The sequence below is a fragment of the Sciurus carolinensis genome, chromosome 6 (genome assembly GCF_902686445.1).
Source record: "Sciurus carolinensis chromosome 6, mSciCar1.2, whole genome shotgun sequence".
Taxonomy (NCBI): domain Eukaryota; kingdom Metazoa; phylum Chordata; class Mammalia; order Rodentia; family Sciuridae; genus Sciurus; species Sciurus carolinensis.
Genome location: NC_062218.1, coordinates 145,887,085 through 145,952,416, shown reverse-complemented (window position 1 = coordinate 145,952,416; position 65,332 = coordinate 145,887,085). Strand labels below are relative to the sequence as shown.

Here is a 65,332-nt window from a genome sequence, read left to right as displayed (position 1 = left end):
CTCCCTCCTAAATGCCAGCCATCTCTACTTGGGTCCAGAAGATACCGTGAACTCAACCTGTCCAAAACCCAGATCTTTCCTGGAATACCTGTGATACAGTGTTCCCCTTCTCATCTTTTAGCTTAGGTCAAAATCCCTAGAAGTCACCTCCAAGTTCCTTCTCAAATCCCACAGGAAGGTGTTTGTTGCACCTTCTGAACATGCAGCATCTGAGTCCTGGATGTTTTTCTGTCACCTCCAGCTATCCCTTCCTTTCTGAATTCCTACAATAGACTCCCCACAGGCCTCCCGGCTTCTCACCCTTGCAGCTGCAGCATCGTTCTCCAAGGAAGTTAGGTCCTGTGGCCCCATGCCCCTGCAGGGACACTCCTTTCTTTTCATGTGGAGTGAAAGGTACAGGAGAAAAGAGAGTCCTCAAGCAGTGGCTCATGAGGCCCCATGTCCGTCTTCCCCACTTAATCCTCAGCGTGTACCTCACTCTGGTCGGGTCTCACCAGCCTCTCCCAACACACAGGCGCTCTCCTGCCACAGGGCCTTTGCTCTCCCTCTTGCCTCTTCACAGAAAGCTCTTTCTGGAGTGACTGACTGTTCTTTGGCCTTGCTCAATAGTACCTTCTCAGTGCAAGTAGAAACCCTGTTCACACCTGATCACGTTACCTAGAATCGTATCCCTTCCGCTCTCCAGCTCTGCCTCCCTAGCTTCCTTACCTGAATCCGTTTCTCTCTTACTTGTTCACTCATGCATGAGAGCTGGCTGTCCGCACTGACACAACTCATGTGACTGTGAGCAAGCTGTTAGCCTCCCTGAGCCTTGACCTTCTTTTATAATAGCACTCGTCACCTTGCAAACATACTAATAAATTATGCTTTGGTATTTTTCTAACTCTATTCATTTATCTTCTAGTTAGATTTAAGATACATGACACCTGAAGTCTTTGGTTCATTGATAGATCCCAAAAGAATAGAATAATGTCAATAAATTACAGATAGTCCATAGATATTTGTCACTTGAGCATGTTCTTAGAATTATATATTATCCATGATTATTATATTATTTTATTACATTATTTATTATTATACCATATTATTGATACCCCCGTATACTGGTGACGAGTTCTGCTTCCTCAAATGTTGAAGTTTGAACGTTAGAGAAGCACGCCGAGGCAACCATATTAAGCAGGTTTTATTTAAAAGTAGTAACATAGACTTCTCCTGGGAGGGAGAAGGGGGCCATGGTTGATGTTCTAGAATCCCAAGAAGTGAGCGTGCCCTACATCTTTTATAGATTAGGGTCTTCTTTGCTCTGTTCTTCCCCTGCTTATCTCTCCTTCCTGCCTAGGCGACTAGGACGAGGAGTTGGTGGTGACATATCAAAGAAGGTGAGCAGCAGATGGTAGGGGGAAGGGCCACAGGGAGGATTCAGGTGGGGGCCCAGGGGACATTAATTAGCAATTCCCTGCCTGCAGCATTTGGAGAGTGGTAGTTAGGCAGGTAATCTTGGTGATCAAAAGGACACCTGAGACACTGACATTCCAATCTCCTAGGGTCAGTCTCCAACTTCCAAGACTCTGGTGGCCTCCATTTCTTGATTAGACCAGATTTCCTATTCTCAATTCTGGCTTCATTATTATATATTATATTATATTATGTTGTGTTATGTTATATTATATTATTATTATCCATGATAAACATGGATCATTTGTAATTTTTATACCTACCTTTATGATTGGAAAAATGAATATCATTATATTTTATTAAATCAGAGTATAAGTAAAGGAAAATCTCCGGTTCAGGTCAGTGGTAGGGGTGGGAAGAGGGCTGTTGCAGGTAGAGAGGCCACTGTAAAGGGACATGCAGGACACAGGCTAGAGACAGAGGTTTGATGTAGAGTGTGGGAATGAGGTGGAGACTGATAGATAGTGGGGTGGCTGCAGCAAGTCCCTAGTTGTGGAGCTGGGTTAAGGAGCAAGTCCATCAGGCACAGTGGGACAGGCCTGTAATCCCAGCAGCTTGGGAGACTGAGGCAATAGGATCACAAGTTCAAAGGCAGCCTTGGCAACTTAGTGAGCCTCTGAGCAACTTAGTGAGATCCTGTCTTAAAAAATTAAAATAAAAAGAGGGGGTTGGGATGTGGCTCAGTGGTTAGCACCCCTGGGTTCAATCCTGGTACCAAAACAAACAAACAAACAAACAAACAAACAAACAACACAGTTACTCAGAAGACTGAGGCAGGAGGATTGCAATTTCAAGGCCAGTCTGGTAATTTATAGAGACCCTGTCTCACAATAAAGTATGAAGTTCTGAGGATGCGGCTCAATGGTAGAACATTTTTGTCTAGCATGTGAAAAGTCCTAGGTTCAACCCAGTACTTCAAAAGAAAAACAAAACAAAACTGAATAGTATGGAATCGGATAGCCATTTAACATCTCAGAGCTGAGTTTCCACATCCTTGTCTTGGCCCTCATTATTTCCTCCTCTTCAAGCACCTTCCACCCTTCATTTGTTTTCCTTCAACTATTAACCTCACATGACAATTTTTAAGGAATTTTCTCTCACCTCCTTTTCCCCTTACCCTTGCCAAAATGAATCATCTCTTCCCCATGACTTGTACTTCTATTTATGTATATTCAGTCGATATTTAAATTGCCTTAAAGAAGTTTATGGTTTAGAATTGGGTACTGTCCAACAGAGTAGCCATATGTCACAACTTAAATTTTAATCAAAACTAAATTAAATGAAAAATGAAAAAAAAATTTTTTTTTTTTCTGGTACTGATAATTGATCCCAGTGGTGCTTTACCATGGAGCTACATCTCCAGCCCTTTTTATTTTTTTATGTTGAGGCAGGGTCTCACGAAGTCACTCAGAGTCTTGCTAAATTGCTGAGACTGGCCCCAAACTTGCAATCCTCCTGCCTCAGCCTCCCGAGTCACTTGGATTATAGGTGCCAGCTGCTATGCCCAGCTGCTTCCCAGAGAATTGAAATAGGATGATAATAGACAGAGGGGCTGGTTGGCTGCTTTAGATTGAGGGTGGATAAGAGGAAATGTCTAAAGAGGTGACTTTTAAGCAGGTCCAGAAGGCAAAGGGAAAATGTGAAACTGGTGAACTTGCAGAAAAAGGAGTGAGACAGAACCTTAGCAGAAAAGCCCTAAGGTAGAAATAAATGTGAAAGAAAGTCCACGTGGCCACAGTAAGGTGGCAGGGGACAGCGTGGTGGAAGAAGATACTTGAGCAATAGGGAAGGACCAGATTACTGGGACTTTATAAAAAAAAATCTGAGTAAGGAGTTAGGACTTCTTTCCCTGAGAGAATTATGGGAGGAGGGAGCCATAAATGGGAGATGACATGGTCTGATTAAGTATTTACCATTTCTCACTCTGCCTGACTTCATTTGTTAGTTGCTTACTTACTTGTGTCTCTGACTGATTGCACAATCCTAGATTTTTTGTCTCCTTAGTATCAAGTCATGCTCTGTGAGCTGTGGTATAATAGTAACAACTCAAAGAACTGGATTAAACTCTTCAGAAATTCTGATCATTTATTATCTTCGAGTATAATAGAACTAGTTAAGGAATATTTTGCCTCCAAATAAACAAGGTGGGAGTTCTTTCTGTGTGAGCCAGTTTCAGCATCGCTTCTCCTCCCTCTGGTAAGTGAGATGGGGTTAGCGATGCTACTTGCAAAGACTGAGAACGAAAGGATAGCAAGTTACTAGAAAGGCCATCATACCTTGGTACAACTCATCTTGTGGCTCAGTTGAATTAAAGAGCATGGAGATTTCCTTTGGAAATCTGGAAGGGCTACTACAGATCATGATTCAATCCCTTCGTTTTCTAGAAGAGAATTTCTAACAATATCCACAAAGGCCCCATGAGAGCAGTGAGCTTGTGGTCAAGGTGGAAGAAGGTCTGAGGCAAGGGCTTCCTTCTAACCAAGCCTCCAACCAGCCTCCCTGACGTCCCACAAGGTGAGGCTGGGTCAAGCCAGAGGCCTCTAAGGGCAGAGGGTGGTATGGCTCTTAAGCTGAGTCTGATGTGGACTCATATGTGAAATCTTGGTTTTGAATGAAGAAATGAATTTTTAAACAGGGCCATATAAAACACCTCTGCAGGACAGATAGAGTCTTTGGGTCACTGGTTTGTAGCACTAGGCTTCACTGTCTCCTCCAAGGACAGAGCCTGCTGAGTCCACTCGGGCTGTGAGGGACCCAGAGCCTCAGTATACCAAGCCCATCCATGTCTTCATGCAGCCTGTTGTGGGCTGCAAGGAGACCGGAAGTACAGCACCCTTGACTCCCTGGGAGGAAGTTACTGAAGCTTTAGCCCAAAAGAGGAGTTAATAAACTACGAGGCAGCCTTGCTGTGTTTCTATGGTTTAATGATTAAGAGTCAAAGTCAGAAACCAGAAACCTGAAATCCACGCACATCAACCTCCCCAAGCCTCAGCTTCCTCCTCCACAGATGGGGTTAAAAGCAGCTGTCTTAGGGGAGGCTTGAATGAATGCGTGTACATGGGTGCTTGGCACAGGGTCTGCACCGCAGCAGATTCTCAAAAGCTTTAGCTAATATTATTAGTACATACTTAGGCTAGTTTTCAAAGTTCTTTTGCTCATCTACCCATTCCTTTCTGAGAGACAGAGTAAGTAATTTTAGTGTTATTTTACAAGTGAGAAAATCAAGGGTTTCGGTTAGCTTCTGTTACCCAGCTTTGTGAATGGCAGAGCTCACATCTGAACCCAGCACTTCTTGAAGTTTTCTCTGGACATTCCTCAGTAAGATGTAGACTGAGTCATAACGTCCAGTTCCAGGAATGGTTAGGCCCAGTGCTTCACATTCTTGTTCATTTGATCTTGCTAATGGACCAACCTTCCATGGCCACTGAGCAGGGACAGCCATGTGTCCACAAGAGAGCAAGGCCCCTCTGCCATTGGAAGGCTGGCTTTGCTCAGGTTCTGCCACTGAGTCACACTTGATCTCTGCTCTCAGTCTTGCTTTTGTTTGCTGCCTCATGTCCCATGTGAGGCAGATAAGAGGCTAGATGTGGAGAAGGAAGGAGGAGATTGTTTTGGAGGACGACTTTCCCTATCCATTGGAAGGTGCAGAGCCCTCTATGGGAGCTAAGGGAGCCTGAAGTCATTGCCTACGGTCTTCTCTCCTCCCCAGCAGAGGAGGCTCACGTGGTTCACAGTCAAGGCAAAAGGAGAAGTTGCAATCTGAGAACAAGACCAGTTCTGATACGGTCTGGTGGGGGACCACAGTCAACCAGTTTGTCTTCTTGTTTTCCTTCAGATCAACATCATAATGTACCCGGAAGTTGTTGTTTTAAGCCTCATACTACTTCTGACAGGTAAGTGATTAGGCAGGCTGGGAGACTGGGTGGGTGCTGGGGGTGGTAGAGGAAGATAGTGTTCCCTGCTCTTTGTTGGATGGTTATGGGTTATCTGGGGAGCAGAACCAGGATGCAATCTTACTCCAAAGAAATTGCTTACCTGCTATCAATTACAAAATTGATAGCTAAGTGAATATGGCAAGGTGCAGAACAATATTTCACATGCTGCCATTTATGCCTGAACAAAAAAGGGGTGGGTAGATGTATATGCATAGCCAAATGTACATAAGAAATAGTAAAGGTAACCCTGGGGTGAGGGTGGGGCTGGGCAGAGGAGGTGGGGATGGGGTAGAAGGGAGAGCTAACCTGTCATTGCTTCCTTTTTCGTCTTTTGGAATTTTTAAACAATGTTCAACTATTTCATTTCAAAATAAATATTTTGCCTGTGGCTCATGCCTGTAATCCCATTGATTTGGGAGACTGAGGCAGGAGGATCATACATTCAAGGACAGCTTCAGCAATTTAGGGAGATCCTCAGCAACTTCGCTAGATCCCATCTTAAAATACAAACATAAAGAAGACTGAGGATATAACTCAGTGGTAAAGCACCCTGAGTTCTATCCCCAGTACCCTAAACAAACAAACAAACATACAAACAAAAAAACAAATAAAGAAAATATTTTAATTCAAAGCATTCTGTATATAGGGGGAAAGTTTTGAATAAATATTTCCTAAATTTTAAAGACTAATCTCTGGAGGATGGAATTATGGGAGAAAGTTCTTTTTTTCATTATATACTTTTATAACCTAATTATAATATTAAGCGCTGTATTTGTAACAAAAAAAAAAAAAAATCATATTAGGCAAAGTCAAGAGAATTCCAGGGCTGGGATTGTAGTGGTAGACCACTGCTTAGCAGGTGTGAGGCACTGGGTTTGGTTCTCAGCACCTCATATAAATAAATTTTTAAAATAAAGGTCCATTGACAACTAAAAAAAAAATTCTAGTGAGAAATATACCCTTATTTTATATAACAATGATCATTTTTTCCCTCAGAACATTTTCCAAACTCACAGCCTGGCCCTGCATATTAATGAATCTCAGATTAGTTCTCATTTGAATATTCTCCAATTCTGTGGTTTCCTTGTGTTAGTGAGCCTTGCTTGGTTACTGGGCTGTCATCAACTGATGACAAGATCTCTGCTTAGAGGGCTTCTGAACTGATCCTAATGCCCACATAAACCTCAGTAGCTCCTGGGAGTATTGTAAACCCATTTTCCAAAAATTGATTTCTGAAGAGTCTAATATTAGACTTCTGCCCTCAAGTTTTAAACAGACATTAGTTCTGCTTTTGTATAGGAGAAGTGGGATAGTGAGGAGGTGATTTTCTTTGCAATAGCAGTTTTCAAAGACCATGAAAATTAAAACATTGAAATTTAAGTGCAATAGAATTGAGTTTTTTTAAAATGTATTTCAAAAGATTACAAGTGAATCTGGAAGAAAAAACTGGATCATTGGAGTGGGAGGGAGAATTTTCTCTAGGCTTCTAGGCCTTGGTGCTCTTTTTGTTTTTGAAAGCCATAACCATGTATTGCCTATGTAACAAGCAGATGCCTGGCAAACACAGGGTAAAATACACACTCATGCATTACTTGAGTGTCATTTGGTTCAAAGTTTTTGAAAGCAATTTGGCCAAGTTTATCAAAAGATGAAAATATTCCTTCCCTTTATCCTGGTCATTTCTGTCTTAGAAATCTATTCCCTTAGGAAACCTAAGAGTTTTAATAAAAAGATTTTGTCATATTATTTATAATGGTAACAATGAGAAAGAGTGTGAAAATCATACAGTGCAAATTGTCCTATTGACAAATATAGTCATTAACAAAATATTTATTTTGATGAAAAACATGCTAAAAATGTTTATGGTATTAAAATTTAAAAATCAAGCTATAAAGCTATGCTCACAAAACAAACTATAAAAAAGTGAGAATAAATAAATCAAAAAGTGATAAAAATGGTTTTAGGAAAATATCAAGGCTCATTCTCTGCTTCCACTTCCTGTTTCAGGTGCTGTGGTTTCTTATACAGAAGTGAGTGGGGTAGTGGGTCAGTCGGTCACTCTTCCCTGCAGCTACTCAGTGGATAATGGTGCGGTCACATCCATGTGCTGGGGCCGAGGGGCATGTCCTATATCTAAATGCTCAGATGAAATCGTCTGGACTGATGGGTCCCAAGTCACCTTCCGGAAGCACATGCGTTATAAGCTGGAGGGGAACCTTCTAGAAGGGGATGTATCTTTGACCATAGAGGATGCAGCTAAGACTGACAGTGGCCTGTATTGTTGTCGAATTGAACACAGGGGATGGTTCAATGATATGAAAGTCACCTTATCCTTGGAGATTAAACCAGGTAAGCTTGTTTGGTTTCCTTCGATCTTTTCCTGTAGGTTAACTGAGTTTTCTGTTTGGTAATAATTTTCTATTTTCCTTTAATAGGGAAATAGGAGGTTCATGTAATCCTGTTTGCTGATAAATACTTGCTCTTGAGAAACAGAATAACTTTTATTTGCATAGATGAAGTCCTAAGCCCAACTTTGATTCAAGGCCATGGACTAGAACCCACAAACATCCCCCGGCAGTGTCCTTCAGACAGGCTTGTCAGCATTATTCTTCCGTAGTGAAACATAAGGAACAGCTTTATCAAGATGAATCTATTCAACTCTAAGAACTGTCCTTTCTTTCTGAAATTATGTCTTGGAAGAATGTTAAAATGTCCATCCTTCATATTTTAAAACCACAATGGATGTCAAAGCTAAAAAATAGGTAATTGAAGGTACTGCTTAACAACTGTCAACTCAATCTGGCTTTAACAACTGTCAACTCAATCTTGTTGAGCATTTATATGTATATAAGCTTATATATAAATTATTATACTACTTTATATATTATTTACAGTATAATTGTTTACTACTTTAAATATAAATTATATAATTTATATATAACATTCATATATATATAAAACATATACATACACACACACACAAACACACACACACATAGATATATAAATATATATATTTAGACACATAGTTCCAGCACTTTCCCTGTTCTACCTTGGAAATCATATATTACAAAAACTCCATTTTAAAAATTAAAATGACCTTATATGAAAACTTTTGCCTCCCAATAATTATTGACCAATTGCTCATAAGAAGTTCATGAAATCCAAAAATCTGGGAACATTACATTTTTCTTCTTTTCCTCGCTATTTGATGAAAGAAGTAGGTCCTTGAAGATTTCCTGGGTTCTGGTGTTGTTTCCTAATAAATCTCCTTCTGCCAAGGTGTTACTTTGACACTAGACTCCAATACATGTGGCCTCAATAACTTGTCTCTCTTGCTTTCATTTTATTTTATTTATTGAGGCACTTGAGATTGAATCCAGGTCCCTGTCATGCTAGGCAAGAGCTCTGCCACCGAGCTACAGTCTCAACTCTTTTTTTTTTTTTTTTTTTTTTTAATTAAGGGAACTTTATTTTGCCATCCCTCAACTTTGGGACTTGTTTTGTTTCCCTTTAGGTGATATGTATAAAATGTATATGAAACTTAAATTATTTTATATGTAGATTTGTATTCCATTCCCAACATATCTCATTATGTATTTGCAAATATCCCAAAATTTTAAGAATTCCAAATTCCAAAATACTTCTCAAGCATTTTGAATAAGGGATACTCAACCCATACCTCTTAGATGGGGGAAAAAACCTTAGAAGGTCTTGTTCACCTTGCAACCAAATATATAATTCCTTTCTACCTGTCCCTGCATGTGTTTTAGCCTAGACTGATGATGTGATTTAGCCCCAAGTTAAGATGCAGATCCTGGGGCATGTACATGTACCCTTAGGACTGAAAGAATGGACCACTATTTGATAAACATACTGGGTCTTGGAACTGCTGTTTAAGTCAGTCACTTATCATCAAGGAGACAAATAATGGTACAGGCTCTGGACATCTTCCCTGTCTCACAGAGCTGTTTATGATGATGCATAATAAATGATATGCATGACTGGTCTTTAAAAAAGTGCTTAATTATAAATATGAAATATCTGTTCTTACCTCCAAAATATTGTTGATGCTACTGCTTCCTTTCTAATTGGCTTATGGCAAAGAATAAGAGCTTGGGAAAGAGAATCCTGCCCAGAGACCATTTCCCATTCGTGTCCAAGGGTACAGTTTTGAATGGGGCGCTTGTTTCCTACTGTTTGATTAATCCTTGCTTTCTTGTTGCTTTCTAACTTCAGCCAGAGACACAAGTGTTCCCATGACACCTAGGGCCTATACCTCTGCTCCTCCAACACCAGCACGCACACAGAACCACAAAACAGGTAAAACAGATGTGTTTTGGAGTCCAAGACCTACTAATGAGAGGCTACAAGCCATACCCTGCATTGTGTAAAGACAGAAGTACAATCTAGGGTGAGGGTCCTTAATTGGGCTCCCAACATGGGCATCCCAAGATCTACAATCCTACACTCTTCTCAAGTTACCTGCAGATTTGGTATGTATAAGCATTTGAAGATTCCAAAAGGCATTGCTTTTTATTAGATTCCAAAAGTATTCATTATTAGCGCCAAATTATTTGGAGCATTGATCCAGCACAACCAGTGGGGATGGTGCGGATCTGGCCCAACAGGATATCAGTTTATGATGAAAACATGGGGAATCCAGAGAACAAGAGTTAGAATATTAATATTTGGAACTCATTTAGTACATTCTGAAGTTGGGCTCTGCAGTTTAGGATAGTATTTCAACCAAGTTGTCGTTTTCTGTTTCCTATTTACCAGGCACTGTGTTGCATGCTTTGCAAGATTCTGTCATTCAATTCTTGGGATGATTACATCATTATAAGTTTGATTCAACCCTATCTTATAGTAATGGGAACTGAGACACAGAATCAAAAAGTCCATGGTTGAAAATCATAAAGATAGAAAGTAGTTGAGTTAGGACTCAATTTCTGTTCATTTAAATTTGGGGTCAGTGCTCTTAACAGCTGGATGGTGCCTTCTATCCTGAACACTGAGCTTTATGTTTGATTGAATTTCCCTGTTTTGATATTCTAAATGATAATGGTCTTATAAAGTTACCCTGTCTTTTTGGGGCAGTTAGTACCTTCCACTGCTTTGCTTCAAGGATCATTTAATTTATTTATACAGTATGGAAATCACAAAAGTGCTACTTATTTAATAAGTGAGCATTGAATTTAAGGACTTCAGGGATGTAGAATGTACCTGCTTATGATTTCAATCCATGTCATGTTGTCCATACTTCAAATTCTACACAGAGAAGTTCAGATTTAATACAAATAGAAAATGATTTACAGGGAAGGGAATAGACATCCCACAGACAAGTTTAAGTTCAAGTCTTCTATTTCCAGGATTAAAAAGATAACTTTTAGGGAAGATTTTCAAAGCCCTCTGAAGCACTTTGACCCCTTAAAGTGTCTGGATTCTGAGGAGAAACCTAAGTGTCACAGCCTCTTAGTGAGAGCAATCTGATGGAACATCTTGATTTCCCTTGACTCCCGTAAAACTGTGTAGTTAACCAGAAGGGATCTGAAGGATTGGGCTATGGGCAGAGTTTAGCAGAGAAGACTTTAGGTTATAACTGGAATTTTGAGCCATAAAAATTTGTAAGAAAAGCAGCTTTGTTACAGGCAATTGAACACACTAGATAATCTGTTGGACTTTCTCAATATTGATTTAACTTTGTAATACATAGTTTGTGCCCCTAGTTTGTGGGTGGATTCATGGACTTGGTTTGGAGAACTTGGATGAGTTACCAGCTTCATTTAAAGCTGTGGTTTAGAAGAGAAATGGTGGTTTATGTGTTCATGGAACCTCCCGTGGTGTGGTATTCATAAAATCTTATTCTTATCCTGATAGTTTCCTAAAGAGTTTGAGTTTAAAGTTGATCTTCACAGTCAAGGAGGGGGATGAGCACCCTAGCTTATCTAACGCAGGGACACTACATTTTATATCCGTGTCTCCTGGTGCACATGCTAGTTGCCTAAAATATTCATGGAAGAACTGAATGTAAGGTTGTAAGAGTAGGGAAGAAATGAAAACTGCCAAAAAGACCCAAACTTGGGGAAAAAAATTAGACTCAAGACTTCTCTTGCACAGAATTAAACTAAGTCATCTGATTTTCTTGTGCTGTCCTGGTTTTAGTCCCTAAAGAGTCAAATGCTTTTAAAGGTTTGGGCATTAGAGAAAAACAGGAAAACAGCTCAGAACATGAGAAAGGGAATGTTGAAATGTAAAATTATCAAGACTGCATTGGGGAGAGGAAGTAGAAAGGCCATTGAGAGGCAATTAGGGAAGCCCAGGTTTAAGAACTCCTGGTCAGCCAGCACCACTCATTTGCTCCAAGATTCTGTGGTGTTCTAAGAGAAGGGAATTGTGTAAACATCTTAAAAAGAGGCAGGTGACCAAGTCTGCATATCAGGTGAGCTATCTGATAGGGAAGAAAGGAAAGATTTCAGAAAAGGAAAAGGAAATAGCTTTGTATTAGAGAGTTCCCGGAGACAGCTTTCTGGTGAGAAATGAACAGTAGCGTGCTTACCTAGCTTTCACAACAACCTGGGTTCAAGAAAGTTCTGGTGAGAAAAGGAAGATGAGTCAGATAACACAGGAAATCACTCTTAACAGAGGAATGGTTAGAATGCAAGTACAGAAGGAGAGGGGATCAGGGTCTACCAGGAAGCCTGCTTGGAGGGTTGCAAATCATTACCCAGGCCAAGATGTTGTGCAATACTGTCATCTTGAAGGGACCTCGGGAAATTAAATACTGTGTCTGTTCTGTGTTGGTCAATAGGCACATCTGTCTAGAATAATGTGTGGACAATCTAGTACTTGAATAGGGTCAGGAAATGAAGAATGACATCATTGCAAAGGGACTAGTGCAGTTAGTGGAAACTCCCAGCCAGGCCTTGTTCCCTGAAAGTGAAATGTCACTGGTAACTGGTATTAATCAAACGAAACTTAACTGGGTGTCCTACGTAAGATGTGCTGTTGTAGACTATCTAATTTAAAGGAAGTATAGGAGTCTAGAAGAATGGAAAGTGAAATAATTCTGTATATTGTTAAAACTATCTAGAACTTTATTTAGATCCCTTTTTTTAAAAGTGTTTTTTTAGCTGTAGATGGACCTTTATTTTATTTAATTTTATGTGATGCTGAGGATTGAACCCAGTGCCTCACTTGTGCCAGGCAAGTGCAATACCACTGAGCCACTACCCTGGCTCTAGATCACATTTTTGTCATGATAATAAAATGACTAGATAGCCCTGTAATGCCTGAAGGTTATCTTTGAATAAATCTCTAAGAGGAGTTAGAATGGCCAGAGGTGGGTAGGCAGGGCCATTTTTTGCTGAGGAAGGCTAAGTGAAGGCTCTGTGGGAAGTGGGTGGTAATTTCTAATTTTAGTTTTGTTTTTTATTTTTGTTGGGGTTGCAAATTTCCCTCCACAAATGGAACATGGTTCTTCCATTGTTTTCGCTCTAGTAACTACTTCACCTTCTACAACTCAGGCCTCAGAAACCCAGACTATGACTCTGCAGGAAACAGAGTCTTCCTGCTCACCACTCTACCCTTGCCCAACAGGTAAGTGCGTTCTCTTCCTGGAACCCCTGGGTGTAGTTGAATCTTGATAACCATTGATAGTAAGAGCACTCACTCTGGAGTAAGACAGATCTGATGAGGGCTGACGCTGGCCACTCTCTCTGAATCTGTTTCATTACTTGTGAATGGATGTAATACCACTGATCTTATAGTGTTATGGGGCGCAACTTAAGAACAGACCGATCACCACTGAGAAGTCCAAATTTGAGAGTCTTTATTAAGCTGGCCAGCTGACTGTCTCACACAATGCCCCAAAAAATGGCTATTGGGAGAACAGCCCCGACCACAGGGTTGTAGGGGTTCTTTGTTTTTTTTTTTTTTTTTTTTGGGTGCTGGGGATCGAACCCAGGGCCTTGTGCTTACAAGGCAAGCACTCTACCAACTGAGCTATCTCCCCAGCCCCTGTAGGGGTTCTTATACCAAAAATCACATCAATCATAAGTGTCTGTTGCTGTGATTCAAAATTACAAACTAACATCATGAGATCATTGACAGAGGGGGAAGTGGGTCAAACTGACCCTTACCTAGGTACAAACTGAAGAATGGTTGCTAACATCCACACAATTACCGTTTATATGGTACATTGTTTAGGAGCAATAGGAATCAAAAGAGAGCAATTCTTTACTACATAGGAGTTGCCATTGTATATTATTAAACATGTCACACCAAGTAACTGATGATGGGCACAGAGGCGGGGTGTTCCCATGGGAAAAGCTTATTTCCTACATAACATGGAGTCTCAGAGTAAAATGGAGTCTGTTTAGTCATTTCCCTTAGAGTCTAGCCTATAACATTCTCATGGAGCCAGATCTGTCAGTCCATCACAATAGAATCCTTACAAAGATTAAATGAGATGAAGGACCTGGGACATGGTTGCAAGGGGGTATGTGATAGATACAATGTCAGTTACTACTATTACTTGGGATATCCTGAATCCATAAGATGGTCATGGGCAACTTGTATGATTTAGAAAAAGCTACCTACATATGACTCAATTTTTATAAATCAAATCAACCAGTCTTGATGCCAAGCTCATTATTGGGCTTGATCTCTTGGGTCAGGGCCTTAAAACAATTAAATTCAGCTCCCTGGTGTCTATACCAAACTGGTCATCTATGTTTCCTCCAAGTCCAAGACCCTAAGTACAAACTGCTGCCTTGGCAATCTTGTATTTGCATGGGCATCCTAAGGTGGTGCTGTGGTCTGCATGTTTATGTTCCCCCACAAATTTAAATGTTGATACCTAATCCTCAGTGCAATAGCATTAAGAGGTGGGGCATCTGGGGGGTGATTAGGGCCCTGCCCTCATGAATGAGATTGATTCCTTTATACAGGAAGCCTGAGATTGCTAGTCTGCCCTTTCTTCACATGGGGACTCAGAGAACGCACCATCTCTGGGGAAGTGAGCCCTCACCAGGTGATCTATCAGCCTGTATCTTCATCCTGAACTTCCTGGCCTTTAGAACTGTGACCTGTAAATTTCTTTTGTCAACTACCCTGTCTAGGGCATTTTGTTATGGCGGCCTGAATGGACCAAACCAGACAGCCTCGAGGATGCATGCCATGCTGAGACCCTGCTTCTCCCTCTGAACATTCTGCCTTACTGCTTAGACCCTGGGCAGGCCCCATAAAAGCTCCACTCTTTAGAAATACAGAATCGATCTGTCTTTCCTTGATGGAGAAAGGTGACACCCAGAAGCCTGTCGTCTTTCCCAGTTAACGCTCTTTGTTACCTACAGTGCTAAGTTTTGAGAGCACTGCATACAGAACCGCTTTGTGATTCAGAGCTGGCTTAGGTGTCCTTGTGCCTGTGCTGCATCCAAACAAGGTCAAGCCTTGCAGGACTCCGTGTATGTGACTCACTGTACTCAGTGGTTGCAATCTGTGGGGCCCCCACCTGCTTATGGCCTCCCTTTGGCCAAGTATTCCTGGAAACTGGTTAATTTTAAATGGACCTGCAGTGAGATTCACACAGGGACACATTCAGTAGGGATTAGGTAATGGTGACATTTGGTTTGGAAAGTGGAGTCCCTAGTGTAAGCTATTTCCAGGCACAAAAACAAAATGAAAATAGATAGGAATGAACACAAGGTAACAGCCATGGGAGCAGCTGCACCCCCATCTTTGAGTGGGGAATCATTCTCTAAAATATCATGCCACCAAAACCTGGTCAAGATAGAGTTTTCCAGAACAAAACAGACACTGGAACAGCTGTGTCCCAGGATTTGTGTGACTGCTGATATCCTGGCTGTGTATTTGAGACTCCCAGGCCAAATCCTCACTGCATGCATGTCAACCCTCAGTCGATTAAACCTCCACAGAAGCAAAGAATGTTAGGTCTGGAAGGGATTTAGGTTGTCATATGGCCAGCCACCCACCTTTGAAAGATGTGCCAGGACACTTACGATGTGTGGGGCATCTCGCAGTCTCCCTCCCACCTCACGGCTCCACCATCCTACAGCAATAGTGACAATGATGGTGATAAAGCCAATATTTTCCAACACAGTGTTAAGTACTTTCATGCATCATCTAATTTAATTATAACAAATTAAATATGTATTGTTAATAGCTTGTAGTTTAAAGGATGCCAGCTAGAAACATATATGTATTTGTGTATATATATACACACACATAGGCATTTATATGTAGACTTACACACACATGCATATACATACATATGTGCCAATGTGTGTATGCAAAGTACCCTGAATATCAAGGTCACATTGCTAACGGACAATGTCAGAACTGAATCCACATTTTATCTGACTCAAGTTCATGCTATTTTTACTATAGCACCCCATCCTACTCCTGAAGGTCATAAATAGGTTGCAGAGCCTAGACTCTAGATCTGTCTAAACTAGATATCGCCTTTGGTTCTGTGTAAGCACAGTAATGTAAATATTTAAGGGAGGAGTAAAATCATCTGATTTTATTCCTGCTGGGGCTGTGTAGTCATTAGGGAATTTCATGGACCTTAGTATTTTCCTTTGGTGGGAGTGCAACCAACGTGTGTGGTGCTCACCAGCAGAGGCTCCTGTCATTTGCTAAAGGTATGAGCATGTGTCACCAGTCCATGCCTGTTTTGGCACCCATAGAATAGGACTGAGGCACTGGTTAGGAAGTGAAGTGCTTAGTATATGGCAGATACTCGGGAAAAATAATTCTGTATTTGACCTATAGATGCTGACAAAGGACACAATAATTTATTCTCTTATAAACTAGATATTCCAAAAACACTTAGAAAATTCAAATGTTCAAAACTTCAAGGTCAATGTATCTTATTATACAAAATTCAGTTCCTTCAATAGTATATGGTACACTGGCCTTGCAGCTGATATAGCAGATATTTTCTAAAGTACTTCTGGACCAACATCTAAATACATTGGCATATAACTTGAGAATTAAGTGCATCTTATTTTAGTTATCTTGATATATTTCACTCACATTCTGAGTGGAAACCCAGCGTAAAGTGCATTTTGAATAGGGCGGTTCTGGCCTCAGATCTGCAGTTGGTCTCTGTGCACTCATCCGCAGTTTCTTAGCTAGTATGAAAATATTGATTGTCTTCAAGTGTCATCTACTCTGGTTCCATGAATGAACTTTTCTGATTCCTTTAAAGTTGTAACACTGTGTGTCCATACATTTCTCTCCATTAAAAAAAAGAAAGAAAGGAGTCCATTTTCAAAGAGCCCGTGACAGAAAGGTGAAAGAACATGACTTCAAAGCATTACGCTTTAAAATGTTAATAATAACTTGGTACGACTCTTGGCAACTCTTGGGAGGCCGGCAGCATTTGGTCATGTTATTATTCAACTTTCCATTCATCGCCAGAAGACAGTGTGAATATATCTAGTCTCTTCAGTGGAAATCCAATATCTTTGTAATTCTAATTAATTTTCCTTCTTGTTGAGCAGATGGGAACGGCACTATGACACAGTCTTCAGATGGCCTTTGGCACAACAATCAGACTGTAAGTACATTCCTCCTTGTTTTATTAGCCAGGCTCACTTGTCTATCTTCCTGGAAGCAAACTTGCATCTAAAGTCTATTTCTGTAAGAGTAGCCATAGATTGATTTTTTTTTTAAAGTTGGAGAAAAGGAAGAAAAGAATTGGACTCTAAATAGGATGCTTTAAGTTGAAAAGTTCTTGGAGGTGTATCAGTTCGTTAAGTGATATTTTACTAAATAACATACACGTGCATGATGCACACACACATACATATACCACTCAAACTTGGTTGTGGTCAAAAATTGGGAAAAACAATGAGCTAACTCAGGGACAGCAAGTTAACATACCACGAGGATTTTAATTGTTAGAGAGACAACATGCTTTCTAATCAGTGGGATGGAGTGGAGACCGTCCCACACGGCCCTCCCACCCAAAAACACAAGGTAAGCCAAAGTCTTGCACAAGGACAGACCCACTAATGTCCTTTTCCCACACAGTGACTGTTCTGTGGGGTTGTTCTTAGGCCCCTGTGGATGTTTTTCTGTACACATCCCTCCCCCAAAGGTCTTAAGATCTTAATTTGATTCTGTAGGGTGTTCTCATATTTTTTCTGCAGCGAGTTTGAGAAAAATCAGAGGGACCCCAGTCTCATAATACTCATTAGGGATTTTTCTTTCCAAAGAAGTTAGACGAACTTCTCGGTCAGGTCTTTTCTTTTGTCTCCTGAAACAGCCTTTGTTTTAGTATGTGCAAGTAGCTCAGGAGCAACAAATAAAGAGTGTGGGGGCAGAGAATGGTCCTTCTGATAGTGAATTGTGAGAAAGGACACAACATAGCCATTGAAAGAGAACACAAAAGGCTCTGCAAGGTAGGGCTGTTTATTATAGGACCAAATGACCTCACGCTATGTACCTTAGTGACAATAAGACTGCATAGGAGTGATATTTTAGAAATTATCTTATACAGCGCAGGCACTGAGTGGTCTGATGAATGCAGACAATCTGTATGTATTGGTGAGATATCAGAACTACCATTATGTGAATTTTTATTGTTGGCTAAATGATCCGACTTACAGCTTGGTTGAAAAAGAAAATATCGAATGGTGAGGTGATCTTAGTTATCTGCAGAACAGGTATGTTTAGCATCAAGTAGAAGCAATTTAAGAGCAGCAAGTTCAAGATCAGCAAGATCAAAAATGTGAACTTTTTGTGCTTCATCTAAAGTTGTCAAGTTATCTCCCATGTATATTGAAAACAATTTATAACAGCATGTAATTTTGACCCAGTGGGTCAACTTCCTGGGCTCTGTCTGAAGAAGAGAATTGAACAAAGACATGAGGATTGCTGCTACTCATAATTATGAAAATGTCATAAATAAGTAAATGTTTAATAGCAAGGGATTAATTATTTAGCCAGTTAAGCATGTCCACATATCACCAGTAAGGATATAGTCACTGCAGTATACTTACATGGGACATGGGAAGATGTGAGTTACTATAGATTGTTAAGTGAAAAAAAGCAACTTTTAATACAGTATAGATACAATAGCATATATAGATATAGATATAGATATAGATATAGATATACTGATATCTAGCCAATACATACAGATTCTGCCTACATTCATCAGATCAGTCAGGGCCTGTGCTGTATAAGATAATTTTATATATAATGTAGTAACTGTTCCTCTTAAGAAAAGACTCTGGAGGAACAAAATTCTAAAAGATTACATAAAGCTAACTGGTAATAGTACTTGTTTCTGGATATTAGGTAATGGATGACTTTAGTTTTCTTTTTCATGCTTAACTGCATATCCTAAAATAAACATGCAATATTTGTGTCATAACATTAAAAAATGAAAGCAAAGCCTGCTTCCTGGATCCCCATTCTCCACTTGCCTACCCACTTTCTTCCTCACAGGTGAGGGTAAGGGCATAACAGCATGGTCTTTCCCTCCCACATATTGTCTAGGTCCCTTCTAAGCTATGATGACTCGGTTACGTTCCTCTATATACTTTATAGGGTTTACCAAAAAATACCTAATAGTACCTTACCCAAGAACCCTATTAAATATGCTGTTTATAGATACAAAAGCAGAGGTTCAGAGAGGATAAATAACTTGTCCATGGTAATACAGCAACTAAGTAGAAGAGTGGGGATTTTATTTCAGAGATTAACCTCTTATATGGGAAAACATTTGATCCATTTCTCTGATCCTCCACTTTCTTCTTTTTTTTAAATTTTTTTTTTATTGTAAACAAATGGGATACATGTTGTTTCTGATTGTACATGGAGTAACAGCATACCATTTGCATAATCATACATTTACATAGGGTAATGATGTTTGATTTACTCTGTTATTTTTTCCTTTCCCCCACCCCTCCCACCCCTCTTTTCCCTCTGTACAGTCCCTCCTTCCTCCATTCTTGCCCCCCTCCCACCCCCCATTATTTGTCATCATTCGCTTATCAGTGAGATCATTCGCCTTTTGGATTTTTGAGATTGGCTTACCTCACTTAGCATGATATTCTCCAATTTCATCCATTTGCCTGCAAATGCCATAATATTATTATTCTTTATAGCTGAGTAATATTCCATTGTATATATATACCACAGTTTCTTTATCCATTCATCAATTGAAGGATATCTACATTGGTTCCACAGTCTGGCTATTGTGAATTGAGCAGCTATGAACATTGATGTGGCTGTATCTCTGTAGTATGCTGATTTTAAGTCCTTTAGGTATAGGCTGAGGAGTGGCATATAGCTGAGGAGTGGATATAGCTGGGTCAAATGGTGGGTCCATTCCAAGTTTTCTAAGGAATCTCCACACTGCTTTCCAGAGTGGCTGCACTAATTTGCAGCCCCACCAGCAATGTATGAGTGTACCTTTTTCCCCACATCCTCTCCAACACCTATTGTTGCTTGTATTCTTGATTATAGCCATTCTAATTGGGGTGAGATGGAATCTTAGTGTAGTTTTGATTTGCATTTCTCTTATTACTAAAGATGGTAAACATTTTTTCATACGTTTGTTGATTGCTTGTAGATCTTCTTCTGTGAAGTGTCTGTTCATATCCTTAGCCCATTTGTTGATTGGGTTATTTGTATTCTTGTTGTAGAGTTTTTTGAGTTCTTTATATATTCTGGAAATTAGTACTCTATCTGACGTTTGAGTGGCAAAGATATTCTCCCACTCTGTAGGCTCTCTTTGCATTGCTGATAGTTTCCTTTGCTGAGAGAAAGCTTTTTAGTTTGAATCTATTCCAGTTGTTGATTCTTGCTTTTATTTCTTATGCTATGGGAGTCCTGTTACGGAAGTCTGATCCTAAGTCAACAAGGTAAAGATTTGGACCTACTTTTTCTTCTATAAGATGCAAGGTCTCTGGTCTGATTTCGAGGTTCTTGATCCATGTGAGTTGATTTTTGTGCAGGGTGAGAGATAGGGCTTTAGTTTCATTCTGTTGCATATGGATTTCCAGTTTTCCCAGCGCTGTTTGTTGAAGAGGCTATCTTTTCTCCATTGCATATTTTTGGCCCCTTTGTCTAGTATGAGAAAATTGTATTTATTTGGGTTTGTGTCCATGTCCTCTATTCTGTACCATTGATCTACCTGTCTATTTTGGTGCCAATACCATGCTGTTTTTGTTACTATTGCTTTGTAGTATAGTCGAAGTTCTGGTATTGCGATACCCCCTGTTTCATTCTTCCTGCTAAGGATTGTTTTAGCTATTCTGGGTTTCTTATTCTTCCAGATGAATTTCATGATTGCTTGCTCTATTTCTGTAAGGTACATCATTGGGATTTTAATTGGAATTGCATTGAATCTGTATAGCACTTTTGGTAGTATGGCCATTTTGACAATATTAATTCTGCCTATCTAAGAACATGGGAGATCTTTCCGTCTTCTAAGGTCTTCCTCAATTTCTTTCTTCAATATTTTGTAGTTTTCATTGTAGAGATCTTTTACCTCTTTGGTTAGATTGATTCCCAAGTATTTTATTTTTTTGAAGCTATTGCAAATGGAGTTTTTTTCCTCATTTCCCTTTCAGCTGTTTCGTCACTTGCGTATAAAAATACTTCAGATTTATGCGTGTTGATTTTATAGCCTGCTATTTTGCTGAATTCATTGAGGAGGTCTAGAAGTTTTCTGGAGGAGTTTTTGGGATCCTCTAAATACAGAATCATGTCATCAGCAAATAGTGACAGCTTAAGTTCCTCTTTTCCTATTCGTACCCCTTTAATTTCTTTAGTCTGTCTAATTGCTCTGGCTAGAGTTTCGAGGACAATGTTGAATAGAAGTGGAGAAAGAGGACATCCCTGTCTTGTTCCTGTTTTTAAAGGGAATGGTTTCAGTTTTTCTCCATTAAGAATGATATTGGCTATGGGCTTAGCATAAATAGCCTTTACAATGTTCAGGTATATTCCTACTATTCCTATTTTTTCTAGTGTTTTGAGCATGAAGGGGTGTTGTATTTTGTCAAACACTTTTTCTGCATCAATTGAAATAACCATATGATTCTTATCCTTAAGTCTATTGACATGATAGATTACGTTTATTGATTTATGAATGTTGAACCATCCTTGTATTCCAGGGATGAACCCCATTTGATCGTGGTGCATGATTTTCTTAATATGCTTTTGGATACGGTTTGCCAATATTTTGTTAAGAATCTTTGCATCTATATTCATCAAGGATATTGGTCTAAAATTTTCTTTCCTTGTTGTGTCTTTTCCTGGTTTGGGTATGAGGGTGATATTAGCTTCATAGAATGAGTTTGGTAGGGTACCCTCTTTATCTATTTCCTGGAATACTTTGAGAAGTATTGGAATGAGATCTTCTTTGAAGGTCTTGTATAACTCGGTTGAGAATCCGTCTGGTCCTGGGCTTTTCTTGGATGGTAGCTTTTTAATGGCTTCTTCTATTTCATTGTTTGATATTGATCTGTTTAAATTGTGTATGTCCTCCTGGTTCAGTTTGGGAGGAGCATATGTCTCTAGAAATTTGTCAATGTCTTCTGTAGATTCTATTTTGTTGGAATACAGATTTTCAAAGTAGCTTCTCATTACGTTCTGTATCTCAGTGGTGTCTGTCGTGATATTTCCTTTTTCATCACGAATTTTAGTAATTTGAATTTTCTCTCTCCTTCTCTTTGTTAGTGTGGCTAAGGGTTTGTCTATTTTGTTTACTTTCTCAAAGAACCAACTTTTCGTTTTGTCGATTTTTTGAATTGTTTCTTTTGTGTCAATTTCGTTGATTTCAGCTCCGATTTTAATTATTTCCTGTCTTCTACGACTTTTTCTGTTATTCTGTCCTTCTTTTTCTAGGGCTTTGAGCTGTAATGTTAGGTCATTTAGTTGTTGACTTTTCATTCTTTTCTGGAATGCGCTCCATGCAATGAATTTTCCTCTTAGTACTGCTTTCATAGTGTCCCAGAGATTTTGATATGTTGTATTGTCATTCTCTTTGACCTCTAAGAATTTTTTTATCTCCTCCATGATGTTTTCTGTTATCCATGTTTCATTCAATAGCATATTATTTATTCTCCAGGTGTTGGAGTAATTTCTGTTTTTTATTTTGTCATTGATTTCTACTCTCAGTCCATTATGATCTGATGGAACACAAGGCAGTATCTCTATTTTTCTGCATTTCCTAAGGGCTGCTTTGTGGCATAACATATGGTCTATTTTCGAGAAGATTCCATGTGCTGCTGAGAAGAAAGTGAATCCGCTAGTTGATGGATGGAATATTCTATATATGTCTATTAAGTCTAGATTATTGATTGTGTTATTGAGTTCTATGGTTTCTTTGGTTGGTTTTTGTTTGGAAGATCTCTCTAGTGGTGACAGTGGTGCATTAAAGTCACCCAGAATTATTGTGTTTTGGTCTATGTGATTCCTGAAATTGAGAAGGATTTGTTTGATGTACAGGGATGCACCATTGTTTGGGGCATAAATATTTACTATCTTTATGTCTTCCTGATTTATGGTTCCCTTAAGCAGTATGAAATATCTTCTTTGTCCCTTCTGACTTTGGCTTGAAGTCTACTTTATCTGATATAAGGATGGAAACCCCTGCTTTTTTCCTGAGTCCATGTGCGTGGTAGGTTTTTTCCCATCCTTTCACCTTTAGTCTGTGGGTGTCTTTTTCTATGAGATGAGTCTCTTGCAGGCAGCATATTGTTAGGTCTTTCTTTTTAATCCATTCTGCCAGTTTATGTCTTTTGATTGATGAGTTTAGGCCATTAACGTTCAGGGTTATTATTGAGATATCATTTGTATGCCCAGTCATTTGGCTTATTTTTGGTTTTTAAGTTGGCTTGGTTTCTCCTTTGAGTGGTTTTTCTCTAAGGTAGTTCCTCCCTTTGCTGACCTGCATTGTTGTTTTTCATTTCCTCCTCATGGAATATTTTGTTGATAACATTCTGTAGCGCAGGCTTTCTATTTGTAAATTCTTTTAACTTTTGTTTATCATGGCAGGATTTTATTTCATCTTCAAATCTGAAGGTTAGTTTTGCTGGGTATAGGATTCTTGGTTGGCAACCATGTTCTTTCAGAGCTTGAAATATGTTGTTCCAGGCCCTTCTAGCTTTTAGAGTGTGGGTTGAGAAGTCGGCTGCTATCCGTATTGGTCTCCCCCTATATGTAATCTGATGCTTTTCTCTCGGGGCCTTCAAAGTCCTATCTTTATTTTGAATGTTATGCATTTTCATTATAATGTGCCTTGGTGTGGATCTGTTGTGATTTTGTGCATTTGGTGTTCCGTAAGCCTCTATTTGATTTTCCATTTCATTCTTCAGGTTTGGGAAATTTTCTGACATTATTTCATTGAATAGGTTGTTCATTCCTTTGGTTTGTATCTCTGTGCCTTCCTCAATCCCAATAATTCTTAAATTTGGTCTTTTCATGATGTCCCATAGTTCTTGGAGATTCTGTTCATGATTTCTTACCAACTTCTCTGTTTGGGCAACTTTATTTTCAAGATTAAATATTTTATCTTCATTATCTGAGGTTCTGTCTTCCAAGTGGTCTAGTAATTTGGTGATGCTTTCCATTGAGTTTTTTATTTGGTTTATTGTTTCCTTCATTTCAAGGATTTCTGTTTGGTTTTTTTTTTTTTTTTTTTTAGAATCTCTATCTCTTTGTTGAAATGATCTTTTGCTTCCTGCACTTGCTCTTTCATCTTATTGGTATTATCATTCATTGCCTGCATTTGTTCTCTTATCTCATCCTTTGCTTCATGAATCATCTTAATCATGTATAATCTGAAGTCCTTTTCTGACATTTCTTCTAACATACTGTCATTGGATTCTATTAATATAGAATCTAGATTTGTTTGGATCATTTTCTTCCCTTGTTTTTTCATGTTGTTCATGTATCTTCCCTCTAGCAGTGCAGATCTGGAGTATTGCAGATTTCCCCCTATAGGCTTATAGTGGCCCTATCGGTTTCCAAAACCCTTTCTGACAATATTAAAAAATACAGACTACAGTAGAAGATCAAATTCAATAATCGAGCACATCATATAACATCAGATCAAGTCAATTTATATATGAACAAAAATATTTCTTTTCTGTCTTCATATTATATGATCATACATTTATGGAAAGAAGCCTACTGACTTTTGAAACATATGATTTGCATACATTATAAACAAGCGAACAGTTTGAATGTTGACATATGTATACACCTCTGTAAATACCATCCCAAGCAAAATAGAAAATGTTTCCATTGTTCTGAAGCGCATTTCAAATTTCAGCTTGTCCCAGAATTCCACCATGGAGTGCACCTCAGGCCCTTGGTTCTTGCCCTCAGTGTCTAGAAGTAGCCCAGGCCAATCAACACCTGGGGCGAGGTATGCTGGATTGGTGTTCTAGGCATCATCTTCAGGAGGGGCTCTTTCAGTCTGCTGCTGTTTCCTTAGCAGGTGTTCCCAGCAAGAAGCCCGGGGATGACCAATGCTGGACTCTACATCGGAATTGCCATTTTCACCTTGGTGCTGCTGCTTGCAGTTTCGATTGTCATAATTATCAAAAGTAAGTCATTTCCAGATTCTTCCCAATGACTAGAGCAGGGATTCTACAGACACTGTCTGCACTTAAGTGACTCCATGGGGCATGTGATTGGAGTTCACATGACTTCCCTGCGTCCCCAAGTGCTCCTCTGTAAAATGCACGTGGCCGTGCCTCTTCCTCGTGGATTGTGCTGGCCCCTAAAGAATGACTTCTGTCATATAATATGTACACAACTCAACTGCTATCTATTTAGAAAAGATCTTTTTTATTTTTGCCATAACTCTCTGTAAATCTCATGGAGCTTACCTTTTAGTGGAATTTTTGCTTCGCATCATGGTTTCTTAATTTTGTTCTTTGTTTTTCAATTATTGGTGCTCTTTATTATCTAATTATTGGTGAAGAGAAAAATTCAATATCAGTTCTCTATAAAAGAAATTAAATACTAAGAAATAAGAGTTGCCAGGTGTGGTGGCACACATCTGTAATCCCAGCAGCTCAAGAGGCTGAGACAGGAGGATTGAAAATTTGAGACCAGCCTCAGCAACCTAGCAAGGTCCTAAGCAACCTAGTGAAACCCTGTCTCAAAATAAAAATAAATAAATAAAAAGGGCTGGGGATGTTGCTCAGTGATTAAGTGTCTCTGGGTTTAATCCCTAGTACTAAAAAAGAAAAAAAGAAATAAGAATTTGTTGGGTAGGGTTGAGATTTGGAGGTGACATTGTAATAAACACAGTGTCTTCTCTCCTCCCCTCGAGATCTGATGTTTGTCCCCTTGGGGTGATATTGTGATGGCACCAGAACACTTATTTAGCACATGAAGCATTGGAGGGGGAACTGTTTGCAGGATAGGACTAGAACAAAGGTCTTCAAGAGGCAGCCACCAGGGCCTCATGCCCCTTCTGTCAGTTGTGTGTGTGTGTGTGTGTGTGTGTGTGTGTGTGTGCATGCTTGCATGTGTGTTTGTGCTGTTTCTCTGTGTAACCTGCCCCTCATGAAAGAACCTCAGTCATCTGTTTTGTACAACACTGTATATGAACCCATTATCAATCTACTTCATGGGTCTGGGCAGAAAACTGAAAACTGAGTATACTTGTGAAATTTAAGGAAATTTGTATTTGATAATTTAGAACTTTGTTAGTCAAAATGATTGGAAATAGGGTAAAGTAACTTAAATAAGCTTCCTTCCTTAAAAAAAAAAGTTACTTATTTCTCTCTTAAGGGGATGGGTTACTGTGACTATAAAATTTGATAAAAGTTCACTGATAGAGGTGGCCCCTAGTATGGGATCTTATGTCCCAGATAGCCTAGGATAAGCCTGGTTTATGCCTGTTTTCCAGTATCTCATTTAAAAAAAAAAATCACAGACTTTTGAGTTTTTTTTTTTTTTTTTTTGGTCCTGGGAATAGAACCTAGTACAAAAAAAAAAAAAAGAAAAAGAAAAAAAGCCACTGAGCCACATCCTCAGACATTTTCATTTTTATAAAATTTCAATAGAGGTCTTGCTAAGTTGCTGAGGGCCTCATTAAATTTCTGAGGCTGGCCTGTAACTTGCAGTCCTCCTGACTCAGCCTCCAAAGCTGCAGGTGTATACCTCAGTTTTTAAAACAAAAGGTGATTTAATAATTTCATTAGAGCAGGATATGTGGGTGAATATCCTGGACCTTACTGAAAATGTGTCAGTGAACAATAAGGAGTGTGCCCGTAGACTCAAGTGGGGACACAGGAAGGGATTGCTGAAGTCATGGGGGAAGAGTTCAAGTCACAATGAAATAATAGACTCAACTGGAAGAAGATGTCGTGGATTATTTTGCTAACACGTTCAATCTGCCCCATCTTCCTCCCCCCCGATTTAGAGTATTTCTTCTTCAGAAAGAAGATGCAGCCACTAAGGTAAGCTTGTAAAGTTTGTTGTGTGTATCTTTTGATGTTCCTTCTTTAGTAAAAATAAAGAGAAATTCCTCTCTGATTCCCCCCTAAACGGCCCATTCAACCCCTTGGATTCTGAAAATCTAGTTTCATGAGCAGCTCTCTTGTTACCCATATCTTGCAGTGACATTTTTAGCTTTCTGTATTTCCATACAGTTCTGGCAGTGCCAGTATAGAAGGGGCACCTGGATCCTACTCTCTTAGATGAAAAGAACTGAATTGCAGATTCTCTTGAAGGAGCTGTATATGAAAGGAGTTGTTTTGATTTGCCCTTTAATGTTATTCAACGTTTTCTCTTATTGAGTGTTTATTGAGCACCTATTCTATTACAAGTTGATGAACCAAACAGAAAAAATATAAAACAAATAAACAGGGTCCTTTTAAGTGCTTACAAACACCGGGGAAGATAGAGCAGGGGGATGGACTTTCAATTGAGCCCAAGGGAGCAGAATATTTGGAGGAACATACTTCCTGACTGAAGGAGCTAAGTGCTCAGTTGCTGGCTGCTCCCACCACTTACAGTCTGCTCCAGTCCTTTACCCTTGAGTGAGCGGAATTCACTTTACGTGTGGAGACCTTCCTGTCTACCCTGTAGCCCAGTTAAAGCTTAAATCCCCTTTACTGCACCTGTAGCAGGCAGTCACCTGCCCACACTAAAGTCAGCTAGCCTGCTTCCTTTGCTTCAACACAGCTCTGAGCAAGGACATTTTGTGCCTCAGTATCCGTGCCTCTTAGGCTGCCATCCATTATTCTGAGTTCTCCTTCGTTGGCTGCTTACACGCAGACTCACCCGTGCCTGAGTTAATTACACGGCGATCCCTAGACCGTGCCTTGGACAGGGTCTAGCCTGTTGCAAGTGCCCAGTGCATGTTGGCTTTCATTATTTCGATCATGCCCTTCATAGCTGTAAACCTATGAGGTAGGCAGTATTATCAGCCTCATTTTACAGATTGGAAAAATCGGCTCAGAAATATGAATGGACATCCAAGGTCACACTACACAGTACACAAAGGACTCGATCTCAGGGACCCAGGCTCATAAATATTTTTCACCAACTGCTTCTGAAAAGGAAAAGGAAATAAATGCTCCTTATTGGTGAAAAGTCATGGAACACAGTATCCTTTTAGCTATTTGGTTTCTCTTTTTTGCACTGCTAACTTATCTTTTTTTCAAAAGGTTCACTTTTTGTCACTTAATTATAAAGAAAAAAATTATATAAAATGTAAAATATTTTGAAAGCAGAAAAAAAATTGCACCGCTTAATATGGGATTTCCTCATGACATTTTCTTTGTGGCAGTTATATCACACTGACTCATTTGAGCTTATTGACACCTTGACTGTTTTCACATATCTGTAACTGAGCCACTTTAAGGACCACAGAGAGGCTTTGTCTCATGTTTTTGTAAAAATTAATTTTAATTGTTTTGAAGTGTTGGGGATCAAACCCAGGATCTTGCACCTACTAGGCAAGCCCTCTACCACTGAGCATACCCCATGACCTCTCATGAACTTTTAAACATATTCAGTGGGGGCCTGTTCTTCATCTGGGGATGAATGAAGACTCAGGTTCTACATTTTCAGTAGTAGAAACTGTCCGTATATACAAATTACAAAACGCCAGTCACATCACATACCACGCAGGTGTAAGTCTGTGTCTTCCCTGCTTTTACCTCCCTGATTTCCATGAGACTCAAACCCAGCCCACTGTGACCACCCAAAGAGCAGGAGGTACAGAGTAAGCTCTCCACGTAATCCCACTAAAGCAATTCCTGTCCCTCGTGTGAAAGGGAGACACATGGAACACCAGCAGTTCTCTCCAAAAAAATTAGAGCTTTCATCTCCAGGGTCTGCTCTTTTGTGCACTTGGTGTGTGAGAGCATGTTATGAAAGCAATCCAATCCCTGACTTTGAAATCTGATCATAAGTCACAGTAACATTTTTGACACTGAGATCTGGCGCACGCTTGTGAAACAACAGAATTCCACTGCCCCCAAGACTTTCCTATATCTTACAGGATATAAGGTCACCAAGCAGTCGAAGAGCTTTTCTAAAAGGTCTCAATCCACAGTTGTGAAGACACCAGTCAACCAGTTTTTAGCCACATTTGAAAATTACCCATCTTTATTTAGTAACTCAGTTCAACGTCAGATATCTGTCTTTTTACATTTCCCATTTTTCTATTCTATTATGTGATACCCTGGTGACACCAGTCTGAGTTTTTAAAATAGTTCTTAGGTTGTCTGCATAGTTATTAAAGAGAATCTCCTGCAACTTAATACTCAGGGGCAACACCTTCGCATCTCCAGAAGGGACTATTCATTTTATAGTTTGTGTGAACAGGGCTCTTAGATTCTCAAATATCCAGTCTTGCCAGATCACAAAAGTGCTGCTCAGACCTTAGCAGTGATCTGCTTTTTCCTTTACTCATGTTATTCTTCAACACTTTCTGCAGCATGGTTTCCTTGACTGGCCCTCAAATTGGAACTCTGCAGAGTGAAGCAGATGTGCGTGCCCGAGCAGAAGACAATGTCTACATCATTGAGGATAATTTTTACGTCATGGAATAAGACCCAGGGGCGCTCTTGGGGGTGTTATGTCCATGACTTCAGAAGACAGTGACCGGATATCACTATGTCAGACTCCTTTTCAACTCCAGGACCACTTCTCTGTCATTTCACTGGCCTTCCAACATGTCAGCCACATTGGATAGGGTGACTCTCTAGCTCAGAACTGTACACAAACTCATTAACAGCATCCTAATTTTCATACTAAAACTAGCTCATTTTTTTCCCACTCATGGTAGAGCATTCTCCCACACATGAACATTTTAGAATTCTGTATTTTCTTTAGACCCCTTTATTCTTACATCCATTTAAAAAACAGTGATTAGTGACACAGGAAGGAAAATTGTATTTAAAACTGCCAAGAAATGAGGAACAAGATTTAAGAATCAAAAAATTCAAAGACTTCATTGGGCAGCATTTCATGATTACCTCTTGTTTTTTATACTGTAATTACAAATATTTTATTTCTTATGTTTCCTAGGTTCAAATCGTGAGGGCCTATAGGTTTTTATTTCCCCTGTGGAGAAATAGAAGTGGGCCTAATTTCACCATTATAGGAATATATGTTTTCCATGTGATGCATGGAGTGACTGATTTGTGGATCAAGATGGTTATTTAGCCATGAGGAGTTGCAGTAGGGAGTGTGGACCAAGTCGACGCAGGGGAAGAGAACCACTTATCCTGGGATTTGGTACATTTATGCTATTTCTACCCTTGCACTTGGGCCATGGTGCTAGGCATATTTTCCCTCCTTCCCTTCCTTACTTCCTTTTTTCTTTTATATCCGGTACTGGGATTGAGCCCAAGGGTGCTCTGTCAGTTAGCTGCATCCCCAGCCCTTTTTAAGTTTTTACTTTGAGATGCAGTCTTGCTAAGTTGCTGAGGCTGGTTTTGAACTTGTTCCTCCTGACTCAGCCTCCTCAGTCACTGTGATTACAGGCCTTTGCCACTGCTCCTGGCCAGTGCTAGGCATTTTTGTAGACAACCATCAGGCTCTCTGAACCAATTTTCAGAATTAGGAGAGACAGAAATGAAAGGGAAAAAACCGAGAGAGTAGGGAAAAGACTGTCTGCCTTAGGTAAGTTCTATTGCAAATCTAATAGTATTTGAAATTATCACTAGTGTTTTCTAAAATTTTATATTTCTAAATGATCTCCAGACCACTTTTATATTTAAAGTGATTTCAGAAAGTTGAAGGGTCTTTTTCCAATCTAATTAATTCCAAGCCCTACCCCCCTTTTTTAGTAATTCCATGACACTTTGGTTTTGCCAGGAGTTAAAGAGAAGTATATCATAAGGAATCTTCGGTCTTCAGTCACTCATGTGACTGTTTAAAAATGTAGATATGCAAGGGCTGATATTGTCAGAAAAAGAAATGTTTCCACATGAAAAGTTAACGGGGTTGGATATTAATTTCAATTTCAATTTGAGTGAACCCTGAAATCATGGTTGGGGTTCAAAGATACACCACAGTGGTCTGGGAGGGCAGGATGCTTCATGTCAAAGGTCACATTTCTTACACTGTTCTGCAGAGTTCTAGGAAATTACCAGGTCCTCTGAGTGAGGGTTCTATGGGTAAAGAAGATCTGTGTACACTGTACTCTGGGTTTGCCAGCTGGGGCGAGCCTGTTTGGGTCTAAAAGTGTGTTACATTCCAACTACAGTGTTTTCTTTTTCTTAAATTTGAGGCAGCATGCATAAATTTGGAGCTTTGAATTTAAAGCCCAGATTTGTAGTGTGTTGGGAAAGCTTGTCAAGCTTAGACTGCACTCTTTTGGTTTTGTTTATTTTGTTCTGTTTTGTTTGCAAATGCTGGGGATGGAGCCCAAGGGCCTCCAGCTGGGTGCACGCCTGTGGTCAGGGCCCCCCTGGCTGGGACTGCAGGCTGCTTTCCTGGCCCACTCACTTTCAATTCTTGCCTGATTTGTGTGGGGCTTTGAGTTTATGATGCCTGCTCTAGTCTCCATATTCTTCCTGGAGATTTATTATCCATGCTGAAGGGCCTGGGAATCTGGTTAACTGTTTAATCTCACATTTCTAAACTTGAACACACAGCACAGTGCCTATTAGCCTTCTGTGAAACAAATTACACGGGAAACCCCTCAGTGCTCAGGATTAAGAAAAGGACTTGAAGTTGGGTGTGGTGTCACACACCTGTAAACCCAGTGGCTTGGGAGGCTGAGGCAGAAGGATCATGAGTTCAAAGCCAACCTCAGCAAAAGTGAGGCACTAAGCAACTCAGTGAGACCCTGTCTTTAAATAAAATACAAAATAGGACTGTGGCTCAGTGATTAAGTGGCCCTGAGTCCAATCCCTGGTAACAAAAAAAAAAAAAAAAAAAAAAAAAAAAAAATAGAAATTGATTTCTAATCCTGACTCTTCTCAGTGACACTAGATGACAATAGGATAATTAGGATAACTTGTTTTTATGCTCAATTTTTTTTTTTTTTTTTTTTTTTACCTATTAGGTATAATCTTCTCCATACCTAATTTGGCATTTAGTGGTGATTCTAATGAAGTGTTACTTGTAAGAAGGCTTTGCAAGAGGAAAAACACTACAGAATGCAAAATTTCCCCCCAGCAGATTTTGTAGGAATAGCAGGGTTAGCATGCATGCTTGGTAATTATAATATATTGTTGTTACATTCATAAATCTCTTGCTATAGGTGATCTCTTTTTAAAAATCATATTTCTTTTTGAAACCGTTTATGTTGAATAATTTCGATGTTATCCTACAGAAAAAATTGTTAATAACTGAGATGGAGGATGGTTAAGAAAGGAGAAAGGGGAGGAATTTCATTATTTTGACCTTTTTCTATAAATCTGTCAATCTTAGAGATCATCTTGAATTTTGTTTGGCTCCTTCGAGACACAGTTGAGTTTCCGTTACCTACCATCTGTCCTGGAGAAAGAGGACATGGCGATGATTAAGACTGTATATTCAAATTTATGAGCTTTTGCACATCTTTAAGTAGCATGATCGATCATTCACTGATAGCTGTAAAGATGGGGTGATTCTGTGGGTACATGAAAGCAGGGGACTCCTCGTGGTCGTGTGTATATTCATTAATAAATAAGATCTGTTCCATCCTTTTGAAAACTGTCTTGTCATTTTCTCAAACTTATCACTTAGGTCTGGCCAGGTATATTCGCCTTGCTGGGGACATGGCCAAAGTGTCAAAATGTGCTAAGTCACGTAGGGACCAGGTGCTCTGCTGGGTGCTGGAGAGAGAGCAGAGTCCCTTCTTGAACTCTGGTTCCTATGACATTCTGATTTAATAGGAACCACCATTCCCAGTACTCATTAATGCTAAGGAAAAATAAAAAATTCTGATAGAGACTGGTTTCCAAATGGCATTCGGGGTCAGAAAACTCTGTTGCAGGGGTGTTTCTGTGTGTTATGAGATGTTTGGTATCATTTCTTGCCTACCCATTAGATGCCAGTCACACCTTCTGGTTTTGATGACTGGAAATGTCCCCTGAGGGGCAGCACCAGCCCAGATGAAAACCACCAGGACAGAAGACACCTGTGGGGGGAGGGAGGGGCCGGTGTGTGCTGTTAGCTCTTTGTCAAGGGCTGCCTTGGGGAAAGAGGTGGCATTTGAGATGAAACCAAAAGAATGTGTCGGCAGCACAGCCACATGAACATCTGCTGGAAGGAAGCTACCAAGTGCAAAGGCCCTGGGGCAGGAAGAAGCCTGAGTTGTACAAGAGAGGAAGTTGTGTTCCAAGAACCAAGAGAGGCAAGTACAGCTGCAGCAAAGAGAAGAGTAGAGAGAAAGTGAGGCTGGAAAGACGGGCAGGGTGTTTCACCAGGGGCTGGATGGAAGGGGGTCTATGGACACATTTGTTCGAGCAGAGTCCCAGTCTGGGAAAACGAAGCACTTTGGCATATTGAAGGTCAAACCTGCTGTCCCTTGCCACACACTTTAAGATGAGTCAGTGATTCTGTTCTAAGTTCAGGTTTAGCCCTCTGAGAAAAAGACAGCGTGGTTGGGATGTCAGAGGGGGCAGGTAGGACAAGGGTGGAGGGGAAGGGTACATCCTGGCAGCCATAGGCTTTCCGTAGGGCTGAGCCATGAACCCCAGGCCTAAGAAGAGGAGTCCTGGAAGAAAAGGAATGGGGTAGCAAAGTGTGTCCCTGAATGCACGGGACCTGGTAGCAGCTTAGTAAACTTTTCCCAAACTTGCAACTTAAAAAATATGCTATTTCTAGATATACATGACAGATAGTACATTTAGACATATTATACATACATAGCATAACTTGTTCCAGTTAGGATCCCGTTATTGTGGTTGTACATGATGTGGAGTTACATGGGTCGTGTACTCATAAATAAGGATAGGAAAGTTATGTCCGGTTCATTCTACTGTCTTCCCTATTCCCATCCTCCCTCACTTCCCTTCGTTCCCCTTTGTCAAATCCGATGGACTTCTTCTATTCTTTCCCTCCCTTGTTGTGGATTAGCATTCTCATATCAGAGAGAACATTCTGCCTTTGATTTTTTGGGGATTGGCTTATTGCACTTAGCATGATAGTCTTCAGTTCCCTCCATTTACTGGCATATGCCATAAATTCATTCTTCTTTATGTTTGAGTAATATTCCATTGCATATATGTACCATACTTTCTTTATCCATTCATCTGTGGTAGGGCATTTAGGTTGGTTCCATAGCTTGACAATTGTGAATCGCGCTGCTATACATTTTGATGTGGCTGCCTCCCTGCAGTATGCTGATTTTAAGTTCTTTCAGTATAAACTGAGGAATGGGATAACTGGGTGAAATTGTGGTCCCATTCCAAGTTTTCTAAGGAATCTCCATACTGCTTTGCAGAGTGGTTGCACCAATTTGCAGTCCCACCAGCAATGTATGATTGTACCTTTTTCCCCACATCCTTACCAACATTTGTTGTTGCTCATATTCTTGATGATTGCCATTTTGACTGGGATGAGATGAAATCTTAGAGTAGTTTTGATTTACATTTCTCCAATTGCTAGAAAGCTTGAACATTTTTTCATACATTTGCATTTTTTCTTTTGTGAAGTGTCTGTTCAGTTTCTTAACCCATTTATTAATTGGGTTATTCAGTTTTTGGCATTAAGTTTTTTGAGTTCTTTGTTTATCCATGAGTTTAAAGCTCTATCTGAAGTGCTGGTGGTAAAGATTTTCTCCCATTCTATATGCTCTCTGTTCCTGATTGCCAAACTTGAAACTTTGAGAGGCAGTAGTTAGTTTTGGGGATGGGGGCGGGGTGTCACAAAAACTTTAGTTGCTCCACAAGTGGATTAAAAAATAGTTACATATTTAATGTATATTTTTAAAAAATGCATCAAACCCATGATTTAATGGTTGCTGTTTAGAATGACTAAAATGTTAAAGTTAAGTAATCTAAAGGAATTTGAGTGAATAACAGCGAAGGATAAAGTGAATATGGCAAAGGTTATGTGGACACCTGCGGTCAGGGCGACAGACGAGGCACCTGAGAGCTTGTTAAATACAGATTCTCATTTAGTAAGACAGGTGGGACCTAAAAAGTTTTGTTTGTTTAAATGACAGAAGACAAGCTATAGGTGATTATTTTTCATTTCAACAAAAATATTCAGCCTTGGGAAGAGAATATGTTGAAATAAGAGCATATAATAATGCTTCATTGCTACATATTTCAGAAGTAAGCCTCAGAAAAGAATGGACAAATTACATTTTGTACTATGTGGGTCTTGTAATGACACTTTCGAGGCCAAAGAAAAGACTTCACTCAGAGTCCCTTGAATACAGGAGAACACTAAGAAGTCTGGGGGAAGCACTTATATCCTGATTAGCATAGTTTTCGTGCTTCTTCTAGGTTCGTAGGGCTCCCTGGAAGGAAAGAAATGACACTTGTCATTCAGTCTCCCTGATCGATATCTTCTTTCGTCACTCGATGGTGAGCAGTTATGGAGGTCCTAGGATATCTGTCCTCCCAAGACGATATGCCTTTATTTTGACTTTTGATCACATCATGTTTTTGAAGGAAATACACATGCAGAGGCTTTGGTCTGCAAAGGTAGTGATAGCCAAACAAAAAAGTAGGGCGGCTTTGGCAGCCTTGATGTAGCAGCACGAGCAAGGAGTGTGTGAAGCTGCAGGGAAAAGACTCGGGAAAGTTTGGCCCTTCCACTCCCCTGGGCTCTGCCTCTTCAGATTCAGCCAACTGCAGGTCAAAAAATGTCTGAAAAAAAATTCCATCTGGACTGAACACGTACAGACTTTTATTGTCATTATTCCTTGAGCGATATAGTAGTTTAACAACTGCCTGTGTAGCAGTTTCATTGTAGTAGGCATGACAAGTAATCTAGAACTGATTCAAATGATGCGAGAGGATTTGCAAATGTAAGGGTATTTGATATAAGGTTTTGAGCATCTGGGGATTTTGATGTCTGTAGGAAGTCCTGGGTCAGTCTCTCCTGGGTAACCAAGAGACCAGTATTCTTACAACTCTTGAGCTCCCAGGAATCTTTTTTTTTGGAAACAAGTCAAAAGAACCTTTATTCCTCTTTTTTTGCTTGCTGGGACTTGAACCCGGGGCCTTGTGCTTGTGAGGCAAGCACTCTACCAACTGAGCCACATCCCCAGCCCTTTATTCCTCTTTTAACAGCATATGCTTTCTTGCCAGATGCCTTTGGGCAGGTGCTTTCTGGGCTGGAGTTCTCTGACCCTCCTGAACTTTCGGAGGTGGAGCTGCCTTCTGGCCCTGGGCTTTCTGGGCAGGAACCTTCTTGCCTGTTGCAGTCATTTTATTTTATTTATTTTTTGGCTGGAATTTTAGCTTCAGCAGCAGCTGCTGCAGCTGCAACTGCAGCCTTAGCAACAGGGGCTTTTTTGGGAGAAGCTTTCAGGATAGCTGCCCTCTGAAGCTGCATAACTTCATTCTCGATTATTCTGTTCCTCGTTTTCTTTTGCCTTCATGACTATAGAACGATCAAAATCAGTCACCTTGGCTTATCTTTCTCTGGCTTCCATCTTCTTGGCCCACCTTATGGCTGCCCAATTTGTACTGATATCTGCCTTCTGCCAGGCTTGTCGAACGTACCCCTGGCACACAGATTCCCTCAGCAACTCTCAAGTACGCTGCGGGCCTTTCCAACACTTACTTGGAGTCTTGGGGCCCACTTGTGCCTTTCTCCAATCTTGCAAGTCCTTCCTCCACAAAGCCACCAGCGTAATCAGTATAAAAGCCACGATCTGACTATCCTTGCCACTGCTCCCCATTGGGTAAAACTCCCAGCTCCATAGCAAGCCCCTCACCACTTACCCCAAGCTCACCTTTCCTGCCTCTTGGGGTCACTCCCTGCTATACTCCTGTGGATACAAATGCCTCAGATACCAGGGCTCACCCCACCTGCCTGGAGTGCTTGCCTCCTGCTTCTCCACTGGGCATGTCATTCTTCAAGCTCTGCTTCAGTGTCACAACTTCAGCCTGCTGTACCCCCAACCCCCACCCCCGCCCCCCGGACAGAATTAGTCTTCTGAGCACTTGCGTGCACGCTTGTTTCAGTTACTCACTAACTATGGAAAAATGGGAGTGACCCCCACAGGCCAGGTGAAGTACTAGTGCCTCTCTGGATCCCTCAACACAAGGACAGGGTCATCCAGCCTGTGTGGCTTCCTTGGGTGAATGATAAAGAGACTCCTGCCTTTTCTGGCTGACACAGCCCTAAGCCAGGACAGAGGTTGTATGTGGAGTCTGATCTGCGACCTCTGTGTTGTACAAAGGAAAATCATAAATGGTGACCCTACAACTTAGTCCCTTATATTCAAGATGTTTAAATTAATGATACTTTTTGTTTGTTTGTTTTTTGGGTACTGGGGATTGAACTCGGGGACACTCAACCACTGAGCCACATACCCAGCCCTATTTTGTATTTTATTTAGAGACAGGATCACACTGAATTGCTTAGCGCCTCACCGTTGCTAAGGCTGGCTTTGAATTTGCAATCCTCCTGCCTCAGTCTCCCAAGTTGCTGGGATTTCAGGCATATGCCAATGTGCCTGGCTAGTTTAATGACACTTTTTTTAAAATTATTTTTTTATTTTTACAGACTGCATTTTAATTCATTATACACAAGTGATGTACATCTTTTCATTTCTATGGTCATGCACGATGTAGATACACACCATTCGTGTAATCATACATGTACATAGGGTAATGATGTCTGTCTCTACTCCGAGGAAGGTGTCCATATTTTCTGAGCACCTAGCTTATACTTAGTGTTATTTACATTTCCACGAATACTAGTGAATAAATATAACAGGAAGAAGGTGTCCTAGAACCTTCCAGGGCATGTTGAGGATGGGAAGAACCAGGGAAGAGGATCTTTAAAAATGTCTGATAAGTTTATTTGTTTGATTTGCGTGCAGAAGTCTTAGTGAATGTTAAGGACTCTTTGAGGTCCATAATTAGCAGCCTTGACTGAACATTGGTTACCTGTGTAGGATGGAAAACTACCCATGCCCAGACCAACCGAATCAAAATCTCAGAGTCAAGAGTTGTGACCCATGCCTGCAATCCATGTTACTCAGGAGGCTGAGGCAGGAGGATCACAAGTTTGAGGTCTGTCTTGGCAACTTAGCAAGACCCTTTTTCAAAATAATAAAAAAGGCTGGGTATGTAGTGATAGAGTGCCTCTGGGTTCAATACCCAGTACTGAAAAAAAAAAAATTAGAATCTCAGGATGAAGGGTGCAGGTGTCATAATTTTTAAAATTTCCCTGGTTGATTTGTGTGTGTGGCTCAGGCTGAGAACCACTGACCTAGAGAACTTGGAGAGGGAGAATGACAGCATGTTTTCATATTCTACAGGTCAAGTGCTCTGGAAGAACATAAAAAACATGAGAGAAAACAGAAAACTTCAGACCAATATCCCTATTGAACATACACACAAAAATTCTTAATAAAATGCTGGCAAATGGCATATAAAAATATGTTAAAAAGATAGTGCACTGTGATCAGGTGGGGTTCATCCCAGGGATGCAAGGTTGTTTCATGATATGGAAATCAATAAACATAATTCATCACATCCATAGACTTAAATACAAGAATCATGATTATCTCAATAGATGCAGAAAAAGTATTTGACAAAATACAGCACCCCTTCATGTTCAAAACACTAGAGAAACCAAGGATACTAGGAACATACCCCAACATTGTAAAGGCTATCTGTACTAAGCCCATGGCCAACATCATTCTATATGGAGAAAAATTGAAAGCATTCCCTCTAAAAACTGAAACAAGACAGGGATGCCCTCTTTTACCACTTCTATTCAACATTGTCCTTGAAACTCTAGCCAGAGCAATCAGACAGATGAAAGAAATCAAAGGGATACAAATAGAAAAAGAACTCAAACTATCACTATTTGCTGATGACATGATTCTATATTTAGAATATCAAAAAAATTCCACCAGAAAATTTCTAGAACTCATAAACGAATTCAGCAAAGTAGCAGGATATAAAATCAATAACCATAAATCAAATTCATTTCTATACATCAGTGATGAATCCACTGCAGGAGAAATTAGGAAAACTACCCCATTCACAATAGCCTGGAAAAAAAAAAACCTTGGGAATGAATCTAACAAAAGAGGTGAAAGACCTCTACCATGAAAATTACAGAACACTAAAGAAGGAAATTGAAGACCTTGAAAGATGGCTCCAAAATAGACATGTAGACCAATGGTACAAAATAGAAGGCAGAGAGACAAACCCACATAAATACAGTTACCTCAAACTAGACAAAGGAGCTAAAAACAAACATTGGAGAAAAGACAGGCCATTCAACAAATGGTGCTGGGAAAACTGGAAATCCATATGTAGCATAATGAAATTATGCTCTGTCTCTCACCATGCACAAAAACCAACTGAAGGTGGATCAAATATTTAGGCACTAGAACAGAGACACTGTGCCAAATAGAAGGAAAAGTAGGCCCAAATCTTCGTCATGTTGGCTTAGGACATAACTTCCTTAACAAGACTCCTGAAGTGAAAGAAGTAAAATGAAGAATCAATAAATGGGATGGAGTCAAACTAAAAAGCTTCTTCTCAGCAAGGAAAACAGTTAATAACGTGAAGAGAGAGCTTACAGAATGGGAGAAAATCTTTACCACATGCACCCAAAGGTAGAGCACTAATCTCCAGGATATACAAAGAACTTAGAAAATGCAGCACAAAAAAAAAAAAAAAAAAAAAAAAAAAAAGACCCAATCAATAAATGGGTTAGGGAACTGAACAGACACTTCACAGAAGAAGATATACAATTGTTCAACAAATATATGAAAACATGTTTATCATATTTTGCAATTACAGAAATGTAAACCAAAACAACTCTAAGATTTCAGTGAATGGCAACTATCAAGAATACAAACAATAATAAGTGTTGGCAAGGATGTGGGGGGAAAAGTACACTCATACATTGCTGATGGGACTGCAGATTGGTGCGAACACTATGGAAAGCAGTGTGGAGATTTCTCAGAAAACTTGTAATGGAACCACATTTGACCCAGCTATCCCACTCCTTGGTTTATACCCAAAGGACTTAAAATCAGCGTGCTAAAGTGACACAGCCACATCAGTGTTCATAACTGCTCAATTCACCATAGCTAAAATATGGGACCAACCTAGATGCCCTTCAACAGATGAATGAATAAAGAAAATTTGGTACATATATATAATAAAATATTATTCAGCCATAAAGAAGAATGAAATTCTGGCATTTGCTGGTAAATGGATGGAACTGGAGACTGTCATGCTACATGAAATAAGCCAGTCCCAAAAAACCAAAGGCCAAATGTTTTCTCTGATAAGCAGATGCTGATCCATTTGGGGGGTTGGTAGGGAAGAGTGAAGGAATTTTGGATTATGCAGAGGCATGGGGCAGTGGGGATGGGGAAGACAGTAGAATGAGATAGATATTATTACCCTATATACTTGTACGATTACACTACTGGTGTGACTCAGAACCGTGTATAGCCAGAGGAATGAGAAGTTATGCTCCATTTGCATACCATGTGTCAAAACACATCCTACTGTCATGTATAACCAATTAGAACAAATAAAAAAATTAAAAAAAAAAAACAGGAAAATACCAACAGTGGGCTAGGACAGGTGAACCACCAGAGTAGGGAAAAGGGCCCGGAGCCAGGTGATAGCAGGTGCGTCCTACCTCTAGCTTCCACGGCAGCTGCCTTATATTGATGGTGGCCTGGGAACAAGAGTCTGAATGCTGCCAGGCTTTGCAAAGCTTCCCAGGAAGCTGATTCACAGCTGTTCTGCTGACTTGCCCCTGGACCTTCTAAGAACTCGAAAACCAGAATAAGCAAAGAAGAAAGTCCCTGTCGGCCTGGGAGGAAATGCTCGAAGATAACCTCTGTTTTGAACTACGGATTGCTGAGATGAAGCTTCCTCTGTCTGGTGGTCCCTGCACCTGCGTGGGCTGAAAAATATTTTCATGATGATTGATTCACACATTTCTTAATAGACTTTGGTGTTTTTGTAAAGATCAATTTTAGGCTTACGGCAAAATTGAGTGGAAAGTACAGAGTTCTCACATGACTACCCTCCCCATCACACACACACACACACACACACACACACAGCCTCCGCATCATCAGCAGTTCTATCAGCGTGGCACATTGGTTAGGATTGATGAGCCAACATTGACACAGCATTGCCAACGCAAGTTCACAGTCACATTAGAGTTCACTCTTACTGTCGTACGTTCTATGGGTCTCAACAAATGTGCAATGACCTGTATCCACCACCAGTTTCATACAGAGTAGTTTCACTTCCCTGAAAACCCCCTGTGCTCCAACTGAGTGATCTCTGCCTCTCCCCAAATCCCTAGGCACCACTGATCTGCCACCACAGTCTCACCTTCTCCAGGAAGTCAGTTAGTTGGCATCGTCTACTATGCAGTCTTTTCAAATATGCCTCTTTCACTTAACAATATGCATTTAAGTTTCCTCAGTTTCTTTTTGTCGCTTCACTGCTCATTTATTTTTATTGCTGAATAATTTTCCATTGTCCGAGTGGACCATTGCTTATTCATTCTCCTATGGAGGAACATCTTGGAGGCTTCCAAGGTTTGGCAATTATGAATTAAGCTACTGTAAATATTCATGTACAGGCTTTTGTGAGATGCAAGTTTTAAACTGGGTAAGTATCAAGGAGTGTGATTGCTGTCGATGAGAAAGGAAATGTTTGGTTTCATATAAAACTGCCAAACTCTCTTCCAAGTGCCTGAATCCTTTTTCATTCCCAGAAGCAATGAATGGGAGTTCCGGTGGTTCCACAGCCTCACCAGCGGTTGCTGTTGGATTTTAGCCACTCTGATAGGTATAAAATGGTAACTATTGCTGATTTCCCCAGAATATGATGATGCTCAACTTGTTTTCCTTTGCTTTTTTGCCATCTGTATACCTTCTAGGAGAGGAGTTTATTCAGATGTTTTGCTCACTTATTATTTTTTAAAATTTTACTCATTCTAATTAGTTGTACATGACAGCAGAATGCATTTATACATCTTGATAGATCAGACATAAATAGAGTACAATCTTCCATCTCTCTGATTATACATATTGCAGGATCACATCGGTCATGCAGTCATATATGTACATGGGGTAATAATGTCTGTTTCACTCCACTATTCTTCCTTCCCCCATATCTCTTCCCCTCCCTTCACTCCTCTCTACCTAATATAAAGTAACTGCATTCTTAGCACACCACCCTCCTTATTGTGAATTAGCTTCTGCATAGCAGAGAAAACATTTGGCCTTTGGATTTTTGAGTTTGGCTTATTTTGCTTAGCATGATATTCTCTAACTCCATCCATTTACCAGCAAATGCCAGAATTTCATTCTTCTTTAAAGCTGAGTAATATTCCACTGTATACCACATTTTATTTATCCATTTTTCTGTTGAAGGGCATCTAGGTTGGTTCCACAGTCTAGCTATTATGAATTGAGCTGCTATAAACATTGATGTGACTGTATCACTGTAGTATGTTGATTTTAAGTCCTTTGGGTATAAACTGGGGAGTGGGATAACTGGGTCAAATGGTGGTTCCATTCCAAATTTTCTGAGGACTGTCCTTTAAATCAACCATTAACTTATTATTGAGTTTTAATAGTTCTTTGTATATTTTATCAGGTATGTTTATTGAAGATATTTTTTCCCAGTCTGTAACTTGCCTTCTATTTTCTTTTTTTTTTTAAAGTTTCTTGTTCTCTCTCTCTTTTCAGTTTCTGTTCTCTCTCTCTCTCTCTCTCTCTCTGTTTTTAGTACCAGGAATTGAACCTAGGGGCGTTCAACCACTGAACCACATCCCTGGCCCTTTTATGCTATGTCAGTACTTGCGTTTGTGCAATGGGGTATCTTTTTGTCTATGATTGTACCAGTAATGTGCTATCTTGGTTACTGGAGCTTTATGGCAAGTCTCTAAGTTTGGTAGTGTCAGAACTCTTTGCTGTTTTCTCTTAATATTATTTTTGCTACTCTAGATCTTTTGCTTCTCTATATACATTTTAGAATCAGTTTGCCAATTCTCACAAAATAAATTACTGGAGTTTTGACTAGAATTGCATTGAATCTATAGATTAATTTGGGAAGAACTGACATCTTAATGATGTTGAGTCTTCCTATCCATGAACATGAAATATCTTTGAATTTATTTAGTTCTTTCATTTTAACATCATTTTAAAATTTTCCTCAAGTAGATCATTTACATTTTTTGTTAGATTTGTATCAGAATGTTTCATTCTTTTGGTGCTAATGGACATAGTATTGTTTTTAATATCTAATTTCAATTTTTCATTGTTCATACATGGGAAGGTAACAGAATTTAGGTACTAATCTTATATCCTATGAATTTGCTGTATTTATTTATTAATTTTAATAGGAGGGTTTTTCGTTTGCTTTTCTTCAGTTCTTTGGGATTTTTCTTTTTCTTTTTTTCCTTTTCGTTTTTATCCCAGTGCTGGGGATCAAACTCAGGGCTTTGTGCACACCAGGCAAGCACTCTACTACTGAGCTACACATTTCCAGCCCTTCTTTGGAATTTCTGCAATCATGTTACATGTGAACAAAGACCATTTTATTTTTAATTTTCTACTCTGTATACCTTTTATTTGTTTCTCTTACCTTATTGTATTAGCTAGGACTTTCAGTATGATGTTGAAAAAGAGTGGTGAGAGAAGATATTTATTCCTTGTTCCTTAGTGAAAAAAAGCACTGAGTTTCACATCATTAAGCATGGTATTAGATGTAGGGTTTTTGTTTGTTTGTTTTTAGATTTAAAAAATCAAGTTCAGGATGTTCCCTTTTATAGATTCATACTATTTAAACACTCGATTCAAACTTTTTTTTTTTTTTTTTTGTATTGGGGATTGAACCCGGGGCCACTTTACCACTGAACTACATCCCAAGTGATGTTTATTTTTGATTTTAAGGTAGAATCTCAATAAATTGCTAAGAGTGTCACAAAGTTGCTGAGGCTGCATTTGAACTTGTAATGCTCCTGATTCCTGAATCACTGAGATTACAAACCTGGGCCATATGCCAGGCACAAAGGATATGTTATAAAAACTCTAATGGATGCTTAAAATGAAAGATAGTACTGAATTTTTATATAGGCTCTGCAATGCTCAAACAGTCAATTCAATAGCCCAGATAGCTACAAAGTGACTGAGTGTACAGTGTGGGTATGCTAGACAAAATGATGATTCACATTCCAGGCTGAATACACTGGGCAGTGAGAGATTTCATCATGCTACCCAGAAAAGCATGCAAGTCAAAACTTATGAATTATTTATTTCTGGAGAATTTCATTTAATATTTCCAGACTGCGGTTGACCTCATGGAACTGAAACCATGGAAGGTGAACCTGTGGATAAGGGGGAACTTCTGTAGCTAATAAGAGGCCAAGATCCTATAACGTCATTAGGCAAAGGTTCAGTGTAAGTGCAGTGGCTATTTCTCAATCCTTGTTATACTTGACCTCTTTTAGCACTTGAACCCACCAACAAAGAGAGCTTTCTTACAGCTCTCTCTTCCCCTTTATTTCAAGGAATGGCCCCACTTTTCTTGGTTGTCTTTCTGCTTCTGCATTTGTTTTTAGAGTCTGCAGCTGAATCTCCTTAAGTGTCCAGGTGATTTAGGACTCAGTCTTCTTCCCGTTCTTTCTTGATATTTTTCTCCCCATTCTCTGGAGATCCCCAAACCTCTTTTGCAGTCAAGTCTCTCTCTTGAGATTCAAGTACAGTCCTGAAGCGCTGGTTGGGAAATTTCACCTGCATGTTTCACAGGGCACTGGAGCTTGTGCTTCTTGATTTGAATTTAGAATCTTGGAGCCAGCCCTACCTGTCCAGATAGCTACTGATTCAAAAACCAGATGCGTCTAGGATTCTTATCTTTTGCTTCATTCTCATGCAAATCTCTGTCTTCATCCCCTACAAGTAATGTGTACAGCCTGCTGATCATGCTCTCTGATAGCTTTAACCTATCCACAGCCTTCCCTTCCCACAGACACGCTCTCAGTCCCGGCCTTGGTTAACAGGGTAGATTGCTGCAGTGGCCTTCCTCCCTTGCTTCCCTCCTGTTCATTATCCACATGGCCACTGCAGAGACTCACTAAAAGTACAGAATATGCCATATTTCTCTCTTTCTTAGACTCCTGTCCCCCCATTACCTAAAGAAGCAAGGCATCTTAATGTGGTCCTGTTATACCTCCTTGCAGATCACTGTCCACCCCGCTCCTCCCTGTTTCCTCCACCTTATCTTCCAAACAAGCGAATGGCACATCATCCTCTAAATGCCTGATGTTGTCTCTCAGTCTTGCTCCATTTCACTTGCTTGTTCCACTGCCAAGCATAACCTTTCTTAACTCCTTTTCCATTCACCTCTCCATATCTTGCTCAGGCTTCAACTTTTTCTGAATCTTCTCTACGTTGTTCTCGCATACCTTTCTGTGTAGTGTATGTGTCTTTATTCTTGCATTTATCAAACTGTGATTTCTCTAAAGGTCTTTCTCTCCTGTTGGCCTGCAATTGCTTTGGGGGCAGACACTGGGTTTTCTTTATCCCCATTTGTCTTGAACCCACTCTATCTAATGCCTATGTGGCACAGTGTCGACCACTCAGTAAATATTGTTTAATATGCAAACACTTGTCATTTCTCTTTTAGTCTTTACCTAACCCCTGTGGTAGATTAAAGATGGACCCACTTCTTTTGGACTTGGAGTGGGAAGACTCTCAGTGGCCCCCAGTGATCCACTCTCCTGGCATTCATAACCTCCCTTCTCGAGAGTATGGGTCTAATGATTTGTTTCCAACCAACAGAACACAGCATGTGAGAATGCACCATCTGCCTTGCTAGAAGCTTCTCTGTTGACTCTCCCTTCCATGGTTTTGATGAAGTAAGCCACCACAGGAGGAACTACACAGCAAGGAACTGATGATAGCCAGCCAGGGGGAGAGGCCCTCATCTGACAGCTCACGGGGAGCTGAACAGCCTTTCCAGGTGAGCTGCCCAGTGAAACTCCGGTCCTCAGCATCAACCCCACGCTTCTTCTGGCTCTCGTCTGGTAGTCCTTCCATTCAGACACACCCCACTTCTCACCCACTCACTACTCTCATCACATCAACCTTTCTACTTCTAGGAAATTCCATGTTTCTTCCCACCTTAGTGTCTTTGAATTTTATACTGTATCTTCTCCATTCAGAGACCTTGAGTTTAGTTCACTTCATGGCCAACACCTCCCTTTCTCATATCAAATGTTATGTTTAGTTTGGGTTTCAAGAGAAACAGAACCAGTAGAAAACTACCTGTCTGTAGATCCTGATGCTTGTTTTTAATCTCTTTACCTACCTGCCTATCCACCTATCCAGGAGCCTGGAGAGTCTGAGAATCACTCAATAGGCTGTCTTGCAAACTGGAGACCAAGGCGAACCAGTGGGGTAGTTTGCAGGCCTGAGAGATGGAAGGCTGATAGTAGAGATTACAGCCTGGGTCTGACCGCTTGAGAACTAGGAGGGCCGAAGATTGACGTTCCAGTACGTGCAGTCAGGCCAAGTTAATTCAACCTGCCCTTTTTCTGTTCAGTCCTTCACAGATTGTCTGAGGCCCACCCACGCTGGGGAGTGAGTTATGTCAATTAATATAGACCAAACGCATTTGTGTCTTTCCTCGATATTAGAATTTATTATTCTATCGCTTTCATCAGTGGTAGTTTGCTGAATAATTATGGGTCACCTGATAGTCATAAACTGGGTAATCACAGGTGCTTTTATTCTAATCTTAATTTCTGATATCTAATGCTCAAGTCACACACATCAAGTCCAATAGGTATACATACCAGAAAGGCAAAGTGTTAAGGTCCTCATAGGGGTTCAGAAGGCTCAACCGTGTAAGCAAAGGCAGAGAGCAGATGTGAATGCAAATAGCCGCTGTAGGTGGTCCAACAGGATATGGAATCAGTTGAAGAACTTTTCAGAGCCATAGTCTGGATGGTCAGCAGTTTCATAGTGTCAGCTTGGGGTGGGACTTGCGTGGTTGTCGTGGGTGGGAGAAACTACCTTCTGCTAAAGACTGAGGACAGAGACTCAAAGTTTCATCTCTGTGGCAATTTTCCTGGGTAAGGATCATGATGAGTGACCAGGTGACATGGTCAGGGTGCCACTGTGTCTGGTCTTGGGGTGCCTGTCTTTTTATGGATCTCCAGTCAGGAGGCTGCATCATTTGGTGGTCTGGTGTGGCCTATAAGCTTGTGGTCCTGATTTTTTGGTTATGAGTTTGAAAATCTCAGGCATCCATGTGCTTCTGATTAATTTGATACGTTCACCGGTGGTCATTCTTGTTAGCACAATTAATTATTTACCTGTTGATGCCTTGTGGTTGGGCCAGACAGATGGTGGTTGCTTACTTGTACAAACAAACTGCAGAGCCATTCCACCTCAGCCCTTAAACTCAGAATGGAGTAGCTTGTGGCAAACTGCTGTGTAAGGACTAACTCAGATTTAGTTACAGCCTGCGACTGTAACTAAATCACAGAGCGACTCAGAGCAGAGCCCAGCCTGCTCTCCACAGTACAGTCATCTGCTTCCTGGGTCCACTAATTCAGTGCCAGGCTCATCTGGAAACACCCTCACAGATACACCTGGAGATGATGTTTAACCAGCTCTGTGGGTAACTTGTCACCCAGTTAAGTTGATACATAAAATTAACCACCCCAGTCACTTTCTCAGAGAGACCTTCTCTGATCAATTTTTTTCCACCCACTTAAAGAAATGTGCATCTCTGTTTCATTTATTCATCACAAAAATTAATTTGACAGTTGATTTTTTCCACCACTCTAAGCTCCATAAAGGCAGTCAGCTGTAGAAGTTCTAAAAGGTGGAACAGAGGGAGAAAGGAGGAGGAAAAAAGCCCAGGGAAATGAAAAGTGACCTGGGGTGTGGGCGGGGAATCTTCCAGCAGTGCCCCGGGACGTGCTTTCAGTGGGAGCCATTAAGTGTACCGGGAAAATGTGGTCTGAAGCCAGGGCAGTCTCCAACTTCTTAGGAATACTCAACTCGGCCGAGTCAGACTTTATACCACCTATTTAATAATGTCAACCTTAACTGGTAAGTGGGTAAAGTGGGTAGAGAGGAAAAGGGGGTTTAAGTTAGTATTTTTTTTTTTTTTTCTATCTATGGAAGGAAATCTCTACAAAGTTAGGGAAGGTTAGTTTTCAAAAAATACACTTTATAAAAATCATAAAATACATGTTTATTGTGAAAAATTCAAACAATACACAAAGCCTTAAAGAAAAGGAGAAATAACTATCAATATTGAGGTACGATTCTGAACAACTTACACAGAAATCTTGCCAGTAAAAAACAGACACCATCCCAATTGGAGAGCTGAAGAAATTGGGGAGTTCAGAAATGTACCATTTTTTAAAATTCATTTTTATTGTAAACAAATGGGATAAAGGAGATAAAATTTGGTCTACTTCCAATGTCTTTTCATAGGTATGATAATGAAATATGTGATATTCAATTCAAAAAAGCAATATTAAATCTCAAACTTATATTTTTATCTTCAGTGATACAACATTTCAGAACTCTGATGTTCAATGCATTGAAAAACCTATGTATGATTAGATTTATTGAAAGTAGCATGTACTAAAATTTCATTTAATTAAATATATTATACATATTTATTATATCAGATATACTTATTTAATGTTTATGTACTTTAACTGATAATATGTATAATCAGAAACATGAGAGATTACACTCTATTTCTGTATGATCTATCAAAATGTATAACTGCATTCTACTGTCATGTGCAATTAATTAGAACAAATAAAATATTTTTAGATTCTGAAAAAAAAAAAAGAAAGAAATGTACCATTTGTTTAAACAATACAAAAGTTGGGGGAAAACAGGATGTGGATCCATCCATTTTGATTTTAGAGCTGTCCACCAAGTTAGCCACTTGCTAACTTTTCAGAAAGAAGATTATTATTGTCATTGTTATTGTTATTTTTTGGTGCCGGAGGTTGAACCCAGGAGCAATCCCCCTTAGTCCTTTTTATTTTGAGACAGAGTCTTGCTAATTTATCCAGGCTGGCCTTGATTTTGATTAAAGGCATGTGCCACTGTGCCTGGTTCTCAAAATTATTTTAAATGAATTAAAATTAAAAATCGAAGCTCTCAGTTACACTCGCCCAGCTCAAGTGTTCCACAGCCTCAGGAAGCTAGTGGCTACCTTTCAGAACAGCACAGGGTGACAGCTGCCTCCTCAGTGCCCTGCTGTAGGGACGCCTCTAAGCACATTGGAGACTCTGCTCTCCTGTCTCCCTTCTCCTGCTGTAAGGGAGATGTAGCCACTGTCACCGTCACAGTTACCATGCATACTCCCACAATTTTTTCTAAGTAAACACAGATATAAATACCCCCACAATACTCATTTTATACCTTTTGTTGTGTTTTTAAAAATGAGATGCATATTGGTTTATAACTTACTTCCTTACTTAACCATTGGTTTTGGTTCCACTTCTATGTCAGATTTTCAAGAAAGTGTCTCAGTATTTTCCAGAGTGGTTTTAGCATGGACGTTCCCCCTACTACTGCAGTTCTGGTGAGCAGACTTCTCTGGATACTTGTCTGGATATTTGTCAGCATTAGGTAGATCATCTTTTTACATTTTAGCCAATTTGATGTCTGTAGTGCTCTCATTGCGGTTTTTCTGGGGTAACCAGGGGATTGAACCCTGGAGTACTTAACCATTGAGCTACATTCCCAGCCTCCCTTCCCCCTTTTTTCCAATAATTTTTAGTTGTCAATGGACCTTTATTTATTCATATGCAGTACTAAGCACCTAACCCAGTGCCTCACACGTGATGGGCAAGGGCCCTACCACTGAGCTACAACCCCAGCCCATCCGCAGCCCTTTTTAATTTTTATTTTGAGATAGGGTTTTGCTGAGTTGCTTAGGCCTTGATAAGTTGCAAGACTGGCTTTGAACTTTGGATCCTTCCTCTTCTCCTGAGCCACCCTGCCAGCTCCTTGTGGTTTTAACTTGCCTATCTCTAGTGACTAACAAAGGGTGGTAGGGCTTCGGAGGTCCACGGAGGAGAGTGAACGCCAGAAAGCTCGGCCACGGTTGGACAGAGGAGGCGCGCAGACTAGGGCGCTCCGCGACTGCGAGGTGCGGCTCCTAGAGACCGCGCCTGGCCGGGTGGGGCAAACAAAGGCCTTAACCGTCCTGGGAGGTGAGCGAAGCCCCCGGAAGAGGACAACAGTGGAACGGTTAGAGAATCGGCTGACCGATTGCAAATGCCCACCGCCCTTGGGAAGATTTCCTGGCCCTCTGTAGAAGGCCTGGGTATGTAATATGAAAAAGCTGCTCTCAACTTGCCCCAACCTGTTGAAACTTGTGCTATATCTGAAGTCCTCTGAGAAGGTCTTCATTTCCCTGCCATTTGCCAGATGTAAGTTTTTTTTTTTTTTTTTTCTTTTCTTTGTTCTTTTATCATTTCAAAATGTTGGACCACTTCCTTTGGCCTCGGTTGGGTCAGATGAGAAACTCTTTGGTGTATCCCTATAATTAAGGACTGATTTCTTTCTTTTTATGGGTGTGAAATGATCTTTTGGTTTCTCCTGCAATTGTTTTTTGCTTGGGGCGGGGATATTGGGGATTGAACCCAAGGACTCTTCACCACACTGAGCCACATCACCGACACTTTTCATTTTATATTTATAGATAGTGTCCTCTAGGTTGCTTACAGCCTCCGTAAGTAGCTGAGGCTGTCTGTGAATCTGTCATCCTCCAAACTGCTGGGATTACAGGTGTATGCCACAGTGATGGTCTTGAAGTCTCCACTGCTTCTTTATTTTCTTTTTTTGGTGTGAAAAATAATATCGTTATTATAGGATAAACAAAATTGTTTATCATAAAGTGCACATTGAGGGTATCATATGTAGCAAGGAAGGGAAAGAACACAGTATGTAGGAAAAAAAAACAGACTTAAATAAAGACTGATGTTTTTATTTAGTTTTTTTTTTTTTTTTTTTTACAGTTGACACATACAAAAGGAGGCTGTTTCATTTTTGTCCTTTTAATATACTCTTTTTTTTTTTTTTAAAGTGGAACTTTAAAATTTTATTCTAAAATTATCTCCGGCCATAACAATAAATTTAACAAATATTCACTGAACAGTCTTTCTCCTGTCAACAGCTGTACGGTACATACAGTATCATAGAACTGGCCACTGGGATTCAAGTCCACTAGATCATATTTCGTGTTCAGTGGCAGCAGCAGCAGCTCACAGACATTTTGACATACATATACAGACAGTCCACGTTCAACCATTTTCACGTATATTCGGTACACACAATGGCGGCACATTATAGTCACGTGTCCAAGATGTTGCCTGATAAGAACCCAAGCACTGCCTAGACATAAGTGTAGCAGTTAAGCTGAGTAAAATTCCAAATAGTGTTACATAGGTCCATAACTGGGAGATGTCCAAGCCCCTGGGCAACAGAGTGCACAAGTACTTGTTGTTTCCTGCTACCACGGCTTTATGTCGGGCAATACTAAAACCTTTACCCACCAAGTCAGATGTTTACAAAGTCTTCTGCTTGCCAGAATTATTCTTGAGGAAAAAATAACAAATTGAATGCTCTCTTTCAAATAATTCACACTTGTATTTTAAGATTCCAATATGACCCAATGATGCCTAAGGTGTTTTCTGACATTCTGATGGAGACATTTAATATGACTCCAAACCACCCGTGAAGCTTCAAAGTAGCTGAAGTGCCTTGTACTTGATTGGAAAAATCTCTGACCATTCTTACTAGAGCCCTGCACATATAAAAGGGATGCACTTTGGGTCATACCAAATTCCCTGGGATTAATCACACTATCAAATTATATGTTTTCAGGTAAATTTTTTTTAAAAAAAGATTTTTGTCTAGTGTTAGCATAACCAAAAATATTTTTAAAAAGTCACTCTGATGTTAAGATACAACAAATGACATCTTTAACCCCTTAAACACAGGAATTCCCTGCGTAAGTAGACAATAGGTATCTTGTTCAACACCCCATGATGATTCATGCCTTATGGTTTCTATGAAGGCCTGTAACTAGACAGCTAAGACAGATGTATCTTTGCAGATATGGGTTGCACCCTGACTGTCCGAGATAGATGATTGGATCTGTTTCATCTATAAAATATCAAGTTTTTTTAACGAGCATATTCCTGTTATTTTCTGGGTTCCACCATTTTGTCTAAAATGGGATAGAAGTAAAATAAACTTATATAAGTGTATATTCATATCTTATTAACCTATATCTAAAATGGGATATAAGTAAAAACTTAGGCATTATTTTGTCTAAAATAGTATATATCGTATTTGATATCCTATTCTCCTATTTTAGACAAAACAATGTATAAGTTTTTACATATTTCCTCTTTTAGATATGGGTAAAAATGAAAGAAATGGGATATAAGTAAAAATAAAATAGAAATAAAATATAAAATAGAAATTTAGATAGATAGAAATGGGCTATAAGATAGAAATAGGATATAATTTAAAAAGCATATATGAGTTTATATTTATATCCTCTTTTAGACAAAATGACAGATAAATTTTTACTTATATCCTATTTTAGATATAGGTAAATAGGATAGAAATAGGATGTAAGTATAAGAAATAAGATATAGGGTAGAAAGATAGAAAGGTATAAAAATAGAAAGATAGCTATAGGACATAAGATAGAAATAGGATATAAGTAAATGAACTAAAGTTTATACTTATATCCTATTTTAGAAAAAATGATAAAATTCTGAAAATAACAGGAATGCATTAGTTATGAAAACTTGACATTTTATAAATGAAATAGATTCAATCATCTATCCCTTTTCTCACATTCCAAACAATGCAATTTACTGAGCTGTACTCTCTGAAAGAAATTAAATAAATTTTTGCTTGGTTCTAGTGAAATATACATTTTCATTGTTTGAAAGTCCAGGTGGAAGAAGCACATAAAATGATTTATAAGTCAAAAATTTTATGAACAAAAAATGTTTATAACCAAACCCAAACAATATCAAGAGAAAATGCATTGAATTTAAAAACATCTGAAGCAGGCATTTCTTAAGACCATTATAGAAAATACCAAAATGTTCGGAACTGTCATAAAGTAAAAATTTCTACAGATGAAGCTAAGGGGTAAAAAACCTCTCAAATGTATTAAAACCATAGAAATCCAAATAAGATATAAGTAACCTATAAAATTTAAAAATATGTTTAAGTGCATTTTCTTTGTGCAAATTAACTGATGTGTAGAACTGTCACATAAGATATAAGATAAAATAATATCTGTCAAGTAAAATGAAAAATTGTTATGTAATAATAAATAATAATAAAACTGTCAAGTGAGATAGAAGATATAATGTTATGTAAGCCAAAGAACTAAACTATATAATTATAACGTAATAACTAAAATATATAACAGAACTATATAATTGAAAATGTAGGTTGAAGTGTATTCTCTTTTTTAAGTTAATGGATGTGTCAAAAGTGACAGTTAGAATGCATTTAATACAGATTTGCAAACCTTTTGGCCATTATGTAAATATTCAAAAGTTAAGTGAATTGCCAACTGAAAAATAAAAACTTATGTGTATACTATACACACACAAATGGTCAAAGTCTCACTCTCAAATCTTATGGGTAAAAATATATCCACACCCAACAAAGACCATTATAGAACTGCATTAGAACTTTCTGATATATGTAATACTTATGCTAATAAGTATATAATTATATACGTGATACTTATGCTAATAAGTTAAGAGTTTTTGAACTGTTTGTGTTGTGATTTGCTCTTTTAGTTTAAAAATTCTCTTGCAGCAATAGAAAATTCACACTGCAGATTTGTTGAGAATTAAATCATACATTAGGGATGCATTTAAATGGACCATTTCATGGGGAAAATTATTTGAAATTTTAAAATGATGATACTTATTTCATGCACAACTTCAAAAACACAGAAGTTAAAGATGATTCCAGTGAGGCACAAATGTGGCCCCATCACAACGCTACCATGCAATGTGACTAGCAAATAGGATACAAGGACAAACTGCAAGACATACACTTTGGCAATCCTATAGGAAAGCGATCCTTCTAAACATTCTTTCAAAAAACAGACACAATAGCAGAAAACAGAAGAACAAAAAGAAAAACTGAGTTTTGACAACCCCACACAAATTGTGGGACGTCATCGTGAAGGGCTGCCCACAGGTGCGCTGGTTTAGCACGTTGGACTCACGTCAGGCAGGCTGCGCTCCTCTGAGTTCTCTGGAGGCTGCCCTCCTGGCTGCAAAGGACCAGCTGAGGTGCTGTCCACGTCAGCAGCTGATTTCTCCACCGGACTCCAGGGAGTAGGAGCTGTGCCGGGAGGTGCCGCTGCTGAGCGAAGCTGGCCTCTCCTCCGTCCCCTGACATTGCTGGTGGGGTTCGTCGTTTATAAAGTGGTGCCCAGTGCTGGGGCTGCAGCATTCTGGGTGCTCTGGCAGGAGTGAGAGGGTTGGAATGGGAGGACCATCTCTCTGAGGCCTCTCCTGTTGACCTGGCTGGCTCTGTGTAGGGCTCCTTGGGTGGTGTGGCACTGCTGGAATGCTCACCACTGACGCTGACGCTCATTGTCACTTCATCCTGGACTGCATTTTGCTGGTGTTCTGATTCCTCAAAGGATGTAGTGGATTCAAACATTTTGCTTTCCCTCTCTGCAGTGTGGACGTCTTTCTCTGAAGAAAAACATGTGACTTCCTGCAGTGTTCTGAGTGTCTTTCTTCTGATGAGAACAGTCTTTGAAGGACAGCTGTGATCACCCTGAGGTGGAAGAGCACCTGCACTCCCAATAGCCACCTGAGGCTGTAGGGACCCATGGAAGATCTTCTCTGAGTAAGTAATGAGGATCTCCACCAACTGTGCCTGACTGGAGTATTCAGCAAGGGAGGAGATGGTGACAGGAGCAGTTGTGGGCCTTGGCCTAATGAGACTCGGTCTGAATATCAATCCCAATTTTGGGGGGTCCATCTTGTTTTCTTCTGCATGATCTGCTACCCGCTTAAGATGTACAATGAGGTAGTGAAGACTGTTAAAATTGCATGTTGGCAATTGTCTTAGAAGGTCCTTGCTTCTGAGAAGAATTCGGTTCATTTCTGTAGACAAATTTGGACATTTGTTGTCCTTGGGGTCATCCTTTTTGGTGTCTTATTCTTCATTAACATGTTGGATCTCTTTGGCAAGATCTTTTTTTTATGACTGAATGAAACTCTACTGTGTATCTAACCACATTTCTTTATCCACTCATCTGTCGATAGATACCTAGGCTGGTTCCTTAGTTTGGCTGTTGTGAATTATGCTGCTATAAACATGGTATACATGTGTCACTGTAGTATGACGACTTTAATTCTTCAGGGTAAATACTGAGGTGTGGTATAGCTGGGTCACATGGTGGTTCCAGGCCTAGTCTTTTGAGGAAACTCCATAGTGATTTCCATTAGTGGTCGTACTAATTTACATTCCAACAGTGTGGTGCTCCTTATTCTCCACATCCTCTCCAGCATTTATTATTATTTGTATTCTTGATGACTGCCAGTCTGACTGTTGTGAGATAAAATTTCAGTGTAGTTTTGATTTACATTTCCCTAACTGCTAATGATGTTTAACATATTTGCATATGTTTATTTGCCAATTGTGTTTCTTCTTTTGAGAACTAATTCATTTGCCACTTATTAATTGGGTTATGTGATTTTTTTTTTTTTTTTGGTTTAAAGTTTTTTTGGAGAAGTTTTTAATTTCAGTGAATTCTAGCTTATCAATTCTTTCTTTAATGGATGGAGTCTTTGGTATTGTGTCTAAACAATCATGACCAAGCCCAGGGTCATTTAGATTTTCTCCTATGTTACGTTCTAGGAGTTTTATAGTTTTGCATTTTATATTCAGTTCCATGACCCATTTTTTTTTTTTTTTTTTTTTGCGGTACTGGGGATCGAACTCAGGGCCTTGTGCTTGCATGGCAAGCACTCTACCAGCTGAGCTATCTCCCCAGCCCATGACCGACCCATTTTTGAGAGAGTATAAATTCATTTCTTTTCCAGGTATACCAGCAGCATTTGTTGAATAGTCTATCTTTGTTCTATTGTATTATTTTTGCTCCCTTGTCAAAGATCTGTTGACTATATTATGTGGGTTCATTCTACTTTATTTTTATGGACTTTCTATTCTGTTCTATTAATGTATTTGTCTAATATTTTGCCAATATCTGATTTTCATTATTGCTATAGCTTCACAATAAGTTCCAAATTTAGGTAGTGTCAGTCTTCTGACTTTGGTATTCTGCTTACATATTCTCTTGACTATTCTAGGTCTTTTGCCTGCACATATAAAGTTTAGAGTTAACTTGCTAATATCCACAATATAACTTGCTGGGATTATTTCTACTTTTCTTGTTCCTTTAAGTTTTATATGACAGTAGAATGTATTTTGACATACATATTGGAGTATAACTTCCCATTCTTGTGACTGTACATGATGTGGAGTTAGACTATTTGTGAATGCATTTATGAATACAGGAAATTCATGTCTGATTAATTCTACCGTCTTTCCAATTCCCATCTCATTTTCTTCTCCTCATTCCTCCACTGTCCAATCTGGTGAACTTCCACTCGTCCCTTCCACCCTGCCTATTGAGAATCAGCATCTGCATACAGAGAACATTCAATGTTTGGTTCTTTGGGATTGGCTTATTTCACTTAGCATGATAGTCTCCAGTTCCATACATTTACTGGCTAATGTCAAAATTTTATTCATCTTTTTGGTTGAGTAATATTCCATTGTTGATGAACCACATTTTCCTCATCCATTACTCAATTGAAGGGCACCATGGTTGGTTCCATAGTTTAGCTATTGTGAGTTGAGCTGCTATACATATTGATATGTCGTCGCCCACGGCAATATTTTTTACCGCCACAGCAACATTTGTGCGGGTATTTATCAAAGGTGGACTGGAAACTGAGCTACTTCTATTTCTGAGCTGCTTCCTTCCTTGCTTGCTTGTTTATAGAGGATAGAGGAAATGAAGCTTACTTGCTTTGAGAGGAGAGAGAGAGAGACTTTGCATAAGAGAGAAAGACTTTGCTTAAGAGAGAGAGACTATATCTAGATCTAGATCTATATCTTCTTAGTTCTGCTGCTTCTTAAAGGTGCATCCTGCATCCTGTGAACTAAGGGTGCGTCTACCTAAGGTGCTTTAGTGATGTGTCCCGCGTACTGCGATCTGTGATCTGCAACCTAAAGGTGTGTTCTCAGTTCTCTGCTCTGCGATCTGCCTTCCGCTGCTGCCTGTTGCCTCTTTCTGCTTACTACTTCTTCTTCTTCCTTTCTGCTAGTGGCTTCTCTCTGCTTCTTTCTGCTAGCTGCTGCTTCTTACTGTCACGCTGCCTTTGGCCTATGGCCTGCTTATATCACCTCCAGGAGGCGGAGAGTAGGGCCATGGCTCTTATGCAAAGATTAGGCAAGAAGCTAGATGTCTGAGCAGGCACGATTAGGAGTGCTTGAGAACACATGCGCATGCATTGTGTGCGTGGATGATAAATCACCTGAGTGTGCTTATGTCAATTAACCTCCTCGCTGCCGACAACCTTTGGCTGACTGCCAGGCGCCATCCTGGCACCGTTTGCATGGCACAGCCCCCAACATTGATGTGTTTGCAACAGTGTAGTATGCTGATGTTAAGTCCTTTGGGTATATGCCAAGGAGTGGGATAACTAGGTCAAATGGTGGTTCTATTCCAAGTTTTCTGAGGGATCTACATATTGCTTTCCAGAGTGGTTGCACCAAATTTCAATCCCACCAGAAATGTATACATGTACCTTTTTCCCCATAATTTGACCAATATTATTGTTACTTGTATTCTTGATAATTGCCATTCTGACTGGAGTGAGATGGACTCTCAGTGTAGTTTGAATTTGCATTTCTCTAATTGCTAGTGATGTTGAACAGTTTTTCATATATTTGCTGACCATTCATATTTCTTCTTCTGTGATGTGTTTGTTCAGGTCCTTTGCCCATAAATTGATTAGGATTGTTTGGTTGGTGTTAAATTTTTTGGACTAATCCTGGAGATTAGTGCTCTATCTGAGGTGCATGTGGTAAAGATTTTTCCCTTTGTGTAGGCTCTCTCTTCATTTTCTTGATTGTTTCCTCTGCTGTGAAGAACCTTTTTAATTTGATACAATTCCATTTATTGATTCTTAGTTTTACTTCTTATGCTTTAGGAGTTGTTGAGGAAGTCAGTTCCTAAGCTGACATGATGGAGATTTGTGCCTACTTTTTCTTCTCGCAGGTACAGGGTCTCTGATCCAATGCCTAGGTCCTCGATCCACTTTGAGTTTTGTGCAGGGAGAGAGATAGGGTTCTAAATTCATTTTATCATATATGGATTTCCAGTTTTCCCATATTGCTTGGAGTTTGATTTCAATTACACTGAAATCTATACATCAATTTGGGAAGCACTAACATCTTCACAGTATTCAGTCTTCCTATCCATGAACATGGATTATTTCTCCATTTATTTAGTTAAAAGAATTTTTTTTTGCTTCAAAATTTTGTAGTTTTCCTCATATAAATTTTATACATATTTTATTATAGTTTAACCTATGTACTTAATTTTTGGGATGCTAGTATAAATAAAATTCTGATTTTAATTTCAAATTCCATTTGTTCATTGTTGGTGTCTTGGAAACTGAGTTATATTTGAATATCAACCTTGTATCAAAGAAACACACTGTAATCACTTCTTAGTTCCAGGAGTTTTTTGTTGAATTTTTTGGGATTTCCTTTATAGATGACCATATCATCTGTGAACAAAAATAGTTTTATATTTCTTCCTTTTTAGTGTGTATACATTTTGCTTCCTCTTCATGTCTCATTTCATTACCTGGGACTTCCAGTACAATGTTGAGAAGGAGTGGTGAGGGAGGAGACATCCTCGATTTGCTCTGTATCTTAGTGGAAACACAATGAATTTCTCACTATTAAATGTGATATTAGCCATAGGTTTTGAATATATTTCTTTTTATCAAGTTGTGGAAGTATCATTCTATTCCTTGATCATTGAGAATTTTTATCATAAAAGAAAAGTGAATTTTATCAAATGAGTTTTCTACATCTATTGATGTAGTTAAGTGTGTGAATTTTCTATTTTAGCCTATTGATGTGATATATTGTGTTAATTGATTTTCCTGTACTTATTGACAATAATCTTCATTGTAAAGTGTCTATTCAAAATATTTTGCTCATTTATAGTCAATGTAAATGATTTGTTACTTGCAAATGAATGAATTTTGATCAAGACAACATCCATTTATGGGTATGTAATATTAATTGACCTGGTGTTGAGTATCAATAGTAACTGTTTATTCTTTGGACAAAAAAGGTGAGTCCAGGTAGAGGGAGTAGTGTAAGTAAAGCTACAGAAGTATATTCTATTCCATGAATGAACCATTAGTAGTGCATTATGACTGAGAATGGGAATTTTGTCACCAGAGTGTAGAGTTTGAAAGCATATGGAGATACAGGATTGTCTGTCCATGTCTATGTTGACATTCCTTAAATGTAGTGTTTGCAACTGTTTTCTAGGGTTGGTATGGAATGATTTGACTTATTCCAGTGGAATGGCAAGAAAAAATGTGTTTTAAAAATTCACGGAAACTGTATCTACTTTATATATACCAGTGGATTTTTCCTATAATTTAATTATTCCATTATAGTTGCACATAACGATGGGATTGGTTTCTACATATTTGCACATGAACACAATAAAAATATAATTTGACCAATATCATTCCCCAGTATTGTCCCTTTTCCTTCCCTCCTCCTTAGCCCTTGTCCCTTTCCTCTGATTTCCTTTTAATTTTTATGAGACTCCTCTAGTGCTCTTCCTTTATAGTACTCTATTGAATAGGGCTGGTAAGAGTAAATATCCTTGTCTTTGTTTCAGATTTTAAAGAAAATGCTTTCAGTTTCCCCATGCACTTTGATGTCGGTTTTGGGTTTGTCATATATAACCTTTATGGTGTTGACATAGTTTCCTTCTATTTCTAGTTTCTTCAGTGCTTTTTTCTTTCCATGAATGAGTGCTGAATTTTGTTGAAGGCTTTCTCTACATCTGTTGAGATGACTAAGAAATTTTTGCCCTTAATTGTATTTATGTGATGAATTACACTTATTGATTTGCATATGTTAAAGCATTCTTGCATACCTGGGATAAAATCAACTTGATTATGGTGTGCAGTCTTCTTAATATGTTGTTAAATGTGATTTGCTAATATTTTATTAAGTATTTTTGAATTTAAGTTCATCAGGGATAGTAGTCTGTAGTTTTCTTTCTTCAATGTATCCTCATTTAGTTTTTCTATGAGTGTGATACAACTTCAGAGAATGAATTTGGAAGTGTCCAATTCCTCTCTATTTCATGGAACAATTTGAGGAGTATTGACATTACTTCTTCTTTAAAGGTCTCATAGAGTTCAGTTGAGAAACCATCTGATACTGAAATTTTCTTTGTTGGAAGACTTTTTATTACTGCTTCTCTCATCGTTGGTTATTGGTGTGTTTAGATTTGCTACTTTGTCTTGATTAAATCTTGGCAGGTTACATGTGTCTAGAAACATATCCATTACTTTTAGGCTTTCCAATTTATTGAAGTATAAGTTTTCAAACAGTCCCTAATGATCCTCTGGATTCCTAAGATGCCTGTGGTGATTTATCCTTTTTATCTCTAATTTTTATTAATTTGGGTCTTCTCTCTTTTGGTTAGTTTGGCTAAGAGCTTTTCAATCTTCTTTAACTTTACCAGAAACTAACTCTTAATTTCATTGGTTCTATGTATTTTTAAAAAATTCTCTATTTCACTGATTTCTGCTGTAATCTTAAACATTTCCTTCATATCAGTGGATTTGGAATCAGTCTTTTGCAAGAGACTTGAGATGCATCATTAGGTTGTTTATTTGGGATCTTTCTGATTTTCTCATATAGGCATTCATAGCTAAACTATTTTGTAGTAAAACTTCCTTCATAGCATCTTAGAGCATCTTGTTGGTTGTATCAGTATTCTCAGTTAAGTCTAAGAATTTTTAAATCTCCCCTGATTTCTTCTGTCACCCATACATGACTCAAAAGTGTATTGCTCAATCTCAATGTGTTTATATAGTTTCTGAAGGTTTTTTTAAAGTTTTGATTGCTAATTTTATTCCATTATAATCTGATAAAATTCATGGTATTATATAAATTATTTTATATTTGGCAAGAGTTGCTGTGTGGCCTAAAATATGGTCTATTTTGGAGAAGTTTCCATAAACTACTGAGAAGAAAATGTAAAATGTTGTTGTTTGATAAAATATTCTGTAGATATCTATTAAGTCCATTTGATTTATAATATTTTTCAGGTCAAAGAGTGTTTACTGAGTTTATGTCTGTATGACCTATCTATTGGTGAGAGAAATAGGTTGAAATCACCCAGTATTATTTACTGGTGTCTACCTGAGTCTAATTCAAGAAGTGTCTGTTTTATGTAATTAGGTGTCCCAAACTTCGTCATAAATATTTGTTATTGTTTAATCTTCTTGTTGACTTGAATTGTTCCCTTTATCATGATGAAGTGACCTTCTTTGTCTCTTTTGATTTAGTCCATAGTCAGCTGATACCGTAGCTCTGGGCCAAAGGTGAGACAGAATATCATGACAAAAGATTACATCTTCTCAGCTCAGTTCATAACAACCAGGAGCAGAGCTACACTAGTGGATTGTGGGAGGCCCCTGCAAATGAATTTTTTATGGAGCCTGAGACACCTATCACTGGTGTATGTTAATTTTTCCTTCCAATGATAACATGTATATTTAAAAGGCTATGACTACTATTGTCAAGCAAGCATGCTAAGGTCTTGGTGCCCCTCATGAAAGATAGGCCGCATTCTTGCTATGGGGATAGATTATACAATTTTTGGAAATTCACCATTTTTCCTCATTTGCTTTTATATCTTTACAACATATTATGAGAAACATGTATTCAGTTTGAATGGGGGATGCTAAAGTGGGCTCCAAGTTGCATTCACAAGGAAAGCAATGGAAGAAGTCAGAACAGCCCTGAGACCTGCATCTTTTACTTTGTGAGACGAGCCATGCTCAGGATAGCTGAACGGGTGAAGAATCCCACCTTCCAGCACAAGGTGGGACAATGCCAGAAGTATTTCACATCAGGGAAGGTTCTTAGTGACAAACAAGATATACTTTTGCTGTTTATTTCAGGGAAGGAATTCCTTAAAGATTCTAGGATGGTCACAGAAGCTCAGGAAAGGCCACTTCAGTGAGGAAGACACTACTGCTCAGCATACACGCTGGCACTCTCACTAAGAAGGTTAGGGAGTGGACTTCCTGCTTCATGAATTAAAATACTTTATTTTATTCATCAAATTATGAATTTGGCAGAATATCTGCTTCTTCCTATGGTTCAGTTTCAAATTGAAAACTCTCATAAGTCTGATTGGCCAAACTAGATTGCATGCTTAAACCTGAGCTACAAAGAAGGCTGGAAAAGTGAGTCCTGGCTTCTCTCTTGTCAGAGGTGGGCTACTAACATGCTCACAGGATTCTAGATAGCTGTAATATGTGTCCAATGTTCAGAGCAACACACTTACGTATAAGTGACATTACTAAGTACTGCAGTTAGATGAGATTAAAAGGAGAGTGAAAACATTTTGATTAGCTCTGTTTCTTTGTTTCTAGGAAAATTCATAAAACTAAACAAATGATTTGAATAAGGAGTGGAGAAATCTTTAATTTTTCAAGTCATGAAAGAGATTGTATGGATTTCTTTATTTGCAGAAGGTTTTATCCATTAACCTACAGAGGCCTGCTTTGTCACTAGCATTGTAGGATTAAAGAGGTTTTGTGGCCTTGTCTGGGAACCAGTCATCACACGGAACTTTATGCAGGGGACGAGAACAGCAGCAACAGCTGAGAGAAAGCTTCCCACTTTTTGACTGATAATCTCCTGATGCAGGCCCGGCTTTGCTGGCTGCAAGAAGCATCTTGGCAGGTAATAAAGTCATGTCTGGAATCATGAAAATCTTTAAATCACAAAACCCAGAGTCTGTTAAAATTTATTGCAAGGCTACAGAGTTGTCTCTTGGCATTCAAAGGTAGGAAGGACAAGTGGGATTGAGCCAGGACTCTGAAAACACAGAGACCAATAATAGAGCGTCTCTGTCCCTCTTTGTCTGTCTGTCTCTCCATCTGTTGCAGTATGCTTTGTCATCTTTGCTTCTCTCAAACCATCTGCTTCACTCTTTCTCTCTGCAGACTGATTTTCTCTGCTTTTGTAGAAAATGACTACTTCAGATCTTTGTTTCCTTTCTTTTCAAGAGCCTGCAAAGACAAATAGGCGTTTCCAAGTCTTGATTCCAAGTGCCTGGAATAGATAATCCCCAGACAGTGTGACTTGTGTCTCCCCCAAATGCATGTTTACCTGGAGCCTCAGAATGGATCTTACTTAGAAATAGGGTCTTTGCAGATGTAAGTCATTAAGATGGGGTTATTCTCGATTACAGTGGGCCATAATCCAGGGTCTAGGATTCTTATAAAAAGACAGAATTGAATGCACACGGACAAAAGAGAGAGTGTTATGTGAAGGTGAAGCAAAGATTAAAATTATGTTTCCACAAGCCAAAGGATGTCAAGGATTGCAAGGAACCACCAAAAGATAGGCAGGAGCATGGAATAAATTTTCCCTTAGAGACTGAAGACAAATGCCAACACCTCAATTTTGGATTTATAGCCTCCAGACATGTGAGAGGATCATTTTCTGTTGCTTCCAACCATACATGGGTGGCACTTTGTTTTAGTAGCCCTAGGAAACTAATGCAATCTCTTTGACCCATTTGGATCTAATTTCCACCCAGGTCAGTTGTGGTCAGGGTTGAGAAGTTGAACCAGCGCCCCTAAAAAAGCTACTCTAGGGAGGGGCCATGGAGGGGCAGGCAAACTGATGAACAGATATAACAATCTTTTTCATGCTTCCTCAAACCAGAGATGTCTGGGGGTACCCGGCACTGACCAGAGGCAATAGTGGGACTCCAGGAATAAGTCTTGACCGTTAGTCCTTTAGAGTTGATTCGTCTCTTGTTACATTTGTGGGGATGGGATTTTGGTAGATTGAAAAAGTGCTGACAACCCTTACTCCTCCCTGTATTCACAGCCTTTGCCTCACTTCCCTGCAAGAGTTAGACTCTATTTCCCTGCCCTTTCATTCTGGGCTAGCCTTATCGCTTGTTTTGTCATACACAATGGAGTTTTATTTTTTATTCTTTTTGTAGATAGCATATTCTTTTTTTGCTTTTTTAAATTTGTTCCTTTTAGTCATACATGACAGCAGAATGTATTTTGACGTATTATACATACATGGAGTGTAACTTCCCATTCTCATGGTTATATGTGATGTGGCCTTATACTGGTCATGTATTCACATATGAACCTAGGAAAGTTATGTCTGATTCATTCTATTCTCTTTCCCATTCCCATCCCCCATCACTTCCCCCATGCTCCTGTCCAATCCAGTGAACCTCCACTTCTCCCATCCCCCTCCACCTATTGTGAGTTAGCATTTGCATATCAGAGAGAACACTTGGCCTTTGGGTTTTGGGGATTGTTGTATTTCACTTAGCATGGTAGTCTCTAGTCCCATCCATTCCCTGGCAACTGCCATAATTTCATTCTTCTTTATGGTTGAGTAATGGTCCGTGGTGTTTATGTACCACATTTTCTTCATCCATTCATCTGTTGAAGAGCACCTGGGCAGGTTTCATAGCTTAGCTATTGTGAATAGAGCTGCTGTGAACATTGATGTGGTCACGTATGCCTTTGGGTGTATGCCAAGGAGTGGAATAATGGGGTCAAAAGGAGGTTCCATTCCAAGTTTTCTAAGGAATCTCCATATTGCTTTCTATAGTGGTTGCACCAAATTTGCAGTCCCACCGGCAATGTATGAGTGCACCTTTTCCCCTACATCCTCACCAACATTTATCTTTACTTGTATTCTTGATAATTGCCATTCTGACTGGAGTATGATGAAATCTATTCCATACATTCGATTTAATTGATTCCTCAAGCCCAGCAGCACTCTCAGCTTAATTACCCATAAAACTGAAGCAAGGATGCTTGAGGTCTAACATCATTTTCCAGCTCAGTAATCTATATGTGGCCAACCCTGCAACATTACATTT

The 65,332-nt window shown here is 39.3% G+C and overlaps 1 protein-coding gene across 3 annotated transcripts; it reads left to right on the top strand.

Moving 5' to 3' along the window:
* Nucleotides 1-5,229: 5,229 nt before the first annotated feature.
* On the top strand, nucleotides 5,230-31,706 carry Havcr1 (hepatitis A virus cellular receptor 1). 3 transcript variants are annotated; one of them, XM_047556104.1, is made up of 8 exons: nucleotides 5,230-5,348; nucleotides 7,398-7,739; nucleotides 9,630-9,713; nucleotides 12,891-12,989; nucleotides 16,922-16,977; nucleotides 24,883-24,991; nucleotides 26,824-26,860; nucleotides 29,350-31,706. In XM_047556104.1, exons 1-8 carry the CDS (start codon nucleotides 5,303-5,305, stop codon nucleotides 29,462-29,464), a joined length of 888 nt encoding a protein of 295 aa, XP_047412060.1. In that variant the 5' UTR covers nucleotides 5,230-5,302; the 3' UTR covers nucleotides 29,465-31,706. The 3 variants fall into 3 exon arrangements, with proteins under 3 accessions (XP_047412060.1, XP_047412059.1, XP_047412061.1); XM_047556103.1 differs by having other exon boundaries at nucleotides 24,880-24,991; XM_047556105.1 differs by lacking the exon at nucleotides 9,630-9,713 and having other exon boundaries at nucleotides 24,880-24,991.
* The last annotated feature ends 33,626 nt before the right edge of the window (nucleotides 31,707-65,332 follow it).

Coding starts and splice junctions, on each gene's coding strand:
- Havcr1 (XM_047556103.1), top strand. CDS start 5,303: ATGTACCCGGAAGTTGTTGTTTTAAGCCTCATACTACTTCTGACAG. Junction 9,714..12,890: donor CACACAGAACCACAAAACAG/GTAAAACAGATG, acceptor TTTTCGCTCTAG/TAACTACTTCACCTTCTACA. Junction 24,992..26,823: donor GATTGTCATAATTATCAAAA/GTAAGTCATTTC, acceptor CCCCCGATTTAG/AGTATTTCTTCTTCAGAAAG.